A 72,089-nucleotide genomic window follows, 5' to 3' on the forward strand; every position below is an offset into this window, starting at 1 on the left:
AATCAGTGTTTTCTTTAGTGATTTGAGAATGCTTATACTTGTTTGATAATTCTCAGGGCCACTCCAAAAGCCTGGCTATTTAGGTCATGTTCTACTATTTGTTTTAATATTTAATTTTCATAATTGGACACCCCTTTAAAAGGACAAAAAGACTTTCTGATTGGTGGCAGCATGTGACAGTATTATTTTGTGGAAGGGACACAGATGGAAATAAGTGTCAGGCTTTCCCAGAAATGCTTGGATGTGTGAGATTTAATTTATTTAAGTGTGAGTGTCCAGTCTGCTAATGATTGGCAGTAGATTTTTACGAAACGCTGAGGTGCCAGCTCGACACCCAACCTTCAATGAAGGCATGCCCATTTACGCACGTATGTCTTTCGAATGCTACCCAACTGCGGGGAGGACATGCGGACTCCACACAGAAGGCACTCCCAAGCCAAGCCGAGAATTGAACAAGAGAACCTCTTGCTGTGAGGTAACAACGCTACCGCTGTACCACCACGGAAATTCCTTAATTCATCTTCCCTCCACTTTGTTCATAGATTCAATATGATCCTCCTCAACACTCCATATAGTCTTGCCCTTCTAAGAAGGCAAAGAATCAAAAACACACAGACACTCTTGTTATACCACAATGGAAAAATCCTAATGAAAAAAAGAGATAAAGCCGAGAGGGAATAGTACAAAAACAATACCACTGCACATATACAAAACTACAGATGTCTTCAAAACCTAGCCAAAAAACAGATCAATATTGACAGAAAACAGTATTACTTTCATCCTCAACTTAACTTAAAACATAATCCTAAAAATTTCTTGTTATTCAGGAAATAAGATCTTAAAACTTTGCCATACTTAGTACTCCAAATCCTTGCCCAGACTTCTCTATCTCTGAGACAACACTACCAAATTAAACTCCCACATCATAGCCTCTTAATAGTAGTTATTTACTATCCCAGTCCAGCCTAGTACAACATCCAAACCTCAATAGCCCACTTTCTCCCTACAACCTATTTCTACCTCCTACATAAAAGATATATTGTTTTATCATGGTGTGGATGGATGGAGAAATGGCATAGGCATTATCCTGAAGGAAAGGTATGCTAAGAGTGTTTTGGAGGTGGAGTGTCAGATAGAGTGATGTTTATGAAGCTGGAAATTGATGGTGTAATGATGAATGTTGTTAGTGCATATGCTCCACAAGTTGGGTGTGCGATGGATGAGAAAGACTGTACCCAAGGGTGAGAGACTGGTGATTGGAGCAGATTTCAATGGGCATGTTGGTGAAGGGAACAAAGGGGATGAGGAAGTGATGGGTAGGTATAGTGTTAAGCAAAGGAATGCAGAAGGTCAGATGGTAGTGGATTTTGTGAAAAGGGTGGACATGGCTGTGATGAATACGTATTACAACAAGAGGGAGGAGCATAGGGTGACATACAAGAGTGGAGGAAGATGCACACAGGTGGATTATATCTTATGTAGAAGGGCTAGTCTGAAGGAGATTGGAGACTGTAAAGTGGTGGCAGGGGAAAGTGTAGTTAGGCAGCATAGGATGGTGGTTTGTAGGATGACACTGGTGATCAAGAAGAGGAGGATGAGTATGAAGGCAGCACCAAGGATCAAATGGTGGAAATTGGAAAAGGATAATTGTGAGGTGATGTTCAGGGAAGAGTTAAGACAGGCACTGGGTGGCAGTGAGGAGTTACCAAATAGCTGGGTAACTACAGCAGAGCTAGTAAGAGAGCTGGCTAGAAAGGTGCTTGGTGTGACATCTGGAAAGAGGAAGGAGGACAAGAAGACCTGGTGGTGGAATGAAGAAGTACAGGAGAGTATACAGCGAAAGAGGTTGGTGAAGAAGAAGTGGGATTGTCAGACAGATGAAGAAAGTAGACAAGAGTATAAGGAGATGAGGTGCATGGCAAAGAGAGAGGTGGGGAAGGCTTAAGGTAAGGCGTATGAATAGTTGTATAAAAGGTTGGACACTAAGGAGGGAGGAAAGGACCTGTACCGATTCGCTAGACAGAGGGACCGAGCTAGTAAAGATGTGCAGCAGGTAAGGGTGATAAAGGACAATGAGGGAAATGTACTCACAAGCGAGGAGAGTGTGTTGAGCAGATGGAAAGAGTACTTTGAGGGGTTGATGAATGAAGAGAATGAGAGGAAGAGAAGGTTGGATGATGTCCAGATAGTGAATTATGACGTGCAGTGGATTAGCAAGGAAGAAGTAAGGATAGCTATGAAGAGGATGAAGAACGGAAAGGCTGTTGGTCCAGATGACATACCTGTGGAAGCATGGAGGTGTTTAGGTGAAATGGCAGTGGAGTTTTTAACTAGATTGTTTAATGAAATCTTAGAAGGTGAGAGGAAGCCTGAGGAATGGAAAAAAAGTGTTTTGGTACCGATTTTTAAGAATAGGGTGATGTGCAGAGCTGTAGTAACTACAGAGGGATTAAACTGATCAGTGACAGCATGAAGTTATGGGAAAGAGTAGTGGAAGATAGGTTAAGAAGGGAGGTGATGATTAGTGATCAGCAGTATGGTTTCATGCCAGGAAAGAGCACTACATGTGCGATGTTTGCTCTGAGAGTGTTGATGGAGAAGTACAGAGAAGGTCAGAAGGAGTTGCATTGTGTCTTTGTGGATTTAGAGAAAGCATATGACAGGGTGCCTAGAGAGGAGTTGTGGTATTGTATGAGGAAGTCAGAAGTGTCAGAGAAGTATGTAAGAGTGGTACAGGATATGTACCAGGGTAGTGTGACAGCGGTGAGGTCTGCGGTGGGAGTGACAGATGCGTTTAAGGTGGAGGTGGGATTACATCAAGGATCAGCTCTGAGCTCTTTCTTATTTGCAATGATGATGGACAGGTTGACAGACGAGATCAGACAGGAGTCCCCGTGGACTATGATGTTTGCAGATGACATTGCGATCTGTAGTGAGAGTAGGGAACAGGTGGAGGAGACCCTGGAGAGGTGGAGATATGCTCTAGAGAGAAGAGGAATGAAGGTCAGCAGGACTAAGACAGAATATATGTGTGTGAATGAGAGGGAGGATAGAGGAATGTTGAGGATGCAGGGAGTAGAGGTGGGGAAGGTAGATGAGTTTAAGTACTTGGAATTAACAGTTCAGAGTAATGGTGAGTGTGGAAGAGAGGTGAAGAAGAGAGTACAAGCAGGATGGAGTGGGTGGAGAAGAGTGTCAGGAGTGATTTGTGACAGACAAGTACCAGTAAGAGTGAAAGGGAAGGTCTACAAGAGGGTAGTGAGACCAGCTATGTTATATGGGTTGGAGACAGTGGCATTGACAAAAAGGCAGGAGTCAGAGCTTGACGTGGCAGAGTTGAAGATGTTAAGATTTGCACTGGTTGTGATGAGGATGGACAGGATTAGGAATAAGTATATTAGAGGGTCAGCCCAGGTTGGAAGGTTTGGAGACAAAGCCAGAGAGGCAAGATTACGTTGGTTTGGACATGTGCTGAGGAGGGATGCAGAGTATATTGGGAAAAGGATGCTAAGGATGAAGCTGCCAGGTAACAGGAAAATAGAGAAGCCTAAGAGAAGGTTTATGGATGTGGTGACAGAGGACATGCAGGTGGTTGGTGTGACAGAGCAAGATGCAGAGGACAGGAAGAAATGGAAACAGTTGATCTGCTGTGGCGACCCCTAACAGGAGCAGCCGAAAGAAGAAGAAGATGAAGACATAAAAGATATATTAAGCAAATTTCAAACTTTGCTCCACCTCTATCGACAATTTACCTTCAGAACACCTGAAGCTAGCTTCCTCCACAACTGCATACCGAGTCACTGTTCTAATCAGTTGTTCTATTCAAGAATCATATGTTTCTTCCTTAAGGAAAAAAAAAAATCATATATCATACCACTATATAAAGGAGGTAACTCAACCAAAATAAAAGAAAAAAACTTTAGATCTCTTGTGTTACTGTCCCCTCTCTTTAAAACAGTGTAAAATGCATCCACACACATTACAGTACTTATTTCATGAAAACCTATTCACCTCAAATCAGCATGGCTTCCGAACAACACACAGTGCAACAACTACATTTCTATCATTCCTAGACACCATCATTAAAGCCGGGAATGTCAATAAATTGGCCTCTTCCCTCTTTCTAGACCTATAAACTTTTTGACTCTGTCTCCCATCCCAAACCACTATCAAAAATGTCTGCCTTAGGTCCACCCAACTCTACTCAACTAGTTTACTAGAATCTAATCATTGCCAAGCTGCTAAATGGCTCTCTGCCATATATACTTTCCTCCCAGAGTACACACTGGAGTCCTACATCTTCCAAACATGCTTGCCTGATATAAAATGAAGATGATGCCACTCTCATTTGCTCAGAAGACATCTCCCTTACCTACAAACTATAACACAAGATGCCCACTGAAAAATGGTTAAATCACAATTTACTATTCCTCAGCCAAAAAACTACACTTTTTAACAACATCAAGTCCAGCCACCCCTCTGTTTTAGGATCTCTAGTATGTCTCCAAATGAGACATCTTCTGGGGGTAACCTTGTGGAACCTTCCCCTTCATCAGAATCAGTATCTTCTTTGCAAGACTCTTCAGGGAAGTCCAAGTGTTTCATCTTGCACGTCTTCTTCAGGGGCACATATCTGGAGGGATGGGCCATGGATGTGTCTGAAGAGGAGATAACCACAGCATTTGAATCCTGAGGCTTCCATGTCCACTGTCCTGAGGTGGAGGCTAGAGGCAGCTCTGGGCAAGGGGGAAGGGCAGGTATGCTGTTCCAACCAGAGAGGCATCGACTGTGAGCCTGTAGTGGACAAGGTCCTCTCCATGGCCCAGAAAGCATGTCCCCCCTAGACGAATAGGAGCCTGGAATCGAGATAGACTCCCTCAAAACCATGTTCGCATCCCGCATCAAAGTAGCTGCCTCTGAAGCCAAGGCCAGAGTTGAACTTGTGGGTGCCAAAATCCTGAGAAGCATGGATGGCTCAACTATATTGGAGTCAATCCACAGTCCCTGGAACCAGCAACGAATTCTGACCCCATGAGTTCTCTGGTTCTTGGTGCCAGAGATGAAGATCTAACTGGCACCGATACAGTCGATACTACGAATGTCAGAACCGAGAACTCCCAAGGCTCAGTTGCAGTCAGAGAAGGAACCAGAACTGGTGCAGAAACAGGTAAGGCTCCTGAGCCAGAGAGGCTAGGAACTGAGGAAGTGGCTAATCCCCTCACCTCCAGGAGCTGGCCCACCAGTCTCAAAACATCAGAGTCTGTCAGGATCTTGGTGGATCAGACCGAAAAGACTGACAAGGACCGGGGTTTTCCAAGAAAGGGCATGGAGAGCAGTCTGCAAAGGGGTCTATTGCCAGTGAATGTCTTGTACAGGGCAAATTTTTAAATGAAAACTCCTTCAGATATGAAACGACTAAAATGGAAGAGAGAGGAGGTACTGACATGATCTGATCCAAACTAGAAATGGGTGCTTAAATTGTCAGTGCAGAGGTCGGCATCAATGGCACCAATGATAGAAGCTGCTTTCCAGTCAGTTCCGCAGAAACTGTGAGAACTGGAGAAGACTTTGCCATTTTGACTGGTGGTGCCAACAAGATTGTCGGAACCGAGCGGTTCTTCTTCTTAGATCCTTCATGTTTGGAAGAGGAGAAAGAAGAAGGGGGGGTTAACATCAGTCTTAGATTTGGAAGATAAAGGTATGGCCTCATCAAAGATCGATTTTATAAGGTCTTTTAAGATAAGGTTGTTTCTTCTTCTCTACAAGGGCCCACTGACTGAAGGCATGATAAATAGCATAGTCTTCATGCAGATGCATTGGGCCCAAGCAGTAAACACACAAACAGTGTCAGTTGGAATTTGGTAATTTATGATCACACCTCTGGCATCTTTTGATGCCAGAAGTACCTTTAGCCTTCTCAGCCATGTCAAAGCAGATACACTCACACAAACACACAGACAGAGAAGAGAAAAGGACTGTTTAAAGTTTATGTAAGTTTTTTTTTAAAGACCACAAAGGAAAGAGACATACCAACAGTGGTATGAAAGGTTTACCTTAACAGTAATTAGGAAGATGGAAAACAGGAAAGGTGCCAACGATACAAACAGATTACCATAAAAGTAAGAGACAGTGAGAGAGAGAGAGAGAGAGAGAGAGAGAGACTTCCAGTGATGTTATTTAATAAGAAAAACACTACTCCTGTTAAGGAAAAAAGGTAATAAAGGAGCTGGGTAAATGAAAAATAGACAAGGAATTACTAACAAAAGATGTTTAAAGAAAAAACACTTACAATTTGAAGAAATAAACCAGTTCGAGAGCTGACAGGAAAAAAAATGTGTCTGTCACTAAAAGCGACAAAGGAGTTCTGAGCTAATCCTTACAGGAGCATTATGGGTAAGGTTAAGCTCGAAGGTTTTGGAAGGCACGAGCTGGAATAACAGCCGAGTCAGTTCCGAGATACGGAACCGAACCCACAGTCAAGGATTAAGTAAAGACTGACAACATCAGATCAATTGTTAAGTGCTAAAGGGAAAATAAGGGGGCATTTGGATAAAATGCACAAGTCAGGAAAGGCTGTTGTTAAGCATGTACTTTTGACAATGACTCCAGAGCACAAAAACTCTTAGTAGAAAGAATAAGGTGCAAAACTTAGGGATGCTATGAAAAGAAAAGAAGACTAACCAAAGATCCTATAGACATATTAGAGTTGTGAAGAAAATTCTATAAGCATTTATATAAGTCAAAGGAATGGGGGAAACCAAGAAAAGGCAGAAATGGAAATATTTATAGAAGACTTAACTATGTCAAGGTTAGAGAAAGATGAGGCTCAAGAATTAATAGCTAAGACAGGAAGGGCTGAGATAAAAATGTTGATGTATAATCAATCAGTAGAGAAGTCTCCAGAAGCAGATGGCATATCTTTGGAATTCTGGAAGGTAGGAGGAAATAAAGTGATGGAGATCTGTTAGGTTTTGTTTAACAGCATTTTAAAACATGTGACAGCACCTGCTTCTTGTAAAAAAGCTGATATGGCGTTATTACACAAAGAGGGTAAAGACCTGGTCAGACACAGCTTCATATAGTCAGAGTTTGATGTAAACCATGATTATAGTCGTTATGTCTATATTAGCTAAAATAATAGTGAATGTGTTGCTAAAACTGATAATCGATCAAAGAAGAGACCAGCTGGCATAATAGTTAAGGTCTTCACCTCCCATGCACAAGGTACAAGGTTCAGTCCTGACCTCCAGCCAATGCCTGTTTGGACTTTGCATGTTCTCCTTGTGTCTCTGTGGGGTTCCTCCCAAAACATGCTGGTTGTTTCCATCTCAAACTCACCAATGAATGGAGCTGTGGGCAGCAGCACAGACTCTACACGGTGCCCTATAGGAGGAAAAGTGTATAGACTAACCATATTGGGCATCTACTGGGGTACTCAGTATGCTCAAATAAGAGAACACGGATCACAGACTGTGCACTGTGGCAGGGCTAGCCACTTGAATGTGTAAAATATAGCTCTAGGTGATTTGATTGTGATGCCTAATGTCACCAATTGATGATAAATCAGTTGAGAACCTGGCCTACTCTGAACTATGCCATGGACTCATGCTAATGGTGGGAGGGGTTTATGTGCCCTTACTGGCCAGTATGTGCTCACCATAAAGCTCAGCAGCCCTGGTTCAATAAGCTACTCACCAGCAGGTGTCCAGTTTCCCAGCATTGATTACCTGGGATAGCTCTATTGAACCAAAGCTGAATGTAAACCCAATCAACCTGACAAACCTGAACTAAGAATTGCTACATGTAATGTAAATTCACTGACAGGATGGGTCTTGGAAGTGGATGACCATGATGGTATGGAAAAGGCTGGACATCCTATGTGTCCAAGAAACAAGATGGAAGGGCAGTGTAGCAAAACCACTTGGCTTGGGATGCAGAATCTACTACTTAGCAGAAGGACAGTCTAGAAATGGTGTGGTGTGGTGTGGTGAGGGAATGGCTTCAGAAGACAGGGAGGGATGTCATCAGTATTAGTAATAGGCTCATAGCAATCAGACTCCAGTGTTAAGGATAGGGCAGTATTCATAATCTCGGCCTATGCCCCACAGCAGGGTTGTGATAGTGAGTGCATTCAGGCAGTAGTTGCAGGACTTACTAGATAAAGCAGGACAACATGAATTGGTGTTAATAATGGGAGATTTGAATGTACATATTGAGATAAACAGAACAGGATATGAGGATTGCCTAGGATTGCCTGGGTTCACATGGGTGGGATAATAGGAATAAAGCAGGGCAGGCCATTCTAGACATCTGTCTGGCAAATAGCTTTAGAGTAGCCAACAAATGGTTCAGAAACAGAGACAGTCATATGATCACATACAAGTGTGGCCAACATGCAAATCAGGTACATTTCCTCCTGGTAAGGAAAGGGCACTTGGGTAGAATCAGTGATTGCAAAGTTATCCCCAGTGAAATAGACGTCCACCAGCATAAACTACTGGTTGCCAAAATCAGCTCCAAGCAGTGGTCAGAGAAGGCTGTGAGGTCAACAGAGACCAGGTTGAAAACCTAGAAGTTGACTGGAGAAAAAGCACAACAGTTCAAGGAATTACTCAGGGTTCTAGCACCCCAAGAAGAGGAGGAAATAGATAGAGCTGAAAAAGAATGGCAGAGCCTCAAAGCAACACGCATGAGGACTACATAACAGATACATCACTGTGCCAGGTATGGAATTAAGGTACATAAGGAAAGCTGGTGGTAGAATGCAGACGTCCAGGAAGTCAAAAGAAAGAAGGACTGTTGGAAAAGAAATGGGAGATAAAGAATCCGAACCAGACTAGGGAGGAATATTGATTGACTAGGGAAGAAGCTAAAAAAGGAGTTGCAATAGAAAAGAACAGGACATCAGAGGCACTCTAGAAAAGTGACTCAGCAGTTGGCAGGAAGAAGGCTGAAAGATGAAGAAAATAGTCAGACACCCTTCATAAGGGGAACCAGCAGCAACCTGAGCAGTAGTCCACAGAACATCAAAGGCAAATGGAAGGAGTACTTCCAGCAGTTTCTGAATGAAGAAAACCCTACAGAAGCTGTACTGCCCCATACATGCCTACAATGAGAGAAGAAGAGGAGCCCACCCTGGAAGAAGTAAGAACAGCACTAAGGAAAATGAAGTCCAGGAGCGCAGCAGGCTCAGATAAGATCACAGTAGATATGATAAATATGCTGGGTGAGATATGGGAGAAATGGCTCCTGAGGGTACTCATAGCAGTGTGGAGAGAAAGATGTATTCCAGATGACTGGAGAATAAGCATACTCATACCAGTGTATGAGAACAAAGGGGACATCCACAACTACGGGAAGTACAGGGGTATCAAACTCCTGTCATACTGCATGAATGTTTCTGGACAGGGTGACTGATAAATGGATATGCAGAGTAGTAAAAAGTAAGACAGGAGATGAGCAGTTAGGATTCAGATCAAGATGCAGCACAACTGACCCAATGTTTGCTGTGAGATAGATAGTTGAGAAGAAGCTAGAAATGAGAAACGAGTCTTAACTGGGCATTCCTAGACTTGGAGAAAGCATATAACAAGGTTCCAAGAAAGCTGTTTTAGCAGTACTGCGGTGGTTCGAAGTCCAAGAAACACTAGTAGAATTAGTGCAGGCTATGTACAAGGACTGAATGACTCAAGTATGAACTGTGCTTGGTCTCAAACAGGGGTTCCCAGTGGAAGTAGATGTGCACCAGGGCTCAACTCTCAGCCCACTGCTGTTCATACTAGTGATAGACTAGTTATTTATTTATTTATTTGTCTTTGTTTACCAGGAAAGTCTGACTGGGTAAAGTCTGACTGGGTAATACCTATTTTCAACAGAGGCCCAGGAAAAAAAGTTCCATTTGCTTACATTGCATTATACTATGTTTCAATTAAACACAGAGTACTTACCTTTTTATTTCCAATTATACACAAACAGTAGTTACATTTATACATTCTAAGATTTTACAGAGGTGGAAGTTACTAAAGAGAAAGCTCATGTATAATTTAGTGGATTGTACAGGCAGCAGTTATGTATAAAAAATGTTTTGTTGTTTCAGTGAGAAGTTGACAGTATTCTATTTAAGAAGAGTATGTGGAGTGTTGTACGGCGAACACAAAGTCTCAACCTTGTGATGAACATGTGCAGGGCCAGGACTGGTTAAGATGTTGTTTAAGCAGTGGTTTAAAACTATTTTTATTTGTGTGTGGATACTATTCCAGAGTTTAGAATAAGAATGAGAATCAGATCACAGTTTTTTTATTTATTTTACATTTGTTGACCGAGAGTGTCTGACTGAGCCAAAAGCCCTTGATCAGCAGAGGCCCGGGGAGAAAAGCTCCAGAATAATTCAAACAATTTTATAATTACAATCCAGTTTAAGAACTAATACAGTAATCAATAATACTTGAAACACAAAATCAAAATAAAATGCCAACAGTACTGTGTTACAATTTCAGATAAGATGACTAAGAAGTTACATGGGAAGCAAAGGTAGGTTGATGTTTATACTTGTTGTTATGTAATACATGAACTGTACCAGTATCCTGGGAGGCATAAGCAGCTAAGGAATGAGAAAGAAAGTGAAGAGGTGGATAGGAGATAAAGGAAGGAATAGATAAATAAGGATAGATGATGATTATGAGAGAGAAACGTAAGTAGAGAAAAGAATGATGGTTAGTTTGTTAGAAAGGATACATTCAGGGAGGCTGAGAACAGTTGCAGATCCAATGCCTTATAAAGTACTTTTTTGTGGCCAATTTAAATTGTTTGGGATGTGTTAGGGATCTTATTTCAAGTGGAGGTTTGTTCCATGCTAAAGATGGGCAGTAGCTGTATATGTTATACTCGGTTTTGGACTTGGGTTTGTATATTTGTAATAGATTTTGGGTTGAGCTCCTGAGTTGCCTTGTGGGGGAATAGTGGGAGATGAGGGGGCTTAGAGGTGGACAGAAGGCTGGCAGATAGAGAATGGAGTGTATGATTGGGAGCTGGGAGAGGAGAAGCTGGTGAGGTAGTTCAAGCCAATTTAGGTATTTTAGGGAGAGACAATGGTGGGATTTATAGGTTTGTTGAGCTGCAAATCTAGCTATCTTGTGATAGGTTGACTCAAGCTTAGTAAGTATGGTGGAGTTGAGATTAGTAAGTATTTGGGAACAATGTGTTAAGCACGGGAGAAGATAAACATGTGTGAGTGTAAGCCTGGCTTCAGTGGTGAGAATTTTTTTATTTCTATACAGTAGTCTTAGTTTCTGATGAGTTTTTCTAATGCAGTTATTTATGTGCAGGTCATATTTCAGCTGATCATCAATGGTAATGCCAGTGAGTTTTGTGCTAGATTCTACTTCAATAAGACTACTATTTAGGGATTTTATGGTGAAGGAAGATTTGATGTGATTAGCTTTTTTGTGTAGAAAGAGTAACAATTTTGTTTTTTTAGGGTTGAGGATGAGCTGATTATTGGAGAGCCATGTCTCAACTGAGTTGAAGGATGACTGAGTAGCTGTTAGAAGTTCAGAAGGAGAGTTGGCTATGGTGATGACTGTAGAGTTGTCTGTGTATTGGACTATGGAAGATTGTGTGCAAGAAGAATAGGGTAAGTTGGTGAAGATATTAAAAAGTAGTGGTCCAAGTATGGAGCCTTGGGGGACACCCATTTTTACTGGAAGAGGAGTAGATAGTGTAGAGTGCTATCTCCCTGATTACAGCCTGTCAGAGAAATAGCTGTAGAACCATGCAACTGTATTTGGGGAGAAGTTGAGGTCAGACAGTTTGCTCAGTAGTAGAAAGTGGGAAACAGTGTCAAAAGCCTTTGAGAGGTCATGAAATAGACAGGAGATAATTTCTTATCATCTTTGGCTAAGGAAATAGTGTTGAGAAAGGACAGTAGAGATGTGGTGGTACTATGTTTAGGTCAGAAGCCATGCTGTGAAGGAGTGAGTGGTTTTTCCTGTATGAGATATTGCATAACTTGTGCATGTATGCATTTTTTTAAGACTTTTGATACAGGGGAGAGGATACAAATAGGTCTGAAATTTGAGATTTTAGAGGAGTTACCTCCTTTATGAATAGGTAGAGTGGAGAATTGTTTCCAAAGTGATGGAACTTTAGATTCACAAATGGAGCGATTGATTATGATAGATACAGGCAGAGCAAGAGAGTGGCAGCTATATGGAGAAAATATGAACAGATATTGTCAGCAGATACAGAGCATGATTTTAACTTGGAGAGTAGAGTTTTAATGTAGGGAGAGGGATCAGGTTTAAGAGAGAAAGTGTTAGTGAAGTTGGTAGTAAGAGAAGGTTCAGAGATGCTAGGAGGACTGGCATTGGAGGAGTTGGGGTTGGGGTTAAATAGCTTGGATATTGATTCAACAAAATAGGTACTGAAGGTGTTAGCTGTCACTTCAGGTGATTTGTCTGAGCATGGATTGGGAGAAGTAGGGTTACCAGGGTGTAGGATTTGGTTTATGGGTTAAGGTATTTATTTGGCCAAGTATGCACACATACAAGGAATGTCACTCAGGTTTCCATGATTCTCCAAGTATAAATTACATAAATGACATTCATACCACTATTAAAAATACGTATAAATACAAAGTGTAAAACGCAACTCAGTGTAAGAAATACTGAAATAAACTCTGAGATGAGGGTAAGGTGGTTCACACAGCCTATCTAGATCTCGCCTAGGCTTTCGACACCATCCCCCACTCTGGAATTATAGATAAACTCACTAAACTAAATCCCTATGTCACAAGATGGGTTGCCAACTGGCTCACTGACAGAACCCACACTGTGAAAGTAGCAGACTCCAAATCCAACTTGAGACCAGTGACAAGTGGAGTACCACAGGGTTCAGTCCTGGGTCCTCTCCTGTTTGGTATCTACTTCTCTGAAGTACAGGCCAACACAGAGGGTCTTTGGCTAACGAAGTTTGCAGATGACTGCAAACTAGGAGCCATAATCAAAACTCCAAAAGATGTGGACATCCTACAAAAGGGCCTCGCTGAGACATATGCCTGGTGTCAAACCCATGGCCTCAAGCTCAATGCCAAAAAGTGCATTGTCATCCCTTTTGGTAAAAACTCAGTACCCATGAACTACCACATAGGTGGTAGTCTACTTAACACCGAAAGTGTGATAAGAGACCTTGGGACACAGGTGGACAGTAGTCTCTCCTTTGATAATCACATTGCCACAGTAGTCAGGAAATCCTTCTATGTGGCACACCTCATTACAAAAGGTTTCTCATCCAGGAAAAAAGAGGTCATTGTTCCCCTCTACTCGTCACTCATTAGACCCATTATAGAGTACAATGCCCCTTTTGGTATGTACCTCACAAGACATCTATAACAACTGGAAAGGCCACAGAAATACCTCACAAAGAGGATTACTGGCCTCAAAGAGATGCCCTATGCAGACCGTCTCAAAAAACTGCAGCTTTACTCCGTTGCATATCGCCTACTCAGAGGCGATCTCTGCCTAACACACAAAGCTATGTCAAACCCAGAGCTTTTAGACATGCTCCACTTAAAGAAATCCCAATCCCTACGAGCTACACGCTCTAGGGACCTAAACCTCATCACCACAATAAACAGAACATGCTTGAGGGATAGATTCCTGTCCCAGAGACTTCCCATACTCTGGAACAAACTACCTATCTATTTCAAACAAAGCTCCTCATTAGCACTCTTCAAGAAAAATCTTGATGATTGGATGGGAGATAGGAAATTCACCCCGGGGATCACTTCTGTGGCTCTGCTCGACAGTGGCACAGGAAAATAATTTTCTTGGGTGGCAAAAGCCAGGGTACATTTGGCTAGGCTTATATAGGCCCTAGGGCCAATAGCCTAATGTAGAAGACTCTCCTTACTACTGAGGAAACATGGTGGTCAAAGGAGAGGTTGCTATCTACTTTCATACCCAGGTCTCTCACCACAATTGAGTAGTTAAAGTGTTGTTATTGAGGTGGTAATCTGTAGGGACTTTTCCCTTACCAAAGGTGATTAGGATACATTTTTTTGCATTTAATTTGAGCCCATGACTTTGGTACCAGTTGTTTGTTTGTGTAAGCCCCTGCTGCAGGCTGTCAGTGTCTCATGGGGTTTTCTGACTGTTACTAACTTGCAGTCATCTGCAAGTTTTGTCATCCACAAACTTTTTGTTTTGGTCTGCACTTCTGAAAAGTATATTCCAAACAATAGAGGCCCTAGCACCAAGCCCTGTGGAACTCCACTCGTTACTGATCTGTCAGTGGAGATATAGACCCCTACTTTAACTGTGTGTCTTCTATCGGTGAGCCAGTTAGCAACCCACCTAACTATATACTGGTTTACATTCAGTTTAGTAAGTCTGTCAATGATGTCTCAGTCGGGAATGGTGTCAAACGTCTTTGCCAATTCCAAATAAGCCATGTTTACAGTTTTATCCTCATCCAGGGCTTGATGATTTTCCTGAAAAAGTCCACCATGTTAAGAAGACATGATCTCCCTTTAAAGAAGCAAAACTGGGTTAGGTATAGTGTTTAGACATTGCCAATGTTCAAGTTAATAAGATCCATGATGATTCTTTCCATGGCCTTACAGATGAGTCTGGTCAGACTTATGGGCCTGTAGTTTCTGGGGTCAGTAGATGGACCCCCCCCCCTTATGTAAGGGAATGACAGTAGCAGTTTTCCATTCAACAGGGAGATACCCATTGTTTAGGTTGTGGTTGAAGAGGGTACACAGTGGTGCAGCTAGCTCCTGTTTTAAACAATTTAGTATGCAGCCAGGGATGTTATCCAATCCCATAGAGGCTGTGTTATTGGCTTTAGAAAGGCATAAAGGACCTGTTCCCTAGAGACTACAGGTGGAGGGCATGCAGTAGGGATGTCTTGTTGTATATGAGGCAAAGACAAAGGGGAGAAGTTTTCACTAAACCTATCCGCCAGTAGGTTAGCAATATCCACTGGTTGAATGTGAGTTGTACCACTTACAAAAAGTTCTGAACAAAACTGGGATTTTCTTTTGAGGTTTCGGACATAGCCAAAGAATGTCTTACAGTTACCCTTAGCTAGGGTAGTCACTTTGGATTCACAGCTGACTTAAGATTTCTTAACTAGATGTCTTATTTGCTTATTTAAGCAGAAGAGGGAGTACTTTAGGTTATGGGACTGAGTCTTACTATTTTTAGACAGTAGTTTCTTTCTCCTTTTACATAGCCTATTTATGCAGATGTCCACCAAGCATGTTTGTTCTTACTTGTGGAGTTTGCTTTGATCCTGTCTGGTATGGGAGCAGTAATATCCTTCAAGTGAGATAACACCAGCTTCTTAAAAGTCTTCTTGATCACCAATGTCAAAGCACCTGCAGTCATTCAGTCTTGTTATACTAGATTTTTTAGGGAATGGAATGACTGTGGCTTGTTTGAAGCATAAGAAAACTTCACACAGCTCTAATGATTAGCCAGTTGATCAGCACATATTAATAAAGAAGGCGAAGCCCCATCTGGACCTGCTACTTTCATAGTGTACTTGTCTTTTACAAAAACGACACATATCCTTTTCAGTGATAATTACTGCAGGTTGAATGTGAGAATGGAAAAGAGAGTCATATAAGTCTCAACACAGAGAGTGCTGACAACAGTGTCATTTGTAGCCGGAGCTTATCAAACTTCCAGTAAAAAGCTTTCAAGTCATCAAATTAGCTGCAGTGTAGGGGATGGTTTCCTGTAGCTTGTAATGCTTTGTAGGCCCTTCCACACTGATGCAGGATCATTGGCTAAAAACTGTATTTTTCAGCTTTTCAGAATAGTTGTTTTTAGCCACTCTGATTTCTTATGTCAGTGTGTTTCTTGCCTGTCTAAAAAGTGTTCTATCCCCATGTCTATAGGTATCTTCCTTGGCTTGACGAAGCTGTTTAAGTTTAGCAGTGAACCAGGGTTTGCTGTTGTCAAATTTTAATCAGGTCTTAGTAGAGACACACATATCTTTACAGAAGCTTAAATAAGATGTTACTGTGTCTGCCAGTTCATGCAAGTTAGCAGCAGAATCTTTAAAGACAGTTCAGTTTGTGCAATCAAAGCAGGGTTGCAGCTTCAACGTTGCCTCAATAGTCCGCCTTCTAACAGTACTGATCACAAGTTTAGCATATTTTTTACTTACTATTATAGGTAGGAAGCAAATGAATCAAACAGTGCTGAAAAAAGCTCAGACCTGCACGGGGGCCTGCACAGTATGCATGTTTCAACACTATCACAATGATCCAGTTTGTTCCTGTCTCTGGTAGAGCACTCAAAATGCTGTGTAAATTTAGGAACATATTGGGATTAGAATGAGTCTCCCAAAACATTATTTGACTTATTTGTAAGTAATAAGAATTTGTTAATAGAGCAGAGGTCCCTTGCTGAACAGCAGCCCAGTAATAACTTAGATTTTTGTAGTGCTGAGCATTTTTCTGGATGATGAATGAGTTTGTGTGCTGTAATTAATTGTGAATATGTTAGGTAGTTGTGTAATTCTAGCCAGTTTAATTGCTTTAAGCTATAACAATGGTGGGTCCTATGAGGTGGATTTGTGGCAAATTTAGCTATTTTATTGTAGCAGGAGGCAAGCTTCTTCTTCGAGTTTTGTTTAAGCTTGTTAGGATAGGACTGGTGCACAGGAGAGTTGGCAATAAGAAGGTGGTGATTAGAGTTTCTTTATTAGTGTATGTAAGGAATCCATTGATCCTATAAAGGCAGCCTAGTTTCTGGTGTGCAGATTTAATGGTGTGCATTATATGCTGGTCATATTTGGGATTAACATCTATTATAATGCCTAGATGTTTACTGTGAGTTACAGTTTCAATGACAGTATTATTTGCTGACTTTATGGTAAAAGATTGCTTTTGATTTTGGTAACTATTTGAGGTAAAAAGCATTAACTTAGTTTTCTTGGGGTTGAGTAGGAGGTTTAATTCTTTGAGCTAGGTTTTTACAGAGGAGAAAGATTTTTGGGTAATGTCCTGGAGCTGATTTATTGTTGAGGCGGCACATGCATACTGAACCAAACTAGCATGGTGAGTGGAAGTATGGAGATAATTAATGAATATAATAAATAGGAAAGGACCCAGGACAGAGCCCTGAGGGACACCTGTAGTAACCAGTTGAAAAGATGAGTAGGTTTGTTGCCATTTAATGGCTTGTTGCCGTACAAATAGGTAACTGAGAAACTACAGCAAGCAGTACTGCAAAAGTCATATTGTGGAGAGTTGAACAAGCAGTTGCTGGTGCAAGACAGTGTCAAATGTTTTTGACAAGTCTAAAACATGATCAGCACAAACAGACTATTATTTCTATGTTGGTTTATTATATGTAAAAAAATTTAGTAGTGCAGTAGTGATACTGTGCTGGGGCTTAAAGCCATGTTGTGTTTCTGAGAGCAGGTTATTTGAGGTTAGGTATTGCATCAGCTGCTTATGGATGCATTTCTCAAATATTTTGAAATGGGGGAGAATAGTTATTAAACTCTGTAGATGTGTGCCGCCTTTGTGCAGTGGTATGATGTAGGATTTTTCCTCAGTGATGGGACGTATCTTTACACTACAGACCTATTAATTAATATGGACAGGGGGAAGGCTATGACTTGTGTGGCCATTTTTAGGTAGTCTGATGGTAGTTGGTCTATGCTACGGAAGTAGTTTTTAGTTTAAGAAGCAACTTCATTATGAGTAAGGCAGGCCCTAGACTAAAATTAAAGAGGTGTGGGTGGTTTTGATTGGACAGAGGTAGAGAGTGGGGGAAAGATGTATTAGTATCTAAGAGAGAGGATATTGACTGCATAAAGTAGGAATTAAACTGGGTGGGTGTAGATCAGAGTGTATGAGCTGTAGCTTTAAGAAGCATGCCAAAGGCTGAGTGTGCACATATAAATACCAGGTACGTACTATTCCTAGTGGCGTTTTGAGAGTGCAGCCAGAGAGTAAGTATGTATGATTGTAGTAGTTAGTTTGTATATAAGTTACTTAAGTTAAAGTCAGTAAACTTCTATCATGTTGTGTTTGTATATAATAAAGTTGCTTGAACAGAACCCATGAAGACTCTTCTATTGTGTCCAATGTAGGATAGCGACATGGTGTTAGAACCAGGATTCCAGAGATTGATATTCACAGCCATGAGGTGCATAGATGACAGTGAAAGTAAACTAAGAGAAACGAGCACAAAAAAAGGCCAAAAGAGAGTCAAAGGTAATGAGAATTCACACAAACTGCTTATTTTGTAAAAAAGATAAAATGGAGCATTACAAGGGCACAAACAACATTATTAAACAAGCAAGAGGCTCAAAATGTTTATTAACTAAGGGAAATGTTTATAACTAAGATATATGACAAAACGGTTACCAGAAAATCAAAATGAGTATGTTTAAGGCAAAATGGACATGTTTAGAGTAAAGCGAGCACAAGAAACGTACAATGGGCATGAAAAAAGATTAAATGAGCAAAACAAATATAATAAAGGCACAAAAGGGCACATTAAGCATAAATAAAGCAAGGCGACTGCATGTTTTTTGGCAAAATGCTGTGTTTTGGCATAAAAAGAAGTTACGTACTCACCATAACATTCCATGTGAGTTGTTCATCTCCCCTTCATTCTTACAGATAGGTTCAGAGCTGATCCGAGTCGGCCAACTACAAAGCTTGAGGTCTTCAGACAGCTCAAGGCCAAGTCCCTATCCCATGATGCACCTTGAGTTACCTCAGCTCTTGTTTGCTGCCTCTAATAATACCATATGCCATTCTGTCACTTTTTTAAGGTAAAAACCATAGGAAAGACAGAACAACCATGATAAAACATGAATCTCTGTCCTCGAAAAAAAACCTGGGGGGGATGGAGGGTGGGAAGTAAGAATGAAGGCGAGCTGAACAACTCACATGGAACGTTATGGTGAGAGCATAACTTCTTTATGTGAAGTTGTTCTATCTCACCGTTCATTCTTACAGATGGGTAGCGTCCCAAGCACCATCTTTCTCAAGTGGCTCATGGGAGTATGTTTCTCAGGACAGTAGAACCAAAGGAGGCCCTATCGACTTTGTAATGAGTGATATAGGTATGAGGCTTTGACCAAGTGGCTGCTGCAAAATATTGTCTATTGGTAGCCTAGCTGAAAATGCAGAAGATGTGGGCACAGCTCTGGCTGAATAAGCTTCAATTTTGTGTTGTAGAGATAAATTGGCAGCTGAGTAAGTCAAAGTGATGCAATCAGATAACCATTTTGATTGAGTTGTTTTTGCCACAGGCATACCTTTTCTAGAATCTGAAAAGGAAACCAAAAGTTGTTCAGATCTTCTGAATTATTTGGTTCTGTCTAAGTAAAATCTGAGTTGTCTGTGAACATCAAGTTTCTGCAGCATATACTCCAAATTGTTGGTGTGTTTAGGGAAAAACACTGGTAAATCTATAGTTTGGTTAAGGTTAGCTTCAGTACAAACTTTAGGTAAGAATGAAGGACTTGTTCACAGTGAAACTCTGTCAGCATGAAAAACCAAATATGGAGGTCTTATGGACAAGGCTTGTAGTTCTGAGACTCTTCGAGTAGACTGATGGCTACTAAAAAGATAGTCTTCCAAGACAAAACATTTCTAATCGCATGAAGAAGCTGGCTCAAATGGTGGGTGAATAATGCATGAGAGCATAAAATTTAGGTTTCAGGGGGTATAAGGGGATTTAACTGGTGGTCTAAGGTGGAAAGTCCCTTTGAGAAAGACTTTGGATAGCTTGTGTGACATTATGTTAAAGCCTTCAGTACCAAGATGAAAATTAGAGATGGCAGCAAGCTGCACACGAATTGTAGCTGCCGCCACTCCTTTGTTGAAAAGCATAGTCAAAAATTCTAAAATAGAGGAAATAGAGGCTTGGTAAGGGGTCAATGTTATTCTGAAAAGCCCATATGGAAAATCTCTTCCATTTCCTGAGGTACGACTTCCTAGTAGAGGATTTATGAGAAGATATTAAGATATGTTGCTTTTCATTTGAGAGGTTATGGAACCTGGCCATGTTGGGAATTGGAGCAGCCAAGCTGTCAATTTTAGGGACTGAAGGGAGGGATTAACAGCTCCCAATGAGTGCATCAGAAGGTCCGGAACTGTGTCTAGAATCCAAGGCTCCTCCAACAGATGAGGTCGAAGGAAGGGAAACCAAATCTGACAAGGCCAATGAGGGTCTATTAGAATGATGGTCCTTCCCAGGGCTTTGGCTTTCTGTAATACTTTGGGTATCAGTGGAATTGGCAGAAATGCATAAAGGAGACCCGGAGGCCAATCGTGTATGAGTGCGTCCCTTGGGGAATCTCCTGGACGGGGAATCAGGGCAAAGTAGCTTCTGCATTTTATGTTCATGGGGGATGCAAAGAGATCACAGCAAGGTTGGCCCCATTTGCGGAATATTCTTTCCACTACTTCTTTTTTGAGGGACCACTCATGAGACAACAAAATTGCCCTGCTCAGTTTGTCTGCAATCACAGTGGATTTCCCGAGGATGTGCATTGCTATCAGAAAGCGCTGGGTGGATGTATGCCACTGCCATACTCTTAGGGCCTCTAGACAAAGGGGATAGGACCTGGTTCCTCCTTGTTTGTTTATATACCAGACCACCGACATACTGTCTGTCTGAATCGCAATTGTCCCTAGAGGGAGAGAGTCCTGAAAGTACTGCAATGCCAAGAGTACTGCTCTCATCTCCTGGAGATTGATATGCAGATATGTCTCTTGTTTGGACCATGTACCTTGGGCTGTTCTTCCCTGAACCCCCCCCCCACCTGATCAGAGAAGCATCCATGGTCACAGTGGCCGATGGAGAGGGTAGGACGACCTATCATTACTTGAAGAGAGGTCAGCCACCACCGAAGATCCTTTTTGCATGTGTTTGTTAGAATAATGAGATGTGACATTGGGAGCTCTTGATAAGACCATTGTGTGAACAGAAGCCATTGTAGAATCCACATGTGCATACGACCCAGTGGAATTGCTAATACTGCAGCTGCCATCATACCTAACAATTTTAGCACTTCTCAAGCTGGCACCTTGTCTCTGGAAATGACATTCAGAATTTGCTGACGAAGTATTGATATCCTTTCTAAAGGAAGTTTTAAAGTGGTGGTGGTGGTATCTAAATCTGCTCCGATAAAAACAATATGTTGTGATGGCGACAAACAGATATTTCTGAGTTTATGGTAATTCCTAGTTGACTGCAAAGAGTAAGTGTGGTGTCCCTGGCTTGTATAAGCTGATGCCTGGTGGTGGTGGTCAGGAGCCAATCATCTAGGTATGGAAACACCTGGAATCCCAAATGCCTCAGGTGAGCCGTGACCACTGCCATACATTTGGTGAACATGCTGGGGCCACAGTGAGACCAAAGGGCAGGGCTCAAAACTGGTAGTGATTGGCTCACAGCCGGAAGCACAGATGATCCTTGAATGGTCTGGCCATTTTTATGTGGTAGTATGCATCCTACAGCTCTATCGAGCACATCCAGTTGTCTTTCCCTAAAAAGGGAAGTAAGTATCAACTATAGAGTGACCATCCGGAACTTCTCCTTCTTGACAGATCTGTTTATTCAGCTGAGGTCAAAAATAGGTCTCCAGTCCCCTCTTTTTTAGAACTAAAAAGAATCTTGAGTAAGTTCCGGATCCTATCTGGTCTGCTGGGACCGGATGGATAACTCTTTTTTGTAGCAACCTTTAGACCTCTAGTGTTGCTTGTTCCCTGCAACTGGATGGGACATCAAGGATTTTTGTTATCAAGGGGGGTGGAGTGGCAAAGGGAATAAAATATCCACTGGATATTATGCTTTGTACCCATTTGTCATTTATTATTTTTAGTCAGGCATCTGGATACAAAGCTCTGCTCGAAAGTGGCACAGGAAAATAATTTTTCTTGGGTAGTGAAAGCCAGGGTACCCTTGGCTAGGCTTATATAGGCCCTAGGGCCAATAGCCTAGTACCTACCTATGAACCTATGAACCTATAAGCGACCCCCGACTGCCTCCAGAGTAGGACAGTCTGGCCTCCTTTCAGGAGTGCTGGTAGGGTTTCCCAAAGAACTGGTCTCTGTCGTCCTGATTTTGCAGACCCCCTCTGCCGCGAAGGCGGCACCTTCCATTATTGCCCCCTCTTCTGCCTTTGGGGGGGTTAACCACATGTGTCCAGAAAAGCTTCTTGGGCTTTTCAGAACCACATCTTTCCTCCCTTTTGACCCTTGGGGTAGGATCTAATAGGGGTGGAAAAATGCACTCCGACGGCAAACAAAGTCTTTCCTGCCTGCTCACACCTGGTCAAAGTTTCCTTAACTTTGGGCCTGAAAAAAGATGAGCCATCAAAAGCGATGTCAACAAAGTATGACTTAAAGGGCTCCACAAAGGAATATAAGTGCATCCAGGAGTGTCTCCTAAGAGCAATTCCTGTACCCACTGCCCTACTCATTCCATCAGCTGCATATCAAACCGTAGCAAGCTGGGATGCAGCCTTGTCTGTAGCTCCCTCCCTTGCTACTGAAATTATTGAGCTAGCACTAATAAATGCAAAACAAAACCAGATAACCACGAGGAAGCACTGATTCCAAATGGTGGTGGACTTCCACAAAGTTTATTTGTGACTTATCAAACGAGCTGAAATCCAAATGAACTATGGACTAAAACACAAAGCAAAACCAAAAACAAACAGTATGTAAAGCACTTTTCATCCGGATTATATCCGGACTTCTTCAGACAACCCATTAATTCTCACAGTGAATTTAAATACCTCTTATGTGTAAGTTAACCAATCAGGTCACAGTAAATTCCTTCAAAATGGTTAAGATCTCATTGGTCTTTACCAACCATATTACCAACCATATTACCAACCATATTACCAAGGTTCACCAACCTCGTTAGTCAGGTCTGACCATAAGCTAATCACCCTTAACATCCACATCCCACCCCCACCCCCCAGTAAAGAAACCACCATAAAAAACTTCTCCAAAGCCAACTTCATGCTACTCAAGTCAGAAGTGACAAACTTCATGACACCCATGCAGACGGGAACTGAAAGTTCAACTGCTGAATCCTACACTAAGGCACTGTATGAGCACATCCACTCATGCATGAATCGTGCCATCCCAAATAGAACCAAAATGCTCTCATCCAAAAAAAGGAAGCCAATCTGGTGGTCCCCTGCCATAAACAAACTTTACAACAAAAGGAAGAAACTTTTGCAGAAAAGAGGAAAATCCCAGGATGCAAAAACTCCCTTACTAGCCTCAGTAAGAAACTGAGATGCCTCATAAAATCCTCCAAAGCTAGTTATGAAAATAAAATTGCTAAAGATTCCAAAGACAACCACAAAGCATTCTATAACTATGTCAAGAATCTAAATGGCAATGCTCAGATCTGCTCTGAGCTAAAACAGAATGGCAATAAATATACTGATCCAAAGGATATTGCCAATATCCTGGCAGATCGATTCAGTGCCAACTTCAGCCCCCTCTCAGCCCCTAAATGGCCCATCTCAATACCGGAAGATTGCCAAATTCCAGTAATAACGGCCACACAGGTACAAAACGCACTCTCTAAAGCCAAGAATACAGCATCCATGGGACCAGATGACATCCCGGCTGTGTACTACATGAACTACAATATGAACTGGCACCTCACCTAAGTGTCATGTTTAATCATAGCCTCACCTCAGGTTTCGTGCCCACTGAGTGGCGCAGAGCTACAGTTATCCCAATCCACAAGGGGATCCACCTTGGATCCCGGAAACTACCGTCCCATCAGTCTGACAAGCCTTATCTGCAAGGCCATGGAGAGTATTATCATGGAACTTATAAACAAAGACATTGGCAACCTTCAAACACTGGACCCCACCCAGTTTGGGTTTGTGAAGGGCCGATCTTGTCTCCTGAACCTGATTGACTTCTTTGAATCAGCCTCCAGAGCCATGGACAAGGGTAAGGTGGTCCACACAGCCTATCTAGACCTTGCCAAGGCCTTTGACACCATCCCCCACTCTGGAATCATAGATAAACTTACTAAGTTGGGTATTAATCCCTATGTCACCCAATGGGTTGCTAAATGGCTTACTGATAGAACCCACACTGTAAAAGTAGCCGACTCCAAATCCAGCTCCAGACAAGTGACAAGTGGAGTACCTCAGGGTTCAGTCCTGGGGCTGCTCTTGTTTGGCATCTACTTCTCTGAAGTACAGGTCAACACTAAGGGACTCTGGCTAACAAAGTTTGCAGATGACTGCAAACTGGGAGCCATTATTGAATCCCCAAATGATGTGGATACTCTACAAAAGGGCCTTACAGAAACAGATGCTTGGTGCCAGAGCCATGGGCTCAAGCTCAATGCCAAGAAATGTATTGTTATCCCCTTTGGGAAAAAACATGTATCCATGAATTACCATATAGGTGGCAGTACACTAAACACAGAAAGTGTGATAAAAGACTTAGGGACACAGGTGGACAGTGGTCTCACCTTCGATAACCACATCGCCACAACAGTCAGAAAATCCTTCTATGTGGCACACCTCATCACAAAGGGCTTTTCATCCAGAAAAAAGGAGGTCATTGTCCCACTGTACTCATCCCTCATTAGACCCATTATAGAATACAACGCCCCATTTGGTATGTACCTCTCAAGACATCTGCAACAACTGGAAAGGCCTCAGAAATACCTCACTAAAAGAATCACAGGCCTAAAGCAGATGCCCTACGCTGACCGCCTTAAAAACTCCAGCTATACTCTGTCGTATATCGTCTACTCAGAGGCGATCTCTGCTTAACATACAAGGCCATGTCAAACCCAGAACTGTTGGACATGCTACACTTAAAGAAATCCCAATCCCTCAGAGCTACACGCTCCAGGGATCTAAACCTTGTCATCACAATAAACAAAACATGCTGGAGGGATAGGTTCCTGACCCAGAGACTCCCCAACTCTGGAATAGATTGCCCATACATGTCAAGCAGAGTGCCTCTTTGGACCTCTTCAAGAGGAACCTTGATGATTGGATGGGAGAAAGGAAATTCACCCCAGGGATCACGTCAGTCGCCCTGCTAGACAGGGGTCCAGGAAAGTAAATAATGTGGGAAGAAATAGCCAGGGAATTGTTATGGCTAGGCTTGTATAGGCCCTAGGGCTGATAGCCTAGTACCAACCTATGAACCTATGAACCTATGAATATAACCAATTTGTAAGTCTCGCTGACATGTATCACTGTGTTTTACATAAAAATTAAAACAATATAAACATACAAATAAAAAGTACAACATCCTACGCCCTAACTACATTTGTTTGTTTGTTTCTTTCAGCTTTTCCCGGTTAGGGGTCGCCACAGCGGAACTCCGGTCTGCTAATGATTGGCAGTAGATTTTGACATGCTGGCTTGCCGGGCCTAACGCACAACCTTCAATGAAGGAATGCCCATTCACACATATCGCCACACAGAAGATGCTCAAACTGAGAATCGAACGGGCAACGTCTAACTGTGAGGTGACAACGCTACCGCAGCACCACCACCGCAGTTCTCAAGCCCTAACTACATTCATTTTATATAAAATTTGTGTATATTTTTCATAAAATCAAAAGTTTCAAAGTGTGCAGTCACTATCACAAAAGTAAATTTCATGCATACGGTCTACCCACTTCGCAAAATCAAACCTAAAAGCTGAATAGCAAAACTAAAAGACCTTGTTTAAAACAAGGGTAACTCTTTTTTTAAAAAGTAATAGTGTGACGAAGGTACAGCTTGAATAAACAATAGGTGCTACATTAAAATGCCCATTTTCCTAATACTATCCTAAGGTTCGGTCACACACCTTAAGATTAAAATTAAAATGCGAGTACTGCTAACAACCCCCTCATCCTTACCGAGACACAATAGGTCAGATGTTTTTGTAGGGTATTTACTGTCCACTTAGTTTATCCGAACATTCCTGAACTCATGACTGAGTGTATGTTCCTAAAAGGTCACTCAATATTTTTCTTATCAGTAATACCAAAAGGTCACTATTTTTTCTTTTTTCTTTTGTTTTTACGGGGACCTTATTTTTACTTTAAAAAGTAAAACGCTGTTTAAAAGGAAAAAATCTCCTCCCTTCCTATACCCTGTACTGAGGTATAGTGTCATCCCCCAGGTGTCACTATTACTTTAATGTCTTTTGTGGCTATTGGTACCCAGGTCTTACCCCCAGTCTATATTGTACAAATGGGAGAAAACCATATTTAATATTACTATCGTGATATGGTCTAGACAGAAGGGAGGAGATTTTAATTTTAATCTTAAGGTGTGTGACCGAACCTTAGGATAGTATTAGGTAAATGGGCATTGTAATGTAGCACCTATTGTTTATTCAAGCTGTACCTTCACTATTACTATTACTATTACTATTACTTTTTAAAAAAGAATTACCCTTGTTACCCTTGTTTTAAACAAGGTCTTTTAGTTTTGCTTTTTAGCTTTTAGGTTTGATTTTGCGAAGTGGGTAGACCGTATCCATGAAATTTACTTTTGTGATAGTGACTACACACTTTGAAACTTTTGATTTTACGATAAATATACACAAATTTTATATAAAATGAATGTAGTTAGGGCTTAGGATGTTGTACTTTTTATTTGTATGTTTATATTGTTTTAATTTTTATATAAAACACAGTGATACATGTCAGCTAGACTTACAAATTGGTTATATGGTTGGTAAAGACCAATGAGATCTTAACCATTTTGAAGGAATTTACTGTGACCTGATTGGATAACTTACACATAAGAGGTTATTTAAATTCACTGAAATTATTGAGTTAGACTATAATCCTGTGATGCTGGTGGCCAGGACCTTTCATGAGAGGATGAAAAGGTTGGCAAAAACTGATGATAACCCTCTACTAAATATGACTTTTGCACAAGATGAGGTAGTGGCTGTCACTATACCTAAGAAAAGTGAGTCTTTTCTACAATTGTTTAGTCCAGTAGAGAATGAGTTATACAAACTTAAACGCCAATGCATGTATCTTGAAGCATGTTTACATTTTAGAGTAGTATCCCGAGATATGAGGGAACTATGCATGCCAACTTATGGGGAACACCATACTGATTTGCTTGCATGCTGACAAGAAATCAATCTTGAAATGAGTTTCAATTACATGCGCTTGCTAATTGAGTACTTTCAACCTGAGGAATAATATATTGTTCAGACAATTGAAAAGCATCAGCAGGAATTAGAAAATGGCTTCTCTAGTGAGCAGTATCTTCATAAGCTGGATACCTTATACTGTGCAGTCAGTGCATATGACACCAAGCTACAGCAAATAAAGACCAAAAAACTGTTAAGGGATTTTCAAGATTTCAAAGGGTGTAACATATTTGCATGGCCAAGCACTTCTCTTGCTGATAATAGAAAAAATAATCAATCCAATAGTATGGCCATGGGTGATATACGACTGGTACAAGGGCGGGACCTGGAAAATCCAGTAACACAATCTATTTGTCGTACTGGAAGCAGGAAGCAAGAGGAAGCCAGAGGTGTATCCTGTAAGCCATTTGGCGAAGGAATGACAATCTACAACTAATGTTGAGGAGGTACAGCATTTACTTAGTACAGAGAATGAGATGCCAGCATCAGATACACGACCATTAACTGTTGGGAGTAACAATGATGCCGTTTCTTTGGAATTGGGTGGGAGACCAAAAACTTTATATTCTCAGTTGTTTTTTTTTCACCCTCTACCCATTCCTGTCAAGAAGAAAGAAAGAAAGGAGAAGTGTTCAGAGGCACAGGGATTGCAATAGAAGTGGTGTTCGCTCAGTAGGGAACAAAAACGAAGGAAAACTTCAGGTACTATGCCTTTGGTTTATAATTTGTCTAGTGTGGTCCTTTCTGATACATTTTTACATGTCCTGAATGAGGGATTAAATTTTGTACCAGCAGAACTGCAGAGATATGCTGACTTGGTTTTAGACTTGAAATTATTTGGGCGGAAAATGCAATTGTGTAAAATGTTTGGTGCTTCAGCACCAGTGAATGGAGAAGTAGGCTGTTTGAAGAAACCTAGGCTATATGTTCCTCCGTCCAATCCAGTTATAGATATTTTTACTAAGATGTATGCGGACCAATTAAGGAACTTTGTTGACAATGGTAAATGCAAACGTTTTTATAATTTGAATGTTGAGGAAAAAGCAGCACTGAAAACTTTGGCCAGTGTTACCAATGTCGTGGTGCGACCAGTGGACAAAGGGGGAGTGGCTGTTATAAAGGACAATGCTTATTATGTTAATAAGGTTAATTGCATGCTGGACCCGGATACAATATATAAGAAGATAACTATAAGTGAAGTAAAGGATGTAATTTTGCATGTGAACAATACTCTTGATGATTTAAAATTAAATAATATATTGGATGATAGTATTTTTAATTTGATTAAAGTAGACTGTTCTCTGATTCCTGTTTTTAAAGCTTTACCCAAGATACATAAGGATCTATGTGACCCACCCCGAGACCTATTGTCTCTATGGGTGGAATCTAGATTGAAGTTGGCTGTTTCTAGTGCTTCTAGGGTACTAAAAGATACTGCACATTTCTTGAACCTCCTACATGATTCAGTGTATGGTAAAGCTTTACCTAATGATGTCCTGCTACTACCCTTGGACGTAAAGAATCTATTTACGACGATACCTAATAAGTATGGGTTGGAAGCTGTAAAGAGATTTTTAGGAACATGTCATCAGTTTAATAGGGGTACTGTTACCAATATTTTAGCTTTACTTGAAATGGTGGAGAATAATATATTTAGTTTTGAAGGACAGTATTATTGGCAAACATGGGGGGTAGCCATGGGCACCCCCATGCCAACTCTTATGCCAACTTGGTCCTAGCTAAGTGGGAGGAGGAGGTACTGTTTGGTGTAAAGCATAACTGGGAGCATTCCCTTATCTTTTACACACAATTTGTGGATGATATCTTCTTGTTGTGGGAGGGCACTTTAGATTCCTTGGGAGGCTTCATTACTTATCTGGAGTCCAATACTAGTTTTTTAAGGTTTTCACTGCAAAGCTCCTAAATAGATTTTTTAGACGTTAAGATTTTGAGAGATTCCAACCACGTCCTTTGTACTAAGGTCTTCCGTAAAAATTGTTGGAAGAATGGTGTTTTAGCAAGAGACAGTATGCATCCAGGGTTTGTCTTTAAAAACATAGTGAAAGGACAGGCCTTAGGATGTCGAGACTACACACAGATGAATCTGAATTGGAAAAAGAAATGGATGAGTTTACCTCTAGATTTATATCCAGGGGTTACAAGATAGAAAAAGTGAAGGAAGGGATTCAACATATCGCTTGTCTAAGGAGGAGCAGAGCTCCCCCTTGGTATTTGCATCAAGGTAAAGAGAATAGAAAAGATGCCGTTAAGGGAAATAATAAAGCTAGCACCGCTGATAATAAGAACAGATGTATGATGAATTTATATATTAAATGCAGCAGTGATGTTAAACAGATATGCAACATCATAAGGGGTAACTGGAGGATTTAATCGTCTAATGATGCTTTGACGGATACAGTGGGGGACACCCCTAATTCTTTTTTAAGAGAAATAAGAACTTGAAGCAGATGCTGTGTGATACGGATAGGAATAGAAATGTACCCTGTTTGAAAATAGGCACTTTTCCATGTCAGTACTGTAAGGCTTGTAAACATATTTATTTGGGACATAAGTTCGTTCATCCCATAACCAGTGGAGTTTATACACCTAGGCTATTTGCCACCTGTTTCATGCAGAATGTGGTGTACCTTGCTTAGTGCATGTGCTGTAAATCTTTCTATGTGGTTAAAACCAATTGCAGGCTGAAGGATAGGATATCTGAGCATTTATCAGTACATAATAATGATACACACAGTCCTTTATTTCAACATGTCTTTAAACATCCTGGACACTATTTTAACTTTATGGTGCTGCAGTCTATTCAGTTTAATGAAAGGGGAGGAGATACAATTGGATACACCAAGTATTGTGAAACAATATGGATTATTAACTTGGGAGTAGATAGAAGCCCAGGGCTTAATGGGGTTGTGCCTCTAAATCCAACCATTAAAAGGTATAGTCATAATTTTTAAAACTTTTAATTGTTTAATTAATCAAGTAATACTATTAGCTGTTCAAGATTTAAATAATACTGCTGTGTTACTATGTGGTTGTCTGAAGAAGGATTTCTACTGGAAAGCGTTAACCACTGTTCCTTTGGATTAAAGCTTTGTGTTTTTATCCTGGTGGTCTGTTGAATTCATTTTTGATTTGGTGCAATTATCTGGTTTTCCTTTTTATGCTTCCTGTTTTTTGGAGAAAGGGCACACATGGCTAGTTTTGCTACTGAAATTATTGAGTTGGACTATAATCCAGTGATGCCGGTGGCCAAGACCTTTCATGAGAGGATGAAAAGGTTGGCAAAAACTGATGATAACCCTCTACTAAATATGACTTTTGCACAGGATGAGGTAATGACTGTCACTACACCTGAGAAAAGTGAGTCTTTTCTACAATTGTTTAGTGCACTAGAGAATGAGTTATACAAACTTAAATGCCTTCAATGGCAACGCATGCATCTTGAAGCATGTTTACATTTCAAAGTAGTACCCTGAGATATGACAGTACTATGCATGGTGACTTATGAGGAATGCCATCCTGATTTGCTTGCACACTGGCAGGAAATCAATCTTGAAACGAATTTCAGGTACATGCTTTTCCTAATTGAGTACCTTCAACCAGAGGAACAACATCTTGTTCAGGCAATTGAAAAGCATCAGCAGGAATTAGAAAGTGGCTTCTCTAGTGAGCACTAACTTCTTAAGCTGGATACTTTATACTGTCTGGTCAGTGCGTATGACACCAAGCTACAGCAAATAAAGACCAAAAAACTGTTGTGGGATTTTCAAGATTTCAAAGGGGCCAACATATTTGTATGGCTGAGAACTGCTCCTGCTGATAATAGAAGAAATAATCAATGCAATAGCATGGCCATGGATGATATATGACTGGTACAAGGGCGGGACCTGGAGAATCCAGTAAGCCAATCTGCTATTGTCGAACCAGAAGCAGGAAGCAAGTGGAAGCCAGACGTGTATCCTGTAAGCCATTTGGCGAAAGAACGACAATCTACAACCAATGTTGAGGAGGTACAGTGTTTACTTTGTACAGAGAAGGAGGTGCCAGCATCGGATATACGACCATTACCTGTTGAGAGTAACAATAATGATGTTTCTTTGGTATTGGGTGCGAGACAAAAAGCTTTATAGTCTCAGATGGTTTTTACCCTCTACCCATTTCTGTCAAGAAGAAAGAAAGAAAGGAGAAGCGTTCAGAGGCACAGGGATTGCAACAGAAGTGGCATTCTCTCAGCAGAGAACGAAAATGAAGGAAAATTTCAGTGTGATTTCAGGTACTATGCCTTTGGTTTATAATTTGTCTACTGTGGTCCTTTCTGATACATGTTTACATGTCCTGAATAAGGGATTACATTTTGTACCAGCAGAACCGCAGAGATATGCTGACTTGGTTTTAGACTTGAAATTATTTGGGCGGAATCTGCAATTGTGTAAAATGTTTGGTGCTGCAGCACCACTGAATGGAGAAGTAGGCTGTTTGAAGAAAAAAGAAGTTGTGTACTCACCATAATGTTCCATGTGAGTTGTTTATCTCGCCTTTATTCTCACTGATGGGTTCGGAGCTGATCCTCAGCTCTGACACGGTCGATAGCAAAGCTCAAGGTTTGCCAGTAGCTCAAGACCAAGCCCCTTATCCCATGATGCACTGCTGGAATTAACTCAGATCTTGTTTGCTGCATATATATATATATATATATATATATATATATATATATATACCCTGTTAGGGGTGAACTCCCCAAGAAGGAAGAAGAAGTATTGAACAACCAGGATGATACTAGCCTCTAAGTCAACTGTCAGCCAGGAGGGGTATGGAGGGAGGGACGTGAGAATAAAGGCGAGATAAACAACTCACATGGAATGTTATGGTGAGTACATAACTTCTTTATGTGAAGTTGTTAAATCTCGCCATTTATTCTCACTGATGGGTAGCGTCCCTAGCACCCGCAATCCTAGGTGGCTCACGGGAGTACATTTTTCAGGACCGTAGAACCAAAAGAAGACCTGTCCCTGGAAGCCTTATCTACTCTGTAATAAGTGATAAAGGTATGAGGCTTAAATCAAGTGGCTGCAGCACAAATGTTATCAAGGGGCAATTTAGCTTGAAAAGCAGAAGACGTAGAAACGGCTCTGGTTGAATGAGCCTTTACTTTGTGTGGCAAAGGTACGTTAGCAGTTTCATGAACAAATGAGATACAATCCGATAACCATTTTGAAAAGATTGTTTTAGCCACTGGTCTACCTTTTCTGGCCTCCGAAAAGGATACAAAGAGTTGATCTGATTTTTAATATCCTTAGTTCTATCAAGATAAAATCTGAGCTGTCTGTTTGTGTAGCATGTATTCTAATTTATTGGAATGATTGGGAAAAAAGACTGGCAACTCAATGACCTGATTGATATTAGACTCAGAACAGACTTTAGGCAAAAAGGAGGAGTTTGTTCTGAGAGATACTCTATCAGCATGGAGAATCATATAAGGAGGTCTGATAGATAATGCTTGAAGTTCTGACACTCTGCGGGCAGAAGTAATGGCCACTAGAAAAATAGTTTTCCAGGACAAAAATTTGAGATCACAAGATGATGCTGGTTCAAAGGGGGGAAGAATTATTTGAGAGAGCATAACATTCAAATTCCAGGGAGAATAAGGGATTTTGACAGGAGGTCTCATGTGAAAAACACTTTTGAGGAAAAACCTTAGATAACTTATGGGCCATAATATTTAACCCATCCAATCCAAGGTGGAAATTAGATATGGCGGCTAACTGAACCCGAACTGTGGCAGCTGCTGCTCCTTCCTTAAAATCATCAAAAACTCTAAAATGGACGACAAAGGAGCTCAGAAAGGGTCAATTTTTTGTATACTGGCCCAAATGGAGAACCTTTTCTACTTACTGCGATATAGTTTGCTGGTGGATAGCTTATGAGAAGACAATAGAATTTGTCTTGTGCCATCTGAGAGTGAATGAAGCCTGGCTATTTGGAGAAGTGGATCAGCCAAGCAGTCAGCTTTATAGACTGCAATGAAGGATGGAGGTCCCCTGATGGGTGTGTCAGGAGGTCTGGAACTGGGCCCAGGATCCATGGATTCTCCAGCAGATGATGGTGAAGAAAAGGGAACCAAATCTGTCAAGGCCAATGGGGGGCTATAAGGATAACAGTCCTTCCCAGTGACTTTGCTTTCTGTAAAAACCTGGGTATCAGTGGAATTGGAGGGAATGCATATAGGAGACCCGGGGGCCAATCGTGTACAAGTGCATTTCTCGGGGGATGTCCCGGAGGTAGTATTAGGGAAAAGTAGCTTCTGCATTTGGTATTGGTGTGACTGGCAAAGAGGTCGCAGCAAGGCTGGACCCATTTGTGGAAAATCATGTCCGCAAAGTGTTGGTTGAGAGACCACTTGTGAGGCATCAGGATTGCCTTGCTCAGCTTGCCCGCTATTATGTTGGATTTTCCCGGGATGTGTGTTGCTAACAGAAAATGCTAGGATGACACAGCCCATTGCCATACCCTGAGGGCTTCTCAACAAAGGGGATAAGACTTGGTTCCGCCCTGTTTGTTCAAGTACGAGACCACTGACATGTTGTCTGTCTGAATCGCAATTGTCCCTAGAGGAAGAGAGACTTGAAAGTACTGCAACACCAGAAGTACTTCTCTCAACTCCAGAACATTGATATGCAGATGTGACTCTTGATCCGTCCATGTGCCTCGGGCAGTCTTTCCCTGAAAATGCCTCCCCCACCCTATCAGGGAAGCGTCTGTGGTCACAGTGGCTACTGGTGGGGGAGCACAAAGGGTCTTCCTATTATGACAAGAAGAGACGTCAACCACCACCGAAGGTCCCTCTTGCAAGAGTTTGTGATGAGAATCACATGGTTCATTGGCAATTTCTGGTAAGATCATTGAGCGATCAGGAGCCATTGAAGAATTTGTATATGCATCCTTGTGAGTGGAATGGCTAGAATTGCTGCCGCCATCAAACCTAGTACTTTCAAGATCGGCTGTAGCTCTGTTCTTCGACACCAATGAGTTGACGTGTTGGCAAAGAAGTGATACCCTTTCGACTGGAAGACATAGAGTGGTGGTTGAGGTATCTAACTCTGCTCCTATAAAGATGGTATGCTGCAATGGCGACAAGGCAGACTTTTCGAAGTTGACTGTAATGCCTAAGTGGTGGCAGAGTGTCAGAGTAGATTGTGTTGCCTGAATCAACTGATGCCTGGTGGTAGCAGTGAGGAGCCAATCATCTAGATATGGAAACACCTGGAATCCTAGATGCCTCTGGTGAGCCGTGACCACTGCCATGCATTTGGTGAACACTCTGGGGGCTGTAGTGAGACCAAAGGGAAGGGCTCAAAACTGGTAGTGATTGGTGCCCAGCCGGAAATGCAGGTAATCTCTGGAGTGTCTGTCCATCTTTATGTGGTAGTACTTGTCCTTGAGATCGATGGAGCACATCCAATCGCCTTTCCCTAAAAAGGGAAGAATGGCCTGAAGTGTGACCATTCGGAACTTCTCTTTTTTTACAAACTGGTTGAGTCTGCTGAGGTCCAAGATAGGTCTCCAGTCCCCTGTTTTCTTTGGAACCAAAAGGAATCTTGAGTAAGTTCCGAATCCAGTTTGGTCTGCTGTGATTGGCTGGATGACTCTTTTTTCTAGCAACTTGCGGACCTATATAGTTGCTTGTTTCCTGAGACTGGGTGGAACATCAGAGATTCTGTTGACAGGGGTGGGAGGGGAAGAGAATGGTATGAAATACCCTCTGGAAATGATGCTTTGTACCCAGGTATCAGCTGTTATGATTAGCCAGGCTTCTGGGTACAAAGATAAGCGACCGCCGACTGCCTCCAGAGCCGGACAATGGGTCTCCTTTCAGGAGCACTGGTAGGGCTGACCAGAGAACTGGCCTCTGTCACCCTGCTGTTGCGGACCCCCCACCCTGCTGCGCGGATGGTGTCTTCCATTATAACTCCCTCCTCTGCCTCTAGAGGGGGTTTCTCCACGTGTGTCCTGAAAGGCTCCCTGTGCTTTTCGGAACCACATCTTTCTGCTCTTAGGGCCCTTGGGAATAGGGCCGAGTAGGGGTAGAAAAAGGGACTCCAACGGCAGATAGAGTCTTGCCTTCCTGCTCACACCTGGTTAGAGTTTCCTTTACCTTGGGCCCAAACAGAGAAGAGTCATCAAATGGGGTGTTGATAAAGGAAGACTTGAAAGGCTCCGCAAAGGAACAGAGATGCATCCAGGCTTGTCTGTGCAGGGCAATGCCTGAACTAGTGGCTCTACTCGAACCATCAGCTGCGTAAGATATGAGACGCATGGACGAGTTCACAATCGAGTTTAGAGTAGCGAACTGGGTGTTAACTTTGTTGGCAACCCCTGCAGCTACCGTACCCTGGAGAGTATCTCCTAGCTCTTTCAGGAGATCTCTTTGTAGTCTTGTAAAATGGGATAAATAGTTCAGTGATCGAAGGGAAAAAGTCACTGAACTAAACATGCTTTTCCCATATCTATCCATGATCCTGGAATCTCTGTTAGGAGGATGGATAGATGAGGATGTCACAGACATTTCCTTTTTAGTGGCTGCCGCCACCACCATGGCATCAACAGGCACTCCCTTAGTCAAAAAAGCTTTGTCCATTGGGGCAGAGATGAACTTATTTGGTTTCCGAGGGACAGGTTCCATGGCCTCCAGAGACTCCCACACCTTATGAGAGATCAGCTCCATGAGATCATTGTAAGGCGGAGACACACAAGAGGTGGTAGGTTGAGACCAGAAAGCCTTCAAGAGCACTGACTCATCTTCAGTAGGGCTTTTGGACTGCCAACCACCCCTCTGATTAAGGATCTCTAATATCTCCGCAAAGGAGATATCCTCAGAGGGGGGATTGAGGTGTCCCTTCTGACTCATCCAAGTCAGTGTCAGATATAAAAGACTCCTGTGGGGAGTCCGAGTGCCTCCTCTTCCACAGTCTCTTCCTGGATACCTCCTCAGTGGGGACATCTGGGGAGGTCTCATAAGAGCAGGGGGTGCCCTGTTGGGCTACTTGAGGCTCAGGGTCTCTATGCTTGGGTTGACTGGTAGAAGCAGGAGTGTACACAGGCACTTTAGGGGAGGAGGAAGCCAGACCTGATGCTGATGATGTCTTTGGAGACAGGACTCTCCTCATGGCATCGAATGCACCATGGCTCCAACAAGAAGAGGTAGATGGATCGGAAGGGACTGTCCGATCCTACTGCACCGAGGCCATGGGCTCTGAGCCCGAGGTAGGAGCCAAGCTCATCCAAGCCGAAGCCCCGAGAGGAAGAGTCGGCACTGACAAATCGGTACAACTATCCTCTCTGGACCTGAAAGGAGAGTGTCGGCTCCTAGAGTCCCCAGTCGGCACTGAGGACGTCCGAGTAGATGGAACTGATAACACCGGAGCAGGTCTTGGTTCCACAGGCTCAACAACCATCACGTCGGGCTCCTCCAGCTCCGAAAGTCCAGTACAGCTTGGAGGAAGAGCAGTCAAGTCCAGGTTAATGGTCTTCGGTTCTGACGAAGGTATCGGAGCCGACAACAATTTGGCAAGGCCTGGTGCCCCTAAAAGCTTATGCGCCAACTGGTCCATACCCAGATCTGAGAGGCTGACAGAAGACTTTGAGGATTGCACCAAGGGTGCTGATTACAGCAGAGGAGATGAGGGAATCTCAGAAACCATCTCCAAACCTGTGAGCTGGCTCCAAACAGAAGGGACACTCGGTTCCAAGGGCAGTGGAACCGATGACCCTACATCCTCCATTTTTTTAGCATTTTTTGATGCTTTGGAGTCACCTGAAGACTTGGATGACTTTGAGGATTTACTAACACCATCCTGGTCACCCAGTGCTTCCACGAAGGGGTGCTGAAGTAAACCCCTATCCACCAATTTCCTCCTTCTCTCTAAAAGTACCTGGAAGAGAAGGAGTGACAGATGCTATAAGAGTCTTGGAGGTTCATACTAGGCTATCTGCCCTAGGGCATTTATAAGCCTAGCTAGAGTGTGTTTGGCTTTCGCCACCCATTTTAAATGAATTTTGCTATGCCCTTTTTCGAGGTTAGTATACTGTGCGTCTGTCTAACAGTGACACAGAAGTGATACCCGGGGTAAACCTACGATCTCCCATCCACTCATCAAGATTCCTCTTGAAGAGAGTCAATGAGGGACTCTGCCTAACCTGGACTGGGATTTTATTCCAGAGTGAAGGGAGCCTCTGGGTTATGAATCTGTCCCTCCAGCATGTCCTATTTATTTCAGTGCTGAGGTTCAAGTATCTCGAGCACGTAGCTCGATGGGATTTGGATTTTCTGAGGTGCAGCATGTCCATTAATTCCGGGTTGGACATGGCTTTATACGTCAGGCACAGATCGCCTCTGAGCAGGCGGTATGCCACTGAGTAGAGCTGGAGTTTCTTTAACCGGGCAGCATATGGCATCTCTTTGAGCCCTTTGATCCTCTTTGTGAGGTACTTTTGGGGTCTTTCCAGTTGCTGCAGGTGTCTGGTAAGGTACATCCCAAAAGGGGCATTGTACTCAATTATGGGCCTGATGAGGGATGAGTAAAGAGGCACGATGACCTCCCTTGATCTAGATGTGAATGACTTCATGATTAGGTGGGCTATATAAAATGTTTTTCTAACCACTTTGGCCACATGGTTGTCAAATGAGAGATTGCTATCAACTTGGGTCCCCAGGTCCCTAATTACTTCTTCTGTACTTAATGGATTACCACCTATGTGGTAATTTGTGGGCACTTTGTTTTTGCCAAAGGGGATGACTATACACTTTTTGGCATTTAGCTTGAGGCCATGGCTCTGGCACCAGTTGCCTGTTTCTATGAGGCCCTTTTGGAGGATGCTTGTGTTGGTTGGAGAGTCGATTATGGCGCCCAGTTTGCTGTCATCTGCGAACTTGGTCAGCCACAGTCCTTCCATGTTGGCCTGTACCTCCGAGAAATACATACCGAACAAGAGAGGTCCCAGGACTGAGCCTTGTGGGATGCCACTTGTAACTGGTTTGGAGTCTGACATGGCTCCAGCAATTCTAACCATGTGGGTTCTGTCCTTGAGCCAGTTTGCAACCCATCTAGTGACATAGGGGTTTATATTAAAGCTGGTGAGCTTATCTATAATGCCCAAGTGGAATATTGTATCGAAGGGTTTTGCGAGGTCCAGGTAGGCTGTGTGGACCACCTTCCCCTCGTCAATGGCCTTGGTGACTGTTTCACAGGTTCATACTAGGCTATCTGCCCTAGGGCATTTATAAGCCTAGCCAGAGTGTGTTTGGCTTTCACCACCCATTTTAAATTAATGTTGCTATGCCCTTTTTCAAGGTTAGTATACTGTGCCTTTGTCTAACAGTGACACAGAAGTGATACCCGGGGTAAACCTACGATCTCCCATCCACTCATCAAGATTCCTCTTGAAGAGAGTCAATGAGGGACTCTGCCTAACCTGGACTGGGATTTTATTCCAGAGTGAAGGGAGCCTCTGGGTTATGAATCTGTCCCTCCAGCATGTCCTATTTATTTCAGTGCTGAGGTTCAAGTCTCTCGAGCACGTAGCTCGATGGGATTTGGATTTTCTGAGCTGCAGCATGTCCATTAATTCCGGGTTGGACATGGCTTTATATGTCAGGCACAGATAGCCTCTGAGCAGGCGGTATGCCACTGAGTAGAGCTGGAGTTTCTTTAACCGGGCAGCATATGGCATCTGTTTAAGCCCTTTGATCCTCTTGGTGAGGTACTTTTGGGGTCTTTCCAGTTGCTGCAGGTGTCTGGTAAGGTACATCCCAAAAGGGGCATTGTACTCAATTATGGGCCTGATGAGGGATGAGCAAAGAGGCACGATGACCTCCCCTGATCTAGATGTAAATCCCTTCATGATTAGGTGGGCTATATAAAATGTTTTTCTAACCACTTTGGCCATGTGGTTGTCAAATGAGAGATTGCTATCAACTTGGGTCCCCAGGTCCCTAATTACTTCTTCTGTACTTAATGGATTACCACCTATGTGGTAATTTGTGGGCACATTGTTTTTGCCAAAGGGAATGACTATACACTTTTTGGCGTTTAGCTTGAGGCCATGGCTCTGGCACCAGTTGTCTGTTTCTATGAGGCCCTTTTGAAGGATGCTTGTGTCGGATAGAGAGTCGATTATGGCACCCAGTTTGCAGTCATCTGTGAACATGGTCAGCCACAGTCCTTCCGTGTTGGCCTGTACCTCCAAGAAATATATATCAAACAAGAGCGGTCCCAGGACTGAGCCTTGTGGGATGCCACTTGTAACTAGTTTGGAGTCTGACATGGCTCCAGCAATTCTAACCATGTGGGTTCTGCCTTGATCCAGTTTGCAACCCATCTAGTGACACAGGGGTTTATATTTAAGCTGGTGAGCTTATCTATAATGCCCGAGTGGGATATTGTATTGAAGGCTTTTGTGAGGTCCAGGTAGGCTGTGTGTACCACCTTCCCCTCGTCAATGGCCTTGGTGACTGTTTCAAAGAAATCAACCAGGTTTAAGAGGCAGGATCTGCCCTTAACAAAGCCGAACTGGGTAGGATCCAGTGTCTGTATGTCCCCAATATCTTTATTTATGAGGTCCATGATGATGCTTTCCATAGCTTTGCAGACCAAGCTAGTCAGGCTTATGATGCGATAGTTTCCAGGATCCGTTGAGGCACCACCTTTGTGGAGAGGGACCACTGTTGCTGTACACCACTCTTTGGGTACATATCCTGTAGTAAGGCTGAGATTGAACAGTAGTTTTATGTTTGGGTTTAGCTCTTCTTGGAGTTCATGTAGGATGCAGCCCGTGACACCGCCTGGTCCCACTGATGCTGTGTTTTTTGCTTTGGAGAGAGCGGCTCTTACCTGGGCATCTGAGATGTCAGGGGGGCAGCACTCTGCTGGGATAGATATTTGCCCTTTTGGTGGGGAGGGGGGGGGTTTGCGCTGAACCTGTCAGCTAGGATGTTGGCAATGTCTGTGGGTTTGATGTATTTCTTATCATTTTGGAGTAATTCTGAGCATATCTGGGAATTCCCACCCAGGTTCCTAACATAACTAAAGAAAGCCTTGTGATTATCCTTAGTGTCCTATGCAATTTTTCTCTCGAAGCTGGCCTTAGACGATTTTATGAGTGCCCGTAGTTTTTTGCTAATACTGATCAGAGATGCCTTCCCTTTTTGGGATTTTGCTCTATCATGTAGTAGCTTCCTCCTTCTATTGTATAGTTTGTTTATGGCTGGGGTCCACCATACAGGACATCTGCCTTTGGAGGATTGGGTCCTGGTTGTATTTGGGATTGCATGATCCATGCATTCCTGAAGGTGTTCATAGAATGTCTTTATAAAGGATTCTGCGGTCTGGCCGTATTTTCCACAGGCTCAGGGGCTTTGAAGGATTCCACCTCGGTTTTGAGGAGTGTGAAATTTGCATTAGAGAAGATTTTCACTGTGGTTTTCTGGGCAGGGGGTGGGGTTGGGATGTGAATATCCAGTGAGATTAGTTTATGGTCTGATCTTACCAGTGAGGGATACACTTCTGGTCTGGAGCATAGAGACCCCATGTTGGTGATGATCAGGTCCAGTATGTTTTCCCCTCTTGTGGGAGTGGTAACACAATGTGCCATATCATTTGAGTTTATAAATTCTAGGAACCTTTGGGCTAGGGTGTTGGAGCTAGAGTAATGCTCACAGTCTATGTGTGGGTAGTTGAAGTCGCCTAATATAATGGTGTTTGGAGAGACCTTCATATTTTCCAGTGTTCTCAAGAAGGCCGAGTGGGGTTCCTGGGTTTGGGAGGGTGGTCTGTAGCAGGCTATAAACTGGAAGGCAGTTTTACCCACTGTTAGTTGCACATGGATATTCTCTGATGCTTCATCCTGTGCCACCAATCTGGAGGTGTGGGTATCTTTGACGAATATTGATACTCTCCCTCCTTTTGTGGTTCGGTCCAAGTTTTGGGGCCGAAAAGCATGGTATGAGGTATAATCTGGTAGTGCTGGGCTGCTCTCGGGAGCCGCGAACAAGGTTTCTGTTACTGCACAGATATCGATGTTCTCCATGCTAAGGAGAGTTTCGAGTGCGTGCATCATTAGGTTTAGACTTCTGGCGTTGAGTAGCATTACTCTTAGTTTCTTATCCCTTGTGATACCTATGGAGGTGGGTTTGTCTTTTGAGCCTTGCCTAAAAAAGGCACTATGGGGGAAGCAAGAGCCTTTGCCAATATCTGAAAGCCCAGGGGTGACAGGTGCAAGCCGTCCCTAGCGAAGCATCGTGGCTTGTCGAGCATGTCATCCCAGGCTGACTGGCATTGGATCCCCATTTAATGACACCAATACTTAAGCCAATTGTTGAAATTGATCATCTTGTCTTCATACTGTGGCATCATTCTTGGTGAGGGTAACATGCTACTCAAGGTCAGGATCATACCGGCCTGGGCTACATGCTCAGAGAGCTCCTCTATGTCTTTTTTCATGTAGTCCAGTGAGGTACATCTCAGGTCATTCACACCAGCATGGACAATGACCGAGTTATATTTGTACTTGTCTTGGAGTGACCTGAGTGCTTGTGTTATGTGGCGGATCCTAGCGCCTGACAGGCAGCTCACCGTGACCTTCTCCTTGTTCAGCCTGGTGAGCGAGACGTCAGTGTGCCTGATGATAGAATCACCTATTACAAGTGTATGAGGTGTGTTGTTTAGCCTTAAGGGCTGTGACTGTTCGGCACACTGGCTTTGTGAGCTATGTGTTGCACGTGTTTTGTTTTGGGGTAGCTGTTACTTGGGTGTCTGCTTTGGAGGTCTCTGCTGCTTAGGCAGATTTTTATTTAGAGCCTCCGAGTATGTTTTTGTGTGTTTATGTGTTTGGTTTGCTGTCGTGGTAGGTCTATGTGAGACTGGAATTGTAGTGAGCGTGGTTTCCTTCTCCTCCTGACTGGTTAAGCCAGTACTGAGTTGAGAGAGCTTAGCCTCCAGTTTGGCTATATGGTTGCATCTCTCACATGTGTTGGAATTTGTTGGGAGGAGGAGAGGGTTGTCTGTGTACATGAGGCAGTTTTAACATTGCCTTAAGATTCCCAGATTCACCAGCTGGACCGGAGAGGAGATTGACAACTGACCTTTGGACATGCTAGAATAGTATTGGGAATTCCTTTATAATTGAAAAAAGGGCCAATGGGGAACAAGGTACTCAAGGGGAGTTTGTGAGTGTGTAGTGCTTTTAATTTTTTAGTGCTAACTTATATAATTGCTTTAGTGAGCAAGTGCCAGGTAACTTAAATGCAATGTTTTACAGGTAACTTAAATGCAAAAACGACAAACAGTAACTTTCTTTCAAGTGAAACAAGGAAATAAGTACAGTAAGCAATGCAGATATCACTAGGGATCCACAGAAGCGCTGAAAAGCCACATTTTAGGTGAAATTAGCATTTCAGAGAAATAACAAGCAAACAAACAACAAGCATACAAACAAAGCTAGATTCAGCAGGCCTGGATCTAGTCTATGCTACAGCAAACAAGGTGTACCAATTTCAGTAAGAAACAGTTCAAATATGCAGGCACTATAAGCCTTTAACCAGAAATTCCCAGCTCAGATGGGCAGAGTCCAGCCTCTCCTCCCACAAGAGTGCAGACCACGAACCTTCTTAATGTAAAATAACTGGCCTGAAGCCAAAGTGCTTAAACCAGAACTAATACACTTTTAGAATAACAGACACTGAGCCCTCAATCAGCAGTTCCCAACTTAGAAGGATGTAAACTACCTGTCCTGCCACCACAGTGCAGGCCACAAACCTTCCTAATGTAAAACAACTGGTCTGAAGCCCAAGTGCTTAATCCAAAAGACTTAGAATGATAGCTTCACTTTAATCAAGTTACTACCAAGCAGTAATAAATACAACTGAATACTTTAAAGAATGCCTGGATAAGTGCTCAAGTTATATAAACAAAGCTAGATTCAGCAGGCCTGGATCTAGTCTATGCTACAGCAAACAAGGTGTACCAATTTCAGTAAGAAGCAGTTCAAATATGCAGGCACTATAAGCCTTTAACCAGAAATTCCCAGCTCAGAAGGGCAGAGTCCAGCCTCTCCTCCCACAAGAGTGCAGACCACGAACCCTCTTAATGTAAAATAACTGGCTTGAAGCCCAAGTGCTTAAACCAGAATTAATACACTTTTAGAATAACAGACACTGAGCCCTCAATCAGTAGTTCCCAACTTAGAAGGATGTAAGCTACCTGTTCTGCCACTACAGTGCAGACCACAAACCTTCTTAATGTAAAACAACTGGTTTGAAGCCCAAGTGCTTAAACTAAAAGGCTTAGAATGAGTTACACCAAGCAGTAATAAGTACAATTGAGCATTATTAAGATGACGCAAAAGCAAAATAAAGTAGGAAGAAACACAAATACAGTAAAAGCAGATACATTTTTTTTTTTTTTTTTGAGTGAGCAAATGAGATGGGCCCAGGAGTTACAGGACAGAAACAAGTGCAAATGCAGGCCTTCAAATCAGAAAGTTGAGAGAGATGGAAGACCGCCCAAATGGCCAATAACTACAAAATCTGGGCCAGAACCACTCCTTATGTGGTAGACAGGTTACCTAATGCTTACCACTCCCATTGATAAGCTAGAAGGCTTCCCTCCAACACAGAAAGGCTTGGGGGGCTCAGAAGCTTACAAACAGTCCTGGATACAGCAAATCTGTATCTGGAACACTAATTACAGGAAAGGTAGGAAACAGGCTTACAATTTTTTTTTTCAGAAAAGTAGCAAAAACAGTAGTAAAAATAATTTGCATGCAGTGCAAGCTGGCACACTTGAGTATGTAGCAATATTAGTCCACATACAGTTTGAAAAAATGTAATTAAATTAAAAAGGACTAAAAGCAAGTGCAGAAAGGGTTTATTAGGTAGAATGCGGTAAAGTGATGGGACTGGGGGAGTGTCCTAGATCAAATCTACAGTGGGGTGGGCACTGCAAAAGCCACCAAATTTAAACTACAACCAAGAACAGGGAGTGGGGTGGGGAAGACAGTTTCAACAGAGATGTGAGGAATCACAGTGCAAATTATAAAACCAGAAAAAAAAAGTGCAAATTATAAAACCAGATTTTTCAAAGAAATCGACCGGGTTTAAGAGGCAGGATCTGCCCTTAACAAAGCCGAACTGGGTAGGATCCAGTGTCTGTGGATCCCCAATATCTTTATTTATGAGGTCCATGATGATGCGTTTCATAGCTTGCAGACCAAGCTAGTCAGGCTTATGGGGCGCCACCTTTGTGGAGAGGGACCACTGTTGCTGTACACCACTCTTTGGGTACATATCCTGTAGTGAGGCTGAGATTGAACAGTAGTTTTATGTTTGGGTTTAGCTCTTCTTGGAGTTTATGTAGGACGCAGCCCAGGACATCGTCTGGTCCCATTGATGCTGTGTGTTTTTTGCTTTGGAGAGGGCGGCTCTTACCTGAGCATCTGAGATGTCAGGGGGGCAGCACTCTGCTGGGATAGATATTTGCCCTTTTGGTGGGGAGGGGGGCAGAAAAGTGCGCTGAACCTGTCAGCTAGGATGTTGGCAATGTCTGTGGGTTCGGTGTATTTTTTGTCATTTTGGACTAATTCTGAGCATATCTGGGAATTCCCACCCAGGTTCCTTACATAACTAAAGAAAGCCTTGTGATTATCCTTAGTGTCCTGTGCAATTTTTCTCTCGAAGCTGGCCTTAGACGATTTTATGAGTGCCCGTAGTTTTTTGCTAGACGATTTTATGAGTGCCTGTTGTGTAATGCCCCCAGACAATAAACACACTGAACGTGCCCATCAGTGACTGACATTTTTTGTCCACAATCCGGATATTTTTTAAGCCAGATTTAGGATGTGGCTTCTCATCAGACATCTCAATTTTAAATTTAGAAAAATTTAAACAATTGAAAAAACACACTCAAGAAATTATCTAACAAACTACTGCTAAGAATGTGGTTAAATACAAGGCCAACTCTACAGAAAAAACAAGCCAACACAGGGCACTTATCTAAATGTAAATCTAAATCTAAAACTATATAGAATATATATATATATATATATATATATATATATATATATATATATACTATCCTAACAAGAAAATCAAGAAAAAAAGTTTTTAAAACTTGCAAATAGATGAATCAATCCAATAAAATTGGTCCGAGCTATCTGGAACACCGAGATCTGTGCCGCGGCAAACTAGATCTGAGGTAATTCCAGCAGTGCGTCATGGGATAAGGGGCTTGGTCTTGAGCTACTGGCAAAACTTGAGCTTTCCTATCAGCTGTGTCGGAGCCGAGGATCGACTCCGAACCCATCAGTGAGAATAAATAACGAGATTTAAAACTTCCCATCTTAGCCTATATGTTTCTCCATCCAATCCATTTATAGATATTTTTATTAAGACGTGTGAGAACCAATTAAGGAACTTTGTTGGCAATGGTAAATGCAAACATTTTTATAATTTGAATGTTAAGGAACGAGCAGCATTGAAAGCTTTAGCCAGTGATACCAATGTTGTGATGCAACCAGCGGACAAAGGGGGAGTGGTTGTTATAATGGACAATGCTTATTATGTTAATAAGGTTAATTTTAGGCTTGAGTCTGATACACCATATAAGTGAAGTAAAGTATGTAATTTCACACGTGAACAATACTCTTGATGATTTAAAACTAAATGATATCTTGGATGACAGTATTTTTAATTTTGTTAAAGTAGACTGTCCTCTAATTCCTGTTTTTAAAGCTTTACCCAAGATACATAAGGATCTATGTGACCCACCCCTGAGACCTATTGAATCTGGTAGGAGGTGGGTCACCGAGTTTTGTTGTATATGGATGGAATCTAGATTGAAGTTGGCTGTTTCTAGTGCTTCTAGGGTACTAAAAAATACTGCACATTTCTTGAACCTCCTACATGATTCAGTGTATGCTAAAGCTTTACCTAATGATGTCCTGCTAGTAACCTTAGACATAAAGACTCTATTTACAACCTTACCTAATAAGTATGGGTTGGAAGCTGTAAAGAGATTTTTAGGAACATGTCATCAGTTTGACAGGGGTACTGTTACCTGTATTTTAGCTTTACTTAAAATAGTACTAAAGAATAGCATATTTAGTTTTGAAGGACAGTATTATTGGCAAACATGGGGGGTAGCCCTGGGCACCCCCTGTGCCAACTCTTATGCCAACTTGGTCCTAGCTCAGTGGGAGAAGGAGGTACTGTTTGGTAAAAGGCATAATTGGGAGTGCTCCCTTATCTTTTACACATGATTTGTGGATAATATTTTCCTGTTGTGGGAGGGCACTTTAGATGTCTTGGGAGACTTCATTACTTATCTGGAGTCCACTACTAGTTTTTTAAGGTTTTCACTGAAAAGCTCCTATTCTGAAATCGATTTTTTTAGACATTAAGATTTCGAGAGATTCCAGCCAAGGCCTCAGTACTACAGTCTTCCGTAAAAAATGTTGGAGGAATGGCGTTTTAGCAAAAGACAGTATGCATCTGGGTTTATTTTTATTTTATTTTATTTATTTAATATTTGTTGATCGGGAAAGTCTGACTAGGTTCCACAGATCCTGTTTTCAGCAGAGGCCTGGGGAGAAATGCTCCAGTTTGTCTTTAAAAACATAGTGAAAGGGCATTCCCTTAGGATGTCAAGACTACACACAGATGAATCTAAATTGGAGAAAGAAATGGATGAGTTTACCTCTGGATTTATATCCAGGGGTTATAAAATAGAAGAAGTGAAGGAAGGGATTCAGCATATCGCTTGTCTAAGGTGGAGCAGAGCTCCCCCTTGGTATTTGCATCAAGGTAAAGAGAATAGAAAACATGCCATTAAGGGGAATAACAAAGCTAGCACTGCTGATAATAAGAATAGAAGTAGGGTGAATTTATATATTAAATACAGCAGTGATGTTAAACAGATATGCAACATCATAAGTGGTAACTGGAGGATTTTATCATCAGATGATGCTTTGAAGGATATAGCGGGGGACACCCCCAATTTTATTTTTATGAGAAATAAGAACTTGTAACAGATACTGTGTGATAAGGACAGGAATAGAAATGCATCCTGTAAGAAGACAGGTACTTTTCCATGTCAGCACTGTAAGGCTTGTAAACATATTTATTTGGGACATAAGTTTGTTCATCCCATAACCAACAGAGTTTATACACCTAGGTTATTTGCCACCTGTGAACCACAGAATGTGGTGTACCTTGCTCTGTGCATGTGCTGTAAATCTTTCTATGTGGGTAAAACCAATTGTACGGTGAAGGATAGGATATTTAAGCATTTATCTATACGTAGTAATGATACACACAGTGCTTTATTTCAACATGTCTTTAAACATCCTGGACACTATTTTAACTTTATGATGTTGCAATCTATTTGGTTTAATAAAAAGGGAGGAGATATAATTGGATATACTGACTATTGTGAAACAATATGGATTATTAACTTGGGAGCAGAAGCCCAGGGCTTAATGGGGTTGTGCCTCTAAAGCCACCCCTTAAAAGGCGCAGACATAATTTAAACATTTTTTAATTGTTTAATTAATAAAGTAATATTATTGGCTGTTCAAGGTTTAAATAATACTGCTGTGGTACTATGTGGTTGTCTGAAGAAGGGTTTCTACCTGAAAGTGCTAACCACTGTTCCTTTGGATTAAAGCTTTGTGTTTTTAGCCTGGTGGTCTGTTGAGTTTTTTTTTTGATTTGGTCTTTTACTACTACAGACCTTTGGTGCCTTATTATCTGGTTTTCCTTTTTATACTTAAAATTATAAATAATGGCATAAATTTCTGGCATATGTGTATGTGTATGTCTGTGTGCTTATTTGCAAAACCCTTCATTGGTATGTGTTAATATGCCAGATGGATTTCAAAGGCCCTTACCACTTGTATTTGATCAGAATATTGCAGATAACTGGAGAATATTTGAGCAAGAGTATGATATTTGTATACAAGCAGCTTATTCAGATAAAGATGGATGCACCAGGGCATTCATTTTGCTAAACTTAGCAGGGTCAGAGGCCATAGAAAGAGAGCGTTCACTTGTGTATGCACCAGCAGTACATGAGGGAGAAGGTGCAAATCGTCATATTGTTTTACAGGCTGAATCAAAGGAGTTCCCTGAGTGTTTGAAGCGCAAGTTCAGAGAAATATGTAACCCCCAGATGAATATTACATTAGAGAGGTACATTATAAAGGCATTTGTTTTCCATGAGAGATCAGAAACCAGGGGAAACTTTTGCAGCTTATATAACTGACCTGAGAAACAAAACCAAAATGGGTCCGCTTGGTGACTTAAAAGATGAGTTAATAAAGGACAGGCTCGTGTGTGGTATTAATAGTGCTGTTATGAGAAAGATTTTGCTTTGCAACAGTGATTTAACATTGACTAAAGCCATTGAGATTTGTCAAAGTCATAAAGTTACAGAAAAACACACAACTATGCTTGGAAGTGACAAGAGCATGGTTTCAGTAGGCTCCAGAGCAGATGTAGATAGCATGCAACACGTGGCAAACAGAAGCAGGCCTAAGCACATGGCAGCCACAGCCTTTGCTGGCACACCAGGGAAATCACATAGCTTTCCAGCAAGTTCAGTTAAAGAAGCATGTTCCTCGGTGCAGTACAGGCATGAATCAGTAAAACCCAAGTCTAGCTTTATTGTTAACTGTCACATTTGCGGTGCCAATCATGAGTCTAGAAGAGAGAAGTGCTTAGAATTTGGTCAGCAATGTCACAAGTGTAAGAAATGGAACCGTTTTCAAAAGTTTTGCAAATCAAGTAAACCCCACACAGCTGTAAAGAAAGGTCACACAAAAAATCAAGTTGATCAAGTAGAGCTGCAGCAGTCAACTTTTTATGTGGATGGTATATCAGTAATTGGTGAGAGAGTTAATGCAGTGAATTTATTGGCAAAAAGTGAAGTGCTATGTGCAGTCCGGATCAATGGTAAATCCACAGAGCTTAAAGTAGACACTGGTTCAAAGTGTAATGTTATATCAGCAGGCACATTTGCTAAAGTGAGAACTAATGACCAACTCAATGTGGCCAGTAGTGTGAACCTTATTGCTTATGGAGGTGAAGAAATTCAAACTGAAGGCTCAGTGATGCTTTCATGTTATTTGGCCAAGAACTGTTACAACTTGTAATTCTATGTAGTCCGAAGACCAGTACAGTCATTATTGGGTCTCAAAGACAGTTTGAGACTGAATCTGCTTTATTTTGCCAAAGAAATTCATCACGTAAGTGTATCTCCTAGTTGAAATTTTTCTGAAGCCATTTTCTTAGAGTTTGCTGATGTTTTCGATGACAATTTGGGCAAACTTCAAGTTGTTTTTTCCATGAAGTTAGACCGAGAGGTCACTCTAATAGTCAGACCAGCAAGAAGAGTTCTGATAGATACGTAAGATAAAGTTAAGGCTCAGCTGGATAAAATGGTACAGCAAGGTGTAATTTGTCCAGTTACAGAACCAACTGAATGGGTGTCACCTATGGTAGCAGCTCACAGAAAAGGCTCAGACGAAAACAGAATATGTATTGATCCAAGAGATTTGAACAAGGCATTGAAGAGACTGCATCATTCAGTGAGCACAGTCTAAGAGGTCACAGCTCTAATACTGAATGCCACTGTTTTTTCTGTCTTGGATGCAAAAAAATAATTTTGGCAAGTGATGCTTGATTGCAAATCCTTATTACTAACCACTTTTTGTACCCTGTTTGGCAGATACAGATTCCTAAGGATGCTATTTGGAATAAATTCTGCAAGTCAAGTCTTCCAGCACGCAGTGGAGCACATTTTTTCGGGTTATACTTGTGCCATAATAGTAGATAATTTATTGGTTGGAGGCAATGGGGAAGTTGAGCATGGCATAAACCTAAAGAGAATTCTAGACAGAGCACGTGAAGTAAACTTGAAGCTCAACCCTCTGAAGTGCAAATTCCAGAAGTTACATACGTAGGTCATTCATTTGCCAGTACTGGCTTGAGACCAGACCTGACCAAGCAAGCAGCTATTCTTGAGATGTCAGCACCAGATAATGTTCAAGCTCTACAGCGTTTCCTAGGCATGGCCAACTATTTAGGCAAGTTTATACCACACTTCAGTGAGTTGACAGCACCTTTAAGAGAGCTGATGCGCAAAAATGTTGAAGGATCATTGTTAGAACAGCACCAGAAGGCATTTAAAGACCTTAAGCAGAAAATTGCCATCCCACCTACATTAAGATACTATGAAGTGAATAAACCAGTCACTCTTTTCTGTGATGCTTCAAAATTTGGTCTTGGCGCAGTTATTTTTCAAGAGGGCAGACCAGTAGCCTATGCATCTAGAATGCTTACCCAAACTGAAATGCAGTATGCTCAAATTGAGAAAGAACTTTTGGCAGTAGTATTTGCATGTTCCAAGTTTCATGATTATATTTATGGTTGAGCTTTTCAGATTGAAACTGACCACCAACCTCTAGTCACTATTATAAAGAAGCCTATGCATTCAGCTCCAGTGAGATTGCAAAGAATGATGCTCAAATTGCAAAAGTACAATTTCAAAATGGTCTATACAAAAGGCTTATTGATACCGTATCCAGATCACCCAGAAATATGACAGAACAGCTTGACGCAGAGAATTTTGACTTTGACGTGATGGCAGTGCATACTCTTTCTACCACTAGGCTTGATGAGTTAAGAGATCACAGAAAGACTTATCCAATTTTGCAAAAGCTTAATCACTAATGTTGGATGGCCATAGTGTACCACCAGAACTGGAAACCTATTTTCCTTACAGAAATGAAATGTTGATGGAAGGTGGCATTATTTTTCAAAGCTCCGAAAATTGTTGTTCCTGCTTCCTTACAACAAGACTATATCCAGATTTTGTATCATGGTCACCCAGGTTCTGCAACCACCAAGAGAAGAGTGAGAGAACTAGTATTTTGGCCTTCTTTACTGAAATACATTAATAAAGTACTTTCTTCTTGTTCAGTATGCAATAGTACTAGACCACATTTGCAAAGAGAACCACTTCAGCTAAGTCGAGCTCCTGAACTACCTTGGTCAACAGTAGCCACTGATATATTTGAGTGGAACAATCAACACTACTTAGTATTGGTAGACTCTTATTTGAATTGGTTTAAGATTGACTTACGACCTAACCTAGCATCCGTTACTATTTTTCCAAGTTGAAATTTCATTTCTCAGTCCATGGTAGTCCACACAAAGTTATTTCTGACAATGGTACTCAATTTACTAGTCAGTTGTTTCAGAAATTTGCAAGAAAATGGAACTTTGTACATGTTACTAGCAGTCCTGAATATCTACAGTCAAATGGGCTAGCTGAACATGCAGTGCAGAGTGCAAAGCAATTACTTGAAAGGTCAAAGCATGACAATACCAATGTCTTTTTGTATTTACTTAATCTTAGAAACATAACCCTTGATGATATTCTTGGCTCACCTGCTCAAAGATGTCTAACCAGGCAACCAGGTTGACACTACCTATTAGTTCCACTTTATTGAGGCTTAAAGCTAAGAACAACAAAACAATCAAGGCTCAATTATTCAAGAAGCGTTCTATCCAGAAGTCCAGTTATGAGAAATCAAGCAGATTTCTTCATCCGTTGAAGGAAGGAGAGACAGTGAGAATACAAATGGCGAAAGGTTTCGACTGCATTGGTCAAGTTACAGGTATATTTTCTGAGCTGAAATCCTACCTTGTAGAACGCGAATGTGTGGAGTACAGGAGAAACCATAGGCATCTTCTTCCTGTACCGGAATCATCATCGCAGCATTGTTCCTGTGATACAGACTCTAGACCTCAGCGCGAACCAAACACTGTTTCCATCCCAGAGTGTGTTTCAACCTCTACTTCTATTCCTGAAGATGTTCCAAATACTCCCAAGGTTGAACATTCTGTAGAAACAGCTCCAATTGCTAAACCAAATTCTGAGTTTTATGTCAAACAATATGGTCGAATATCCAGGCCCAGTGTGAAATATGCAGCAACATGGACTTAACTGTATATGTGTACCTAATCTTGTATAGATGCATGAGAAAGAACTACTTGTGATATCTGCATGCCAAATAGATTTATAATGTTGCATGATCTATTTTTCAAAGAAGGAGGATGTAGATCAGAGTGTATGTTGTAGCTTTAAGAAGCATATCAAGGACTGAATGTGCACATAGAAATACCAGGCACATGCTATTCCTAGTGCCATTTTGAGAGTGCAGCCAGTGAGTAAGCATGTATGATTGCAGTAGTTAGCTTGCATATAAGTTACTTAAGTTAAAGACAGTTAACTTCCATCGTGATGTGTTTGTATATAATAAAGTTGCTTGAACAGAACCCACGAAGACTATTCTGTTGTGCCCAAAGGAGAGCGACAGTTGGGACAGAGTCTGTCATATTGTCTGTTTTTGGAGAGGGAGTGATGATCTTGCCAGGGTGCAGTAGTTTATTTAGTGATGACCAAAAAAGTTTTTGATTATTATTTTTTTTAATACATTAACAAACAGGTCATAGGGGACATATCAACAAAATTGATGTATGCAGACAATGTGACACTACAGGCAGACTCTGAGCAAGAACTTCAGCAAAAGATAAGGGGATGGCATGCAAGCAGAAGGCAGATGGGATGAAACAAAGCACAAACAAGACAGTGGTAATACCAACAAATTGAGGAAATCAGGAGAAACTGAGAATTGAGTTACAAAGGAAGATAGTGTAACAGGTTAATAGCTTCAATTATCTGAAAGGGGTGGTAAAGGAGAAGGGAAGTCTGAATGAAGCGGTCAAAGCTAGAATGAGAGGGGCTGCAGCCAAATGGCATAGGGTGTCAGGTATAGTGTATAACAGATGAATGTCAAGAAGCTGAAAAGTAAGAAGTACAAAACAGTGGTCCCACCAGTACTACTGTATGGTACAGAAATCTGGGTATTAAAGGCAGGGCAGATGACGCTAGAGATGATGGAAATGAAGTGCCTGAGATGGGTGGTAGCATGTACGCTGTGGGATAGACAAGGAAATGAGGACATAAGAACAGAAGCCACAGTAGCTCCAAATGCAGAAATGATCAAAGAGAACAGATTACACTGGCTCAGGCACACGTGCAGAAAAGCAGAAGATAATCTGGTAAAGAAAATTTGGGACAGACAGGAAGAAGGTAAGAAAAAACAAGGGTGGTCAGCAAAGAGGTGAATGGATTATGCAAGAGAAGATCTGCGACAGTCAGGCATGAGTGTCGAAGAAGGCAGGAGTGTGGCACTGAATCGAGAGAGATGGCAACAGTTAATATTACACTCCAACCCCATGTAGAAAATGGGAAAAGGGGGTTGATGATAATGATGATGATCAATCAATTTTGTGGAGGGAAGGCAAACATTTGACAATATTAATAAAACAATGATGATCTCAAGAGAAGTAGAGTGTAGAAAAATGCCACCACTGTTGGTGGGTCTTGATGCAGAGAAGGCATAGACAGAGTCATCTGAAATTGTATAAGTAGGGCAATGGAAGCATTTTTGCTGCCTGATGGAATAGTGGGATTACGTGGGAGGATATATGAGGGGTCACAGCCAAGACTGAAGTTGGGGGGATTCCTCTTTGACAAGCTATATTTAAACAGAGGGACTAGGTGGGATGTCCTCTTTCCCCTTTGTTATTTGCTTTATACTTGAGCCATTGGCAAAGAAAATAAGGGATTCACAAATTCAAGGATATGACTGACTGACATGGTAATCAAGAAAAGTTAGTTTTATTTGCAGGTGATATTGCTATATACTTCATAAACCCAGAAAAGGACATTTCAACATGGAATATTATGAGACAGTTTCAAGTCTTTTCGTTATATAAAATAAATGAATTGGTTTAGCAATACCCTTATCTACGAGGACATGATAAGATGAAGCATTTTGGAGTATGGATTAAAAAGGATGGATTACATTGTGAAACAAAGATATGTGGGAAGAGACTAAATAAAAGAAAATGCAAACACTGAGAAGTTGGAAGCTCGTAATTATGGATATGCATCATAAGATACAAGCAGTGACAATGTGTCTTGTCTCTTTAGTTTTATATACAGGTCATGGAATATGTTTTATCAACCAGAGAAGAAGTTGTGAGCCATAATTAATACAGAACTGAAGGAACTTATTTGAGAAGGGAAAAGGGAAAGAGTTAAGTGGTATAAGTTGTTTCTCCTCATAAAACAGGGCCATTAAGGTCTGTCATATTTGAATAGACACTTTAGAGCTTCACAGTTAAGACTCATGCATAACACAGACAGAAGGTTACCAATGAAAGTGGACAGGCATGATGATTAAAGTGGGAGGAAGGGTGTCAAGAGGTCAAGAAATAAGGACAGAGTAGGATTTTGGAAGCAGACTCTTAAGGGGAATAACAATAATCATATGATTATTACATTTATAAAGTAACATATTCTAAGAATGAAGCCAATGCAGGAGTGCAGAAAAGAGATTTTACTAAAAGGCATGACTATAAGTACCAACCCAGAAAATAGGTTAGAATGGGGTGACATTTATTGAAAAAAAGTAGCAAAGAAACCAAGGTATGGGTGCAAATAACAATGGAAGGAAAGGAGACAGAGTGAGGTGTGGCCAAGTGGAAATTTAGACTGCAGTTGAGAGACTGTCTTCCCTAACAGACCTTTCCCTAGGCAAAGTGAAAGGGATAGGGGAATGCTAAGTGAAAGACCAGCCCTTGTTTGTTTTTAGTTGAGTCTAGAACATAATCTTCTGTTAAAAAGGGAATAATTAATTGAGTATAAAATGCTGCATTATAACTGTAAGTATCAATCAGAAGAAAAGAGAAAATAATTGGGAAAGGAGAATGGAAAGGCAATGTACAAGGCAGCAGTGGGAGGACATCTGTAGGGCTCCAAAGAATCAAAAAAGTGCAGAAAGTTTAGGACTTTTACATGGAAGTGTATGCATAGGTATTTTATACCTCAGGCAGACTTCCCCAATTTTTTTCTCAGGTAAATAAAAAATGCTGGATACATGATGGAAAAGAGCAAGGCAACTGGAAACATATTCATGGTAAATGTAACGAGTTTGCAGAGTTTAAAAATTCCCTGCAGTACGTTGTCAAACATTTTTTGGGGAGCAAATAATTGTAACTATGGAAATGATTATTTTGAGATAGGATATAGGATCTAAACTGCCTAGACAAAGTACAGCCTCAGTAAGTTTAATGCCACTGACTGTCAAAAAAATTTATAAAAAATGATAATCAAAATCTAAGCCAACTGTAACCAAAATACTAAATAATGTAAAGGAAATTAAAAAAATGGGGGTGGAATCAAAAGATAAAGAGCAAATTAGATACAAATAAATGTAATTTGTTGGAACAATACATGCACAATAACATTCAGGAAGAAGAGAAATCTAATGGAAGGCAGTATTTGAGGAATGTATGTAATGTTGGGGTGAATGATGTTGTCTTTCGGCTTTTCCCGGTTAGGGGTCGCCACAGCGGAACTCCGGTCCTCTAATGATTGTTGGTAGATTTTCATGAATGCCGAAGTGCCAGCTTGACGTTCAACCTTCAACGAAGGCATGTCCATTTACGCATGTCTTTCAAACACCCACCCAACCGTGGGGAGGACATGCAGACTCGACACAGAAGGCACTCCCTGCACTCCAGTCGAGAATCGAACAGGAGAACCTCTTGCTGTGAGGCAACAATGCTACCGCTGCACCACCGCAGATGACAATTGTTAAAAAAGAAACATAATTGTATAATGCATTAAACTCATGAGAAATGTGTAAATGGTTTGTTTTCTTTTCTATAATTGTATATATGGTGATATCTTTCAAATATACCTACAACTTTCTGCCTTCAAGCCCTTACTAAAACAACACCTAAACCACACATGGTTGTGCACATGCTCCTCTCCTGGGTAACTCAGTGCTCCTTTGTGAATTGATAACACTTCTCTTTATAACCTCTATTCCCTTCTATGCAATAAACCTGTATACTAGTCCACAATGACCTTCTTATCTTAATCCCCATTTTACATTTCTGTTTACTTCTGACCTTCCCACTTTATCCATTTACTTCACAACCTCTCCACCACTCTCTTATAAAGAGGTTCTAAGTCAGTATGTACCCTAGTTTTCTTACCTCCACTATCCTTGACTCATCAGTTATAAATGCCTCCCTAACGCTTCTGTCTTTTAACTATTATGTACCTACTGACTGTTTCATGCTCCCTATCTTAATTTTATTTATTCCCAATATCTATACTGTAACTCTCCTTACCCATGTCTTACAAGTCCTATCTAATGTTTGATTGTCACATATATTGTACATTGTCAAAGGAAAAATAAACTTCAAAATGATCAATACACCGCAGGTTCAGGTTAAGGCACTTTAATCTTGCAGCAAGGAGACAAAAACGTGCTAATACAGAGTTTGTCTAGCTAAAATCAGGAAGTAAGGTCATTTTTAATACATTTTCTAACAAGACATTGCCTACCAAGCTGACATAACAGATCACAAGTTTTAACATCATTACTTCATAGCAGCTGTTTGTCCATGATTTTCTGCTTGCACTATCAATTTTATGAAAAACTTCCTAAGAAAAACAACGTGGCCTTGGTGACCACCGGTTAGATACAGCTTCCCATTATATTATGTTACCATTCAAGGTACTATAGCTAATTCGAGCACAAAGCAAGTACAGATTCTTCAAGCAGTCTTTTGTTTCATGTATCTCTTCTTTTCCACAACTGTGCATGTTCTCATAACACGAACAGAGCTGATTGTTCATATTCAATCATATTATAGAAAACAGTATTGTTCTATTCATACCCTATTCATTCATTTTCCTGACCTAGCAGATAATCACCTGCTTCTCAGTACATTTCCAAAAGGCATAAACATGAATTTTGTCGTGCTAGCAAATACTAGGTCAGGGTGCATCTTGCAGTTTTAGAAAGCATACTGTAGTTTGAAAAATCATCTTATAATTTCAAAAAGAATTAAGCTGTACATAAAATAAAATGAAATGTGTTAACTCTTTTAGCTTCTAAAAAGCACTAAACATATATTAATACATATTTTTCTAACATTTCCCCCCTGTTAATACTTTTTATTCTATTTTCAAAAGCATAAACAGTTTGCTTCTTTTCCTAACCGCTTCCATTTCGAATTTGCAGTTAAGAGAGTCATTCAGTTTAAACTTATGAAAGCATTTCAGTTTTCAACAACTCTTCAATTTCAGTACTTTGATACAAAGTCTCAGAAAATGATATATCTATAAAATCTTTGATTAACTTTTTCATGCAGGGTATACCACAACAAATGCATGCTCCTAATACGAGTAATCCCACACAAATGGAAATCAGGATGTTCATTAGGATGGAACCCCACCCCCAAACAAATTTTGGAAAAAGTCCGTCAGAGGGTTTGGGCCTGGTTTGGTCATGGCCAACACTTGCTGGATCACCTCAAGATGGTCGTTCATCTCATCTTGGTTGCCAGGAATATACAAACAGCATTCTTCTTTGATTAAAGCGCACATACCACCTCTCGCCACTAGGGTGAAGTCGAGAGCCATGCGGTTTTGAAGTACCACAGTTCTCATAGCGTTTAGTTCATCAATCATTAATTCGAGAGCAGAAAAAGTTGCATTGCTCATAACTTTGAGAAGTTTGGACAGTTTTCTCAGCTCCCAAATCGATTTCACTGTGCCATATGCAGGGGCTATGCCTGCCCATGATATAATAGTGTCACTCAAGTCCATGTGTGTCAGTTTATCTTTGTTTTTCATGGAATTATGGTTTCTCCATCCTGCTTCAATTTGTCTCACTGGATTCTCAGGTCTCTTGATTGGATTTCCCGGTTTACTGCTGACCTCTCTGACATTTCGAATTTTCCCTCGAGGCAAAGCTGCAGTGTGTCGTATGGCCAGAACCAGGTAACCCAAAAAACAACTGCCAGACCAATTCTCAGGTAGCTATTTGTATGCCTTTTTCCCACAAATAAAATAACAATTCTCTACTTTAGTATTGATATATGCTTGCCCTGCATGAAACATTTTCTTATCAATGATAGAAAGTTGCTTCAAAAGAACAGGATTATGCTGTATTTCACTAACAGTTTTTTGCATTTTCTCAAGATATGAGTTATAGTTTGTATCACAAATAGTTTCTGCCTTATTAGCCTTGATATAACATTTATAAGAAACAATCACATTGCAATTGCTCCAACCCACCTGAATAGTGTCATTTTTATAAAAACATACAATTCCTTTTTGTGTAACAGGTAGGTACAATGCTATTTTGTCTTGTGATTTTACAGGTGTAGTATCAAAAATCAAATTTTCCAAGGTCTCATTGACCCCTACGGGGACAGCAGTCATTAATAATCCCCCGTATGCTGTTGGTATAGCTGTACAAATCCAGCAGTTCGAAACATTAAAATTCTCAGCATACACATATTTAATTGCTTGGTAAGTGTTAAAGTCTGGGTGCCAGTCTATGAGTAATGCATCACGTTTGTTCAGTTCAACTCGTGTGCTGAAAAAAGGAAAGGCCACAGCAAAAAGATTATTGTTACCAGTATAGCTAACAGGATGATCATGCAATTTTTCTGAGGTTGTTCTGCATCCCTGTTTACTCTAAACCTGGTCATTTTTTTCTCGTTGTATAACAGTAACAAGGTTTTTGTCCAGGTCAAAGTTCTTGACCAGTTTGCAGTGCGTCAAATGGATCCAGGACACACGTTCAGCTATCTTGACTGCAGTGGGTGCTGCCAGCAAAACTTGGTACGGTCCATCCCACTTTGGAGAACTCCAATTTCTTTTCTTCACGACCTTCACCCAGATCCACAATCCCAGTTGTACTACTGCTTCCGATGGTCTAGTCTGTTCTTTATCTGAAATAGAATTTAACTGCAGAAGTTGTTTGTTACTCAGAAGTCTCCTCATATACTCTGCAAGTGAACTGTCAGCCTCCTGGTCTGCAGGCATTAGAGGTTTCCACTGAGTTATATAATATGCCCTCCCAAACAGTGTTTCAAAAGGAGTTAACCCCTTTGCATTTGGAACAGTTCTCATGCTCAACAGTGCCAGTGGCAGACAGTGCACCCAGTTCTTCTGTGTCTCACTAATCAACTTCCTAAGCTTATTTTTCAGAACCCCATTATGCCTCTCTACTAATCCTGCAGATTGGGGGTGGTATGCACAATGGTTTTTCAAGGAAATCATGAAATAACGGCTTAATTGTTGTATGGTTTGATTTACAAAGTGTGTGCCATTGTCACTATAGATCTTTTCCGGTATGCCAAATCTAGGAATAATTTCTTTAACGAGGACTTTTGCAACAGTAGCTGCATCTGGATTTTTGGTCGGAAAAGCTTCCACCCATTTGGAAAACATATCTACAATGACAAGACAGTACTTTTTATTTTCACATTTGCTTAGTTCTATGAAATCCATACAGATAGTATGGAATGGGTACGGTGGTGTAGGGAAACTCCCTTGCTTAGGCTTCAGTGCCCCCTGTGCATGATGCCTGTTACAAACATAGCATGCTGCACAAAAATTTTTTGTGTAGTTTGTAAATCCATACGTTGTAAACACTCGATTCACTAACTGTACCATCCCCCCCATTGAGACATGGCACTGCCCATGGCTCAACAAAGTTGCATATCTAAACAAGTTAGACGGCAAAATTGGTTTTCTTTCTTTGGAGATGTACAGCCCTTTCTCAAGAATTGCTCCTCGTTTTATCCATTTTTTGTTTTTCTACATTTGTAGTAAGTGTCTGCATTGTTTTTAACATTTCTAAATCTAAAATCTCAGAAGGTTGTAATTCCTCACTCAAAAGAAATACTTCTGAAGCTGAAGCTGCCTGCTATGCAGCTGTATCAGCTCTCGCATTACCTTTTGAAATCCTGTCCTGTTGCTTGGTATGAGCTACGCATTTACAAATAGCTACTTTCTGAGGTAACTGAATAGATTCTAACAAATCTAAAATAAATTGCGCATGATTAATCGGTTTACCAGTAGATGTTATCATTCCTCTATTTTTCCACTGTTGCGCAAAAACATGTACAGTAGAAAAAGCGTACTGGCTGTCAGTAAAAATGTTCACACATTTACCCTTTGCCAAGGTACATGCCCTTGTCAAAGCAATCAATTCTGCTGCTTGTGCAGATAAGTTGTATGGTAAAGACTTTGCTTCTAAAATCTCAGTATCAGAAACTACTGCATAACCTACTAGATTATGTCCTGTAGGACCCTTTTTGCATGAACCGTCCACATAGTATGTCACCTCGGCATCATCCAAGGGAACATCTGTGAGATCTTTTCTAGGCAGTGCCTTTTGCTCAATCTCCTGCAGGCAGCAGTGTGGTTTGCCATCTCCAGGGGTTGGGAGCAAGGTTGACGGATTCAAAGTTGTGCATCGTTCAATTGTCATATGAGGTTGGCTCAGCAGTATAGTCATACAGGAAAGATGCTTAACAGGAGAAAGATATGCCACTTTTTCTTGCAGTAAAATAATCACAACTACATGAGGCACTCTCAATGTGAGAGGGTGGAATAACACTACTGAGGCTCAAGCCTGTACTGCCATTGCAGCTGCAACTATTGCTTGTACACAGTGGGGCAAGGATCGCGCCACTGGGTCTAGTTGTGATGAATAGTAAGCTATACGGCGTTGTTTGTCCCCATGTTGCTGTGTCAACACTGATGTCATATAGCCTTGCTTACAAGCTACAGTTTGGAAAAATCGTTTATCATAGTTCGGTAATCCTAAAACTAATGAGGATGCTATCAGTTGTTTTAATTTGCAGAAAGCTGACTCTGCTTCTGGTGTCCATTGTAATGAACCTTGTGCTGCCATAGGCTTCTTGTATATTAAGTTGGTCAGTGGAGCAGACTCCAAGGCATAGTTTGGAATCCAACTCCGACAAAAATTAGTCGTACCTAGGAAGGACATCATTTCCTTCTTGGTAGTCGGTTTGGGTGCTTGTAATATTGCTGTTTTCCTGTCTTCATCTAATATTCTGCCTTCTTTGGATATTACATATCCCAGGTATTTAACCTGTTTTTTCCAAAGCTGCAGTTTGTTTTTGTTTACTTTGTGTCCTTGAGTGGCTAGAAATTGTAATAATGCTATGGTATCTTCTCTGCATTCTTGCTGGGTGGGGGCTGCCAGCAGAATGTCATCTACATACAGTAAAATTTGGCTGCTTTTCGGTGGGATAAATCCCGCCAAGTTACTTGCCATTTCCTGTGCAAATATTGTTGGACTCTCACAATATCCCTGTGGTAGTCGCATGTATGTATACCTTTTTCCCTGAAATGTGAATGCAAACCAATATTAGCTGTCAAGGTGTATCAGTAATGAGAAGAAAGCATTGCTAATATCTACCACAGAAAAATACTTCTGTTGAGGCTTCAAATCATTTAATAAGGTGTGTGGATCTGGCACCATAGGTGCTCTAGGTATAACTGCGTCATTTACAGTTTGTAAATCTTGGACCATACGCCATTCTCCATTTGCTTTCCTAACAGGAAATAAGGGTGTATTACATGGCGAATCGGGAGATTCTATCAATACTCCTTCCTTAAGTAAGGCTGCTATTTTAGGTTTGATTCCTACTTCTGCAATCTTTCTTAAGGGATACTGTCTCTTTTGAGGTCTAAATGCTGACTTTGGCGTGATAGTAACTGGTCTTGCTGTACGAATAAGTCCTACATCTGATTTCCCTGTTGACCAGAGAGTCTCTGGTATGCCTCGTAAGGCTTTTTCTTCTTCCTCTAGTAAGAGTGCTACTCAGCTGTCCTCACTTGCCTGCAAGTGCACAGCTGGGTGTGTCTGTGTTCATAGGTTCATAGGTTCATACTAGGCTAGCTGCCCTAGGGCATTTATAAGCCTAGCCAGAGTGTGTTTGGCTTTCGTCACCCATTTTAAATTAATTTTGCTATGCCCTTTTTCGAGGTTAGTATACTGTGCCTCTGTCTAACAGTGACACAGAAGTGATACCTGGGGTAAACCTATGATCTCCCATCCACTCATCAAGATTCCTCTTGAAGAGAGTCAATGAGGGACTCTGACTAACCTGGACTGGGATTTTATTCCAGAGTGAAGGGAGCCTCTGGGTTATGAATTTGTCCCTCCAGCATGTCCTATTTATTTCAGTGCTGAGGTTGAAGTCTCTCGAGTGCGTAGCTCGATGGGATTTGGATTTTCTGAGGTGCAGCATGTCAATTAATTCCGGGTTGGACATGGCTTTATACGTCAGGCACAGATCGCCTCTGAGCAGGCGGTATGCCACTGAGTAGAGCTGGAGTTTCTTTAACCGGGCAGCATATGGCATCTGTTTGAGCCCTTTGATCCTCTTGGTGAGGTACTTTTGGGGTCTTTCCAGTTGCTGCAGGTGTCTGGTAAGGTACATCCCGAAAGGGGCATTGTACTCAATTATGGGCCTGATGAGGGATGAGTAAAGAGGCACGATGACCTCCCCTGATCTAGATGTGAATCCCTTCATGATTAGGTGGGCTATAGAACATGTTTTTCTAACCACTTTGGCCATGTGGTTGTCAAATGAGAGATTGCTATCAACTTGGGTCCCCAGGTCCCTAATTACTTCTTCTGTACTTAATGGATTACCACCTATGTGGTAATTTGTGGGCACTTTGTTTTTGCCAAAAGGGATGACTATACACTTTTTGGCATTTAGCTTGAGGCCATGGCTCTGGCACCAGTTGTCTGTTTCTATGAGGCCCTTTTGGAGGATGCTTGTGTCGGCTGGAGAGTCGATTATGGCGCCCAGTTTGCAGTCATCTGCGAACTTAGTCAGCCACAGTCCTTCCATGTTGGCCTGTACCTCCGAGAAATATATACCGAACAAGAGAGGTCCCAGGACTGAGCCTTGTGGGATGCCACTTGTAACTGGTTTGGAGTCTGACATGGCTCCAGCAATTCTAACCATGTGGGTTCTGTCCTTGAGCCAGTTTGCAGCCCATCTAGTGACACAGGGGTTTATATTTAAGCTGGTGAGCTTATCTATAATGCCCGAGTGGGGTATTGTATCGAAGGCTTTTGCGAGGTCCAGGTACCTTCCCCTCGTCAATGGCCTTAGTGACTGTTTCAAAGAAATCAACCAGGTTTAAGAGGCAGGATCTGCCCTTAACAAAGCCGAACTGGGTAGGATCCAGTGTCTGTAGGTCCCCAATATCTTTATTTATGAGGTCCATGATGATCCTTTCCATAGCTTTGCAGACTAAGCTAGTCAGGCTTATGGGGCGATAGTTTCCAGGATCCGTTGAGGCACCACCTTTGTGGAGAGGGACCACTGTTGCTGTAAGCCACTCTTTGGGTACATATCCTGTAGTAAGGCTAAGATTGAACAGTAGTTTTATGTTTGGGTTTAGCTCTTCTTGGAGTTCATGTAGGATGCAGCCCGGGACACCGTCTGGTCCCACTGATGCTGTGTTTTTTGCTTTGGAGAGGGCAGCTCTTACCTGAGCATCCGAGATGTTAGGGGGGCAGCACTCTGCTGGGATAAATATTTGCCCTTTTGGTGGGGAGGGGGGGGAGAAGTTTCGCTGAACCTGTTATCCAATTCAACTTCTGCTTTTGTGCTCCCTGTTCTGACAGTTCTAATTCTGTCTGTTTTTCCCACCTTGTGACTTTTTCTCCTAGATCTGCCCACTTCACATTCTTGTCTTTAGTTAAACTAACATGTGGTAATCGATTAGATTTATAAAGTGCTAGGAATTCCTGGGGCAATGAACAGCTAACTACACTGTTCCCTTCTGTGTCCCAGTACAGATTACGCAATACTAATCTGTTAGCATGGTTTCTAAACAGTTCTTGTTCATATTCTTTATCAGGTCCTGGTATGCTACAGTAATATAGATTACAATGCAACAAATGCTGTTTATCAGTGTCAAGGGAGAGGGATTTAATGATGGCTACATTCATCAGTTCTTCGGTTACTGCCCCTGGACCAGTCGTAAACAAGTCCTGGCTGTACCAATAAAATGTTTCACCCTCCAGTCACACGACAAAAGCATCCATTTGTCACTGTGCTTCCATACCCTGCATGGTCTGAACTACTGCTATGCCAAATATCTGCATAAGGTCTCTGCCCAAAAGATTTACTGGGCATTTTGCAGAAACAACAATTTTGCTCTTCTGGGTCATCCCTGAAACAGGGTCAGTTATTGCTATGCTATGGGAGAGTAGCTCCCAATACAGCTGTCCATTAGCTGCTTTTACTAATATATAATCGAGTGATTCTGAATTTTCTGGTAGTTTGGAAGGATGTATTAGGGTCCGTGAAGCCCCTGAGTCACACAGGAATTTAACTTCCCTCCCCTCTACCAGAAGTGTAACTTCCAGTTTTGTGTCTGCTAAATAGAGCTCTAGGCTCAATAATGCCAATTCTAAAATTTTGTTTTCTTCACCATCTGTGATTTCTTGTACTTCCTCTATTTCTTCTATCACATTCTCTCCTCCTTCTATCACATTTGCATTTGTCTTTTCTTGGTTATTCTCTTCTAGTGATTCTTGACTATCATATAGTCAGTCCTCACCCTCATCTTCTGTGGCTACCTTTTTGTTTTGCCTGCAATCCCTTGCCAAATGTCCCTTTTTCCCCGCATTTAAAACATTCACCCCTCTTCTTTCTCTCTTCAAACTCCTCTGATCGCTTATCAGATTGTTTGTTTCCCTGGGCATTTTTCTTGCCCTTCTTCCTGGACTGTACTAAAAAGACTTCTGCTCCGTCTTCTACATCAAATACTTGGGTTTTCTTTTTCTTTTTGCTATTAAAATGCCTTTCGGCATGTCTCGCATATTCAAGTAATGACTGTAATCTACTTGTACGGTGATCTACCATGTGCTTTGTAATGAAACTACTTATGGGTGAAATGCTACCCTTCAAAAATGCATTCTTTAGTTGTTGTTCATATGGGGAATCATGTGTTTGGTCTTCAGGTACCTGCATTCCACAATGGTTATTAAAACACTCTAATAATCTAGCATAATATCTATCAACAGTTTCACCTTCCTGTTGGATGCATTGATTAATGCAAGTCCAGTCAGCCCTAGGCTTCCATTTCTCAGAGATTCGGTCTGTTAGACCTTTCACTCTGTTATCCAGTTCTGCGTTGCTATGTGGGAGTGGCTTATGTTCTGCGTCACGGGGATTCCAGTTGCCACTGATCATGTGCCAGTCTGGACCTACGATTTGTCTGACTACTTTCTCTACTTCTTCTCCATTTAAATGGTAACTTAACCTCATGCCCTGTAAGTCTTCTAGGAATTTTCTAAAATTAACTTTCAGATGGGGAATTCCCTCTGTGGCTTTCCGGATATCTTCCGGTGTCCACGGTCTATACACTAGAAGAGTTGGGTCCTGTCCTGCCTGTGGATTTGGTACTTCTATGAGTGGACATATCTCTTCTTCACTCATAGCTCATGAATTTTTATTTATTTCATATAATTCAATATCCCCTCTTAAGTTACATGTTCGAGACCTAGTCTCGACAGGATCTCTGACAAACAGTTTTGATTTTGCAGGGATAATTGGGTATAGCGGAGGTGGATCAGCTTGTCCACTCGCTTTATATTCTGGTAAGGGAAGCGGAGGGGGTGGAGGGGCCGATGCTGTTACTAGGTTATTGTCTTCTTTGTCTAAAAACATTGCTTTTGAAGTTTTAATCTTTTGTTCCCTGCGGTTTGCTTCCTCAAGCCACCTGTGTGCCTGAGGAACTCCCAATTGGTGTTGCTTTTTTACCTGACCTTTTGCGTCTGTTTTAAGTTGTTTGACAAGTTTGATAAGTGAAGGTTTGTCTAATTTGCCATCAAATTTGTATTTATTAACCCATTTTGTATAGTACCTAATGTTATCGGCACGTTGTAATTGCATTTTGAAGAAACAACAATTTTGCTCTTCTGGGTCATCTCGGGATCTTTTTGTGCACTTATTTCCCATGTTGTCTTAACTTAATTAGAAATTGTTACGTAACCCTTCTTATCACGTGGTACCACGATTTTCCTTTTTCACAGTTTATCTAGAATAACTGCCTACCTATCCTGTTTCCCTGATCTATGACAAGACAGCAATCTTTTTTGTCCCTGATTTATACAAAATCTCCCTGACAAAAACAAATACTGTAACAAGTTCCTGATCTGAAACAGAGAAAAGGTAAATTCCTCCTTACCTGAGCCTCCGTGGATGACCGTCTCACTGATAGAACTGTTGATTCGTCCTCCAATCGCAGATCAGAAACAGTGGCTGGCCTCTTTTGAATGACAATTCAGTCGGGGGTCTTTCAGCGCAGAAGAACCGATGTGGCCTCTTCCCCGTACGGTTTCATGCCACCAGGCCCATCTGACCTGAGCTAGAGCGAGAGTTTCTGGTCCGAAGGACCAATCTGTCAAAGGAAAAATAAACTTCAAAATGATCAATACACGGCAGGTTCAGGTTAAGGCACTTTAATCTTGCAGCAAGGAGACAAAAACGTACTAATACAGAGTTTGTCTAACTAAAATCAGGAAGAAAGGTCATTTTTATACATTTTCTAACAAGACATTGCCTACCAAGCTGACGTAACAGATCACAAGTTTTAACATCATTACTTCATAGCAGCTGTTTGTCCATGATTTTCTGCTTGCACTATCAATTTTATGAAAAACTTCCTAAGAAAAACAACGTGGCCTTGGTGACCACCGGTTAGATACAGCTTCCCACTATGTTATGTTACCATTCAAGGTACTATAGCTAATTCGAGCACAAAGCAAGTACAGATTCTTCAAGCAGTCTTTTGTTTCATGTATCTCTTCTTTTCTGCAGCTGTGCATGTTCTCATAACACGAACAGAGCTGATTGTTCATATTCAATAATATTATAGAAAACAGTATTGTTCTATTCATACCCTATTCATTCATTTTCCTGACCTAGCAGATAATCACCTGCTTCTCAGTTCATTTCCAAAAGGCATAAACATGAATTTTGTTGTGCTAGCAAATACTAGGTCAGGGTGCATCTTGCAGTTTCAGAAAGCATACTGTAGTTTGAAAAATCATCTTATAACTTCATACAGAATTAAGCTGTACATAAAATAAAATGAAATGTGTTAACTCTTTTAGCTTCTAATAAGCACTAAACATATATTAATACATATTTTTCTAACACACATGAACTGCTTGCATACTAAATGTTTTATAATTGGAATTTAAAATCATGTATAATGTCACCACTAATAATGTATTATCTATCTATACTGTCACTACAGAATAATTACATGTTTGTATCTAGATGTCTTCAGAATTATCTTCGTAATATATCTTTGTTAAAAAAATGTTTTGTCTCTTAAATGTATTTGCTGGAGCTTTTCTCCCTGGTCCTCAACTGAAAATGGGCTTTGCCCAGTCTGACTTTCCCAGTCAACTAAGTCATGTGTGTGTGTGTGTGTGTGTGTGTGTGTGTGTGTGTGTGTGTGTGTGTGTGTGTGTGTGTGTGTGTATACAAAAATTAATAAATAAATAAGTGGTGTGAATTAAATAAAGTTGTTTATAAAAAAAAATCCCGATCCTCTGAGTCTGATTTATACCTGCCTATCTGTTTTTTTTTAAACTATGACAGTGGAGGTGCTATATAGACTGATTTCATTTAACTATGGAAAATATACAGCTTTAGCAGAATTCTAAAGTTTCTATCAAGCTAAAACAAAAGGCTCCCAAAATGGAGAATTATAAGCAACAGGTGAGAGTTGAGAAGGAGAAATGTATCACTAAAACAGATTTTACTAATGTAGTAAAAAAGGAAGAAACAATACACAGAGTTCTAAGCTCATTTCTGTCAGGGTATGACTGAAAAGTCAGATAATGAAAGACTCTAGGCAGGAGTTAAGTTTTGGAAAAATGTAAATCTGCAGATAAATAGCAGTTGTGCAGGTAAACTTACCATAACAGTGCATGTTCCATTAAATCACTGTTGTCATAGCCTTAGCTATATGGGTTATTTCCTGTCTAGGATATAACAGTTGGCCGGTCCTCCAAAGCCTTGGTCTCTTTCTTCACATGTGCTCAGGCTACTGGATGCATGAGTTCCAGAAGGAGAAAAACAGTAGTCTGGGGGCCAAAAGCTTCAGAACTTTCCTGTAAACTGAAATAAGAATGGCTACAATCCTGATAAGAGAGGTAAAGTTAGGTACAGGTATGCAAATCATAATCATTACCCTACATAAACCCAAAAAAGGTGTCTGGAAGGACAGGGTGGCTAATGCAGCAGTGATTTAATGGAATGTCTACTAATACGGTAAGTTTACTTCCTTAAGCTAAACATCCTGCAGTCTAAATCTTATATTTTGTCACTTCTTACGAAGGAAACAAGGAACACCATTCAATATACCTAACTTAACTGAACCCAACCCAACGAACGTCTCGGAACCCAAAATGACTGCTGTGCATTAAGCTAAACATCCTGCAGTCTAAATCTTGTATTTTGTCACTTCTTACAATTGAAACAAGGAACACCACCCAATATACCTAACTTAACTGAACCCACCCCTATGAACGGCTCAGAACCTAAAAAGACTGCTGTGCATTAAGCTAGACATCCTGCAGTCTAAATCTTATATTTTGTCACTTCTTAAGAAAGAAACAAGGAACACCACCCAATGTACCTAATTTAACTGAACCCACCCCTACGAACAGCTCAGAACCCAAAATGACTGCTGTGCATTAAGCTAAACATCCTGCTGTCTAAATCTTATATTTTGTCACTTCTTATGAAGGAAACAAGGAACACCACCCAATGTACATAACTTAACTGAACCCAACCCAACGAACGTCTCGGAACCCAAAATGACTGCTGTGCATTAAGCTAAACATCCTGCAGTCTAAATCTTGTATTTTGTCACTTCTTACAATTGAAACAAGGAACACCACCCAATATACCTAACTTAACTGAACCCACCCCTATGAACGCTCAGAAAACTAAAAGACTGCTGTGCATTAAGCTAGACATCCTGCAGTCTAAATCTTATATTTTGTCACTTCTTAAGAAAGAAACAAGGAACACCACCCAATGTACATAACTTAACTGAACCCACCCCTATGAACGGCTCAGAACCTAAAAAGACTGCTGTGCATTAAGCTAAACATCCTGCCGTCTAAATCTTATATTTTATCACTTCTTACGAAGGAAACAAGGTTAATATCTGTGTAAACTGTTTGAAATAAACTGAATTTAGTAGTGTATTAGTTTGCTCGGGAACTCGCAGCACTAGCAGTATCAGATCAGGTTTCCCCAATACCTCCTCAACCAGTAATTCATACAGGCTCTATCAAACGTAACTCAATGGGAAGCAGAGACTCTGAACTTACCCCACTTAGTCTGATTTTCCTGCTCTCCCTGAATAAAGCTCACAGATTGTCTATGTAGTCTCGTGGTGTCTGACTGGAACCACGAGAGGACGGACTGCACCAATCAGATCACTGCAACCATAGCAGTCCTAAATATGGAAGCGAGGCATTTTAAACTCTCTATCTCACGCCATTTCTTATTTTCAAATCACCCCAGTTGCTAGTGCATGTGGAACCCATTTAGCGGCGGTAAGCTGTTGTGTAAATAAATAATTTATGCTTCAATGGTCATCTATGTAGAGTGAAGCTGAGGTTGTGCTTTATTTGTAAAGTAGAATTGCACAGTAACCTACTGCATGTTTTTGTATTAGTCCAAGCAGTAGAGTCCAGCAATTGCCTGACACAGTTTGCATTTTTTAAAAAAACTGCTGCTCATAAGATATTAAGCTATTAAAACATGTACTAGGGGCATAGGGGGAACATAGGCATACGTGCTAGTATTTGCTACCTGATAAACCTGCATATTACATGGAAACGCAAAGCGTAAGGGTCACATTCTCAATGCATAAATGTTAGCGTGGTTTAGTGTTAGCATCGCAAGATATGAACCAAGCGTCATAGTGGATTTATGTAACCTAATGTGCTTCCACCAACCTAAATGCTGGAAAGGGGCATACTACTGACTTAGCGCCTAGAATTGTTTAATGTAAAGTGTTTGGTAGTTCATTAGTAGTGCTGGGGTTACTATTAGTGTAAATGAATATCTATATACAACATTTATAAATGGTGGCCCACTATCTCATTGGAATACTGTGAGTTAAATGACTTTAGTTACATGCCTAGTGACTTTAATTATACACCTATAAGGTATAGTGACTAATGTAGGCTGTTAAGACATTGTCAACTAAAACTACGTATTGCTGTGTATAACTTATTTTAATTATTTGTTCCTATTAGGTAACTGATTGTTCAACTGTATTTCTCTGTTGGGCGTCATTGTAACTTCTGTATTATTTCCCCTGTTGCTTATGTTTGTACCTTAAGGGCTACCTCACTAGTTTTTAAACTGCATCTTTTTCTTATCTTACCCATAGGAACACCACCCAATGTACCTAACTTAACTAAACCCAGCCCTACATATGGCTTGGAACCTAAACAGACTGCTGTGCATTAAGCTAAAAATCCTGCAGTCTAAATCTTATACTTTATCACTTCTTATGAAGGAAACAATGTTAACATATGTGTAAACTCTTTGAAATAAACTGAATTTAGCAGTGTAGTGGTCCGTTCAGTATCAGATCAGGTTTCCCCAATACCTCCTCAACCAGTAATTCATACAGGCTTTATCAAACGTAACTCAAAGGGAAGCAGAGACTCTGAACTTACCCCACTTTAGTCTGATTTTCCTGCTCTCCCTGAACAGAGCTCACAGATTGTCTCTGTAGTCTTGTGGTGTCTGGGCCCTGCTCCGTTTGCCTACCCTGCCCCCTTTTCCCACCTGCCCCCACTACGTCTACATTTATTCTAACCCCCTATCACTTGACCACTCCATACAGCCACTCAACTTCAACTACCCAAACCACACCCCCTGATTAACTTGCATCCAAACAACACTACTTGCATCCAAATACCACTTGACACAAACTATGCAGGTCTTACTTACATCTCTCCTATTAACCCTCACAACCCTAACCTACATTACATCCTTACACACTTACACACCACTACCCCACACCACCTACCATACAACACATAGCTTCACACCTGTAGTAACCCACATAAGCTTCCCAATAGCCCCCTCTTTATTTAATGACAACACAATACTGCTTATACATAACAAGTTAATTCCACTATCCTACACTAAAAAAATATCATGTAAACTCCACATAGACATTCTACAAACAATCAAACTTTATCTATTTTTAAAGAAACACCTCCTTACCTCAGGTGATATTCACCCAAATCCAGGACCAAACAACATTATGCCCCCAAACAAACACACATCAGATCTACTTATTATCAACCTTAATTCTTGCAGTATATCAAACAAACTTCCTCACTTACATGCATTCATAACCCACTACCCCCCTGACATTCTAACCATAATAGAAACTTGGCTAAAACCCAGCAAACAGAGTGAAGAAAATCTCCCTCCAGGCTATAATATCCTAAGACTAGATAGGATGGGAAAAAAGGGAGGGGGTGTTGCAGTTGTCTATAAAATACACTTACTCTCCAACCTCTACAAAATCCTCTACCTAAAATTAATTTTGCTGAGATCGTAGGCTCTGTGCTACTGCTAAACAAGAAAAAGAGCATCAATATTCTTTGTGAGTATATCCCTCCAAGTAATAACTCTCCAATAATTGAGGAAATTCTACAATGGTCAAAAGACAACTTCCCACAAGAGACTATTTTATTAGGTGACCTAAACACTGATTGGTTAGCCTGCAACTCTAAAAACCCCACTAACCACATCAACCTGTATGGATTCTCTTAACTCATTCAA

This window comes from Protopterus annectens, chromosome 8.part0, assembly GCF_019279795.1.
Source record: "Protopterus annectens isolate FY-2018-M chromosome 8.part0, PAN1.0, whole genome shotgun sequence".
Lineage (NCBI taxonomy): Eukaryota > Metazoa > Chordata > Ceratodontiformes > Protopteridae > Protopterus > Protopterus annectens.